Genomic DNA, 71147 nt, shown 5'->3' with positions numbered 1-71147 from the left:
ACTAACGTCCTTTTATTAGTGTAAAGGACTTTTCATTTTCATATTAACTAGCTGTTGTGGCACGTCGTTCCTACGTGTATATAATAAATAATTTTTACGTTTTAAAATATATTATAAATAAGAGTAAAATGTATAAATCAGTACATTACATTAATAAAAAGAAAGAAAGGAAACAAATTAATAACTTACCAATTAATATAAATTTTGAAAAGTTGAATAATTTAGCTATTTTATCATGAATGATATTTTTTACTTCACAAAAATTGATGTGGCAGTGTCATTAACAATCGTTTGTGAGTGTGGAGGGCCTCCTTTTTTTATATTAGTGTAGGTATAGATTAGGGATAATTACACTATCTTCCCCTTAGATCCGGTGCAATTATACATAAATTTTTTGTAAGGTTAGAAAATTATATTTAGTACCCATAATATTTGTTGTTATCTAACAAACAGACCCTTACATTTTTCGAATTTTACAGAATTTATTGATAAACATAAATGTGATAAATATATTTATAATTTTGGATTTGGTTGAAATGTATTTGTGGGATTTGGTCACGTAACGTAAGTGAGAGTGAATCACGTGCATTCTACGTGTTGGACTATTTCACGTGAGACATGATACCTACCGCCCCCCCCCCCCCCCCCCACCATTTGCGTTGACACGACAAGTGGGGATGCATTTGGTACCAAGAATTAGGAATAATAATCCATGCAAATGTCGGGAGGGGCAAAATAGTCTTTTCAGTATGGGTATTTTGATGTAACCTCCCCCTTCACACACATATACATACGGGGTGAATAACAATTTACCCATGTGATATTAAAATGAGTACATTACTCCCCTATAAAAAAAATAGAGCAATTTACTTCTTATATAGGGAGGTAAATTGCTTTATTTAAAAATCATAGGGGGGTAAATTGTTGTATTTTAAAAAATATAGAGAGATAAATCGCTATTTATTTTTTCATAAGGAGGTAATTTGTTTATTTGCGATATCATTGCTTGCATTTTTCCCTATACATATAGTTGTACACCTTTAAAAATAATTCTTATATAAATTCAAACTTTGATAAGTAAAAATATATTGTATGTACAGCAAAATGCCATTCGTCAAATAATAATCAAAATAAATTTTTTATATATTAATAATAGAAAGAATAATTACATAAATAATTCCCTTATAGCACAGTTTGCTATAAAATGCTTTATTTCATCTGAAATAATAATATTAAATTTTTAATAATATTATTAAATATTAACAGCTAAGATTTTAAAAAAAATTAGTGGAATGTACTTTTCATTAAATTAGTTAGTGGATTTAAAATATATATATATAATTTGTTTTAAGAGGTTTTTATAGATCTTTTTTTATAAAATGGGACTATATATTTAGAAAACCTCTTAAAATGAATTTTACATATTGAATTCCACCAATGAATTTAGTTAAAAAGCATAATCTACCAACTTTTTGTTCAAAAATTCAATCATTTAATAAATATTGTTAAGGTTTAATTTTTTATACTTATCTTTTAACTCTTGAAATAAAAAATTACTGACTTGGTTTTTTTTTTTTAATTACATTTCATATTAGATAGGTTTTATAAATTTTATTCAAAATGTTGATTTTTTTTAACTACTGAAAAAAAGAGACTGTTTATTTTAAATTAAGCAATATATTATTATTATGTCCATAAGAGTTCAAAGTTTTCATTATTCACATAAGATAATTACAATATATTACATAAAAACTATGAAAAAGTTATTTTTCTCGTGTGAAAAATAATTAATTTGATAGTTTTACGGACTTAAGGGATTAAGTGATGAAATTAAATTTACCGTTTTACCCTCCAAAAAGTCAAAATCTGGCCACATTTTCGCCGAAAAATTATTAGAGGGCCGAGACATACTAAAATTTAAAGATATTAAAGTCAAGAAATGAACTTGAGGGATTAAAGTGATTCTAAACAAAAACTTAAGGGAACCAAATATAATATTTACCCTTCCTTAAAAAAGAGAATATCCCCTCATGGCAGTCCATTAAGCGGAATATTTATTAGACGATCATTAATTTTAAAAGGGTATGTGTAAAAATATTTATAGTCGTAATAAATCTTTATAGAGCTCGTTGTAAGTTTTTCCAATAAATAACTATATACATCTTTATATCATAAATATAAATTACAATGAACAATTAATTTTATAAAATTAATAATGAGCCAACAACTGCTCCTAGAAAAATAGAAAGGGACTGGATATCTGGAAATATTTGGTAGGGAATAATTATTAAGAATATTGAAAGTGGTCCAAAAAAGAGGAAAGAAAATGATATGAATGTAAAGAAAAGCAGATGGTGGCTATGAATGTCTGAAAATACATGTAATGTAATGTATAGTATAAATATTAAAAAGAGAAGGCAAGGAGCACGAGCCCTTAAACAATATCAACATTCTGAAGCCAGACAACACAACTTTTCATGGGAGAAATGCTGCTTCGAACATTCCATTCTTGCACATTAACTAAACTACAAAATGCAACACTCAAAGTCCCATTCTCATTGTCTGCTTGGGAAACACAGCATCTTTACATGAAAACAATCTGAGTATAAGAGTGACAGAAAATGATTTCTGGAATAATATGATCTAACTTGAGTGCGGTCGAATTTGATTTGCATGAGATTTCCCGGCCTCCTTCATTCCGACTCGAACTGAGTTCAATCAGACTCGGACTTCAGATGATGAATATGTTATATTTATCATGTGATTGATGTACAATTTAAAGAGAGAAACTGGTCACATAAACAATTTCTTCCCTGTCATGAAGTAATTTAAAGGGGTAGAAGAGCAATTGCTGATGCGGTGTTTCTCTAGGCTGCTATAATGCATGGTTTCAATGTTACTTTTGCACCAACCAGCTGACACAGGTTCTAAGTTTATATCTGGAGTACTCAGCTGATATAGATGATAATAATACGATTCAAAGATTGGCAAGCGATCATAGAGAGACGAGTATTACATTGTCGGTAACTGACTGTAGTAGTAGAAGCTGTTTGTAAGACATGGTAGGTATATAATCTTGCCAGTACTTGTCAAATCTGCGCTTTGGTTTAATATTCATTTCAGATGTAGACTAAAGATAAGCGAGAGATAAGTGCAGCAAGCACATTCTCTCGTCTTTTATTGTAACAATCGACTTCTGTCTCCAGGGTCCCTCAAATCAACCTCAGAAATTGCTTCTTCTTCAATTATGCCTCCAAATAAGTGCCGTTATCTTCCTTTGGCATCTCAGTGGAGTGAAGCCCGCAATTCTCACCGTTTGCCTCCAAGGCACCACCAGATTCAGAGAATTTGGTGATTCTTTGCAACTCGTCGGTTCCATCAGCAGCACGTGCTAGTAGTTGGTCGTCGGTCAGTTGCTCTGTCTGATATGAAGCCTTCTTTGGTTGTCGTATGGCAGCAGCTGCTTCAGGCATCACAACCGGAGGTGGCTGGGGAGGTACCCATGACCTCCGAGCCGGTTGTTCATTAGTCAACACATTTGAAGATCCACGTTTTTGCTCCTCACCAGCTTCAATTTCTGTGATTCTAACATTCTTCCGTTGCCACCATGGCGCTGCATCATCTCCGTTCAGCTGGTTATCTGGGTACTCGTACGCTGAGCTGTTGCTGCTCTCTTGGGTCGGGTAAGCATTGACAGAACTGCTCTGAGCTTGGCCAACTTCCCACGGCTGATCGCAACAAGCAGTAGTGTTAATATTCGCATACTGAGTATAAATAGTAAAGTCCGATTACAATTATAAGAAGGCAGACAGCCAAGAGCTGGCAAGTCTATTGTTATTTTTCTCTTTGTTGATATGTAAAGAATGAGAAGAAACTTTTCTTGAAGTCGATATTTTTATTTCAGAGGGGGTGGTGGGAAGAGCAAGGAGCATATAAGAACCAACAAAACAAATGATCGTCTGCCCTTTTTTCCTTGCAAATGCAATTACGAAGATTGCTTAGCTCCTAATAAATATTGGACCTTGTCCACGTATCTGTTAAAAGGTATTTGCTGGATGCAAGCACAAATACATATAAACGTATGCATTTCTAGCATACTACATCTACATACACATCTGTATACTCAAGTTGCAGTTTGTACAGAGAAGCTTTCATCATGCAGTCACCAATCAATGATAAGACACTTTTAAATTAGTAGGATATTATTTATAGCAATTAATCGCAGGACAAAAATTCTGGTGTTCGAGCTTTAATGGCATAAAACAATGGATGCATTGACAATGACAATGAGAAGATCCTCCGATTTAATACCATGTCAGATGTCTATGTCAGTACTGGAGAAATATACCAAGAAATTAATGTTAAATACGAGATACGTAAAATGCTAAGAGCAAACCTTTGGCCTTGGTGCTAAGCGTGGATTTGATACTGGTTGATTGGGGTTTGGTGGTGCGTCATTGATCTCCTAAGACAATTAAGAAAGCATCTTTAACAAACTAAATGACAAAGCAGCAAATACACATGAAATGGACAAAAGAAACCCATTAATTGGAGCACTGACCCTAATATTGGATGGTTTTTCACCTCTCTGTATCATTGCCATTATCTGCAAAAGAGCTCTTCATATTAGTAGGGGGAGAAGGAAAAGACAGAGAAAATGATTACTTGATGTTTTTCTACTGAATGATTTCAAAGTGTGCAACATACTTTCCCACTTAGAGCTCATACTGATTCATTTGTGATAATTTCCTCAAAAGGAATTTGCAAATCAACTTTCAAGATTTCCAATCTGGAAAGGGAAAGGCCTAGCCTAGAGCATTATAATCAGACTAAGCATGCTACCATGAAAACCCTGAGCCGAAAATTTCAGGAGCCAGCAAGAGTAAAATGGACAATTATAGAAATTTTTTATGACAAAGCAATACTCCATAGCAACATGCTTCATGGTGACTGCTTGGACATACAAGATTAGGATATACTCCAGGAAAATTAAGTAGAACTAACAGTGAAAGAAATACCTCCATATATGACTTAGGGTGAGGAGGAACAGAAGGCTCTGCAGATGAAGGTGGCGACAAAGATCTCACTGCACAGAACTCAACAAATCAAGAATATTAAAAGAGCAACAGATATTCGAGAAGAGAAAATAAAACATATTAATGAATAAACCTGAATGTGAATCGGTATCTGCCTTGCCATTCACATACGGTTGCTGGAAAACCAAGAAACATGTATGAGCATCAATGCTAAAACTCAAAATTGTTCAATAGGAGCTCCACATATCAAAATAGACACTAGACACACAGTATTAACTTGCTCACCCTAGAAGTGGTCCCTGAAACCCCTCTATTATCCTGTTCCTCCACAGCAATTCTTCCTTGTATACTTTTTCCTGATATTGAAAGTAAAAACAATATCTTCAAACAAATCCATGTTCGAGATGTGCAGTAACAAGCAATCAAATTTTTGCAGACAATAAAAGAAGAAGCTTGAAAAGCAGAATCTTAAAACAGCAAGTAGATGTTGGATTAATCAAAGGGATACATATAAATTGGTTTGATAACTCAAATTATGGTCAGTAAATTCTAGAAAGAACTAAATAATTAGAAAAAATCAGGAGAGACGTGGCAGATCTGAGACAAAATCCAGGGTAATAGAACGTAAAGTTCCTAACATACCTTCTCCCATAGTGTTTTATTAATAAGATAACTGTTTCACTCTCTGTTTTGTAACAAAATGAAGTTAACTCAAGAGAATTCGCGCTGGAATCAGTGGTGAAATTAAATAATAAATATCTTGGATAGTAAGTAAAAACAATGACTGCACCAGCAAATTAAATCTAAGGATTAACTTGTGAGCAATGCACCCTGCATCTTGTACAAATGATTAATTTTGTGATGGAGAATTTTAAACGGATAATACCATACTTTAGACATTGAATATACTGCTGCTCCTATAGGTAACTAAAGTACAGAATTGATAACATGAAGCACACACAAATACACAAAAAGGTAAAAACTCCAAGTACCCCCGCTACAAGAAAGAATCAATATCAGCATAACTACCAAAACAATAAAAGGTAGATCTCAAACAAATGAAACAGCTTGCTAGTCCTTGCCACCTTCCAAGTTCTGTATTGCACTGCTCATTGATTTCATCTCATTTACTTGGACATTTAACATACTGATCAGCTCCTCAAAGCATCTCTTCTCTGAAAAAAAAAAAAGGAATGTCTGATTAGTTATAACTAATTAAATAATAAGAAATATAGAATTAGAAATATATAGGATAGAAAATATAGAAGTGTAACAAAAAGAATTTCAAATGTCATGTGAATTCAAAATCACAAATAAAAAAGAAAATTTGACTGTCTATAAATAGTTAAGATTGACAATCGAATAGAATAATATTCGAATTTAAAATTGTGATAAAGAAACATTGCTTATCATGGTTACTACTACTTGAAACCCATCAGGAAAGAATAATTTACTGCAAAGTACAGAACACTAAGTTTCACCAAGCTGAAAAAGGACCATCAGGAAAGGAATAATTACAGTGAGCTGCATAATATGCCAACTACAGACCATTAAACATACCTTCACTCTTTGTCGTCAACATCTCCTGGCTAGCTCGAGCTACATCAGCTGCTGCTGCTGCAGCAGCTTTTGCAGCAGCAGCAGCTTCTTCTGCTATACTTGGTTTTGAATCGTTTTTCTTGATCTGACCTTCTTCATCTTCTTCCAATACAACCCTACGAATCCAAGACTTCAACCTGGGAATAACTGCATTCTGAGATAAGATGCCACCAAAATTTGATGTTAATTTAGGATTGTGAAACCAACTCATGCAAGTAACTCTGTATATAATTACGAGATTTCTGCGACGACAACAATTTTTTCTAACAATTGGTGCTTCAAGAAGATTAATTGTACCTTGAAAAGTACTGCTGTTCCAGCCCCTGATGCAGCCAGAAACCCCACAGCAAGAATAGCATGATACCAATGAAATCGAGAGAGTGTCCCCATTTTTGAAATGCTGGTCACAGGTCCAGTAGGTGTAGGTTGCACTACTTGTGCTGGAGGCTGCTGTTGAACATTTGAGGAAGATTTCACCTGCCCATCTTCATGTATATGGTAGAGAAGGGAAATTAGACTCACTGAAGTTAGCACTTTCCATGAAAATAAAAATAGTTCAAGTTTCAGGCTTATAATGACAAGAGGATCTCAAACCAAAAAAACATGAACTACAGTATCACCTTGAGTAGTAACAACCGTCTGCGTCGCTGTGGCAGCTGGGGTTGGATCCTATAATGTTTGAACCAGTAAGATTCTACACTTACAAATTTCAATTCATGCTTAGGGATTTGAGACAAGGAGAAAATGACTTACTGGTACACGTCGAAAGGCTTCATCTATCTCCTCTTTTGTCAAACCCTTCCGCTCAAGAAATGACCTTCTATAGATGACAGGAGATCCCCTAACCTTTGGATGTGAAAGAAACTTCACAGCATTTTGTACCTGCTCTTCTCGAATTGGTTCTGAGTTCACAAAAACAGAAGTCGGAGAAGTCTCCTTCACAGGCTCAACCTTAGTATCCTGACTATCATGATTAACGGGTTGTACGGCCTGTGAAACTGTAGCACAAAGTTTAAAAGAAAACAAATCACAAATAGCAGGGGTTTTGGCGTAAAGGAATGAATATGAAAAATTCTTGAAGTTTTATTTAAATTCACCAACTTATATAATATAGTGGACAAATTAAGTTAAAAAATTTTAGAAGGTTGATAAACTAAGAAACCATATGTGGAGTTGTTTGATTACTGTAGTAGGTCAGAGCAGGAAGTCAGTACTAAAGCAAAGAAACTCAAAATGCAAATTAGCTAATCTGGTCATAGGACATGTTTAAGGCCCTGCTATGGTTCCATTAAATCCACACAAGTAGTCATTTTCATTGTCCACTTTGAAGCTGCACTTTAGGTATGACAAAATGATCGAAACATAAATGCTTTAGACGCACATTGTTCTTGATGCAATATTCAGAGTTCAGAAGACGACATTGAAATGCAGAATTCTTAAAAAAGCTTCACGGAATCCAATCAAGTAATTTGAGGGTTCAATAGCAACTTCTGCTCAGGAATTTCAAACATTTTGGCATTTCGTCTTTGATATTGCCATTGCAACATCTTAATTTTCACTTCCTTCACTCGAAGTATATACTTAATCACACAATTATCTCAATTATTTCATCCACCAGCTACAGCTTACAATAAGACCAAAAACACTGAAAACATTTTCTCCACGGCCCTTCACAATAGAAAGGCTAAATTAATAATAAGAAAACTGACGGAATCAATCAAGAAACAGGGGACAACTACAGCAGCAACACATCAATGACTAGTTGGCTCAAATAAACTGAACTAACATAAAAACCCATGAAATCCACTTCATCCCAATAAAAAGAGACAGCAACTTCACCGATAATTCAGAAGCTCGACAATTCAAATCTTAACTACTAAAAATAATCTGAACAAAATTCAAAGAAATTGAGCTAAACACCAAGAGAATAAACGAACAAAACCTGGGTTTTGGGGCTTTTCGTCTGCGGAACTTGGAGGAGCGTCTGCCATAACAACGATTGTAGTTCACTTCCAGTCTGAATTATCCTACAGAAAAAGGAAAGAGAACACTGAAAAATGAACTTGTTTGCACAAGAAAAGGAGAAATTCAGAAAGGGAATCCAGAAATAACAGGGAATCGGGAAGTGGGATACCTAGGAAAAGATGAAAAGCGGATGATGTCAGGAGGAGAGGAGAGGAGGAGCAAACAGCAAAGGTGTAGTTGTTTTTGGATTTTTGGTTCTCTGCTCTTTTTGCTCATCCCAAAGCAAACTCCCTTTCCTTCCTACTCTACTCATGGCCCATCAATTTTTAAGTAATATCATATATCGTGTGTCTCAAATTTATATTTATTTAATTAAATAAAAAATAATTATACCTCTCTTTCTCTATAATCTATATATGGTGAAAAAAATTATCAATAGTATTTTGATATTTATTTTTTTAATAAATAAATTTAGTTAAAATTTATGAATTTGCTGATATTAATAAAAAATAAATATTTAACCCTTCTTAGTGAAAGAAATTTTCGTGACTTGTAATAAGTCACTTATAAATAAATCGAGGATAAATATCATTTTTCATATATATATATTTATTTTTTTGTTGATTTCAACAAATCTATTGAAGTTTGACTAATGTATGAACCTGTTTATTAAACAAAAGCAAACATCATGAGTACTGTATGTAATTTTCCAAATCATAAGAGTATACGTGTCATTATATCAAATCTCAAAATATGAGCGTGTAATTATCCATAGAAAAATAAAATTATAACTTAAATTACTGTTTTTTTAACTAATTGGTAAAACAAAGTAACTAAAGAAAGTATTCTATATAAAAAATAAAGCACGTACTAGAGCTGTCTTAATTATTTTGGTATATCAATTTAATATTTAATTTAAACAATTAATTATTTTTAACTTGGTCACTTATCATAATTTTTCATAACTACCTTTTGATAATTTGTTCTTGTCTCATGCATTTTTATCTTATATATATATATATAATCTTATTTTATCTTATATATTTAGATCGTTTTAACTATATAAAAAACTTAATATTATAATTTTAAAAAAATTATAAATTTTTTAAAACATGCATATACATAAAACGTGCCCCACATACTAGTTGATATAATATAACACATTTAATACCCAACGTTAGTTATTTTGAAACTCTCATACTTATTTAGTATAAAAATATAAATGATATTAATATAATTTTAACTAAATATATGCATATATATATACATATATTTCTTTTAAAGGAAAAAGAAAAAGAATGATCCTTTTCATTTGAGTGACTAGAAATATCTGTTATCCAGTGAAGTAGATAATTTTGGACATTGACATATATATACAACAAGAAGTGGATAATGGTGAGCTTTATCTTCATTTTTCATTTTCCTCTCTTTTGTGTATTATCATAATTTCCTATTTTTCTCAAATTTCATGATAGCAAGAAAGAATCGATCTGATTCTGACCATCAGATTGAGAACACACAAGATGATTCGTAGAACTAGATAGAGACTTTGTATCCTCATCATGTCCAATTATGATTCATTCTCATAATTCATGTTTGTCGAACTTGTATTATATCCCACATGTTCAGAAAAGAGAAGGTAAAAACTCAGATATTAAATACTAAGAAGATGTATACATAAGCACAAAATGATCTGCAATTTTCAATTTTGAATTGAATCAAATTCTCACAGGAACAAGAATTGGTGAAAAATTATAGTTGAAGTCAGACTTCATGACACAGTGGCGATAAGTATTCCTGCCGTGCTCACTTTCAATCATATCCGTGATGCAGCCTGCGTCTCTGGAATGCTGATCCTGTAATGCCGGAGTGGGCTATTGTTAGACTCAGGTGGCCAACGAAAATAGATGATGTTGAAATGGATACAGTCATGTGGCAAGAATCCCAGAAGGCAGGCCTTCTAATGATTCAGTTCCGTTGATGCTATTCATGATCTGTTCGAGTAAGATCAGACACAGACTTCTTCTGTCTGCCTCAAATATGCGTAATACCATTCTACTAGAACACATTACCAGGTAGTTTAAAATGACGGGTGAAATCGAGAATGGGATATAAACGAGAAAGGAAAGAGATTAAATGAAGCAAAGTGGTCTGAGACAACTAGTTTTACAAAGATCAGGGGAAGAACTTACAATCAGCAATGTCCACTCATATTTGACTTCAGTGTTGTTCATTGCAATCTCTGTAGCAGGTTTTCCACCTTAATTTTTTGCTGTGCTGGACTTAATGACTCCGTTTGCATGATTGTATTTGCAACAAGAACGATAACTGAAGGAGAGGTAGCGTTCACCTAAACCAATAAAGAATCCATCGAGATAAGTGGATGAAGGCCTCCGATACCAAACTTCATCAACGATAACCATCAAAGCAACATAAACAGATAATTCAGTCTGGAATATTACCCAAACGCGACCATTCAGCCCAACTGCAATCTCAAAAGCAAGCTTTTTGCCGAGGGTCTCAAGGACTGGACATGTTGGAGTGCTCAGCAACCTAAAAAGAAAGTTGAAACTTGAATAAAGCAAAACAATCATCCATGGCTATACTTGGAACTTGATGGAGTATAAGATAAGTAGATTATCTAACATGAGTAATATCATACGTTCGTGATAATCCAGTTGAGGACTCAAACATAAATCCATCTTTAAGGGGACCATACTCTGCTGCTTTTCCAGAGGCTATAAAGCGGAAGAAATTTCTTGACAAATTAATGATCAAACAAGAGGCGTACAACAAAAAAGAATATAAAAATTTGCAAAATTGGGTCCAGGTAGAAGCAGCAAATATAAGTCAATGTACCAACCATCCATGCATGATAACTCAGGGTTCATGCCAGTGTTCGCCTTGACAACACGGACATACAGCAAAGTGCCAATCTGAAGGTGATAGAAAGTGACGGCAAGTAAGAATATACCAAAAAATTCAGATGCCAATTACATCATCCCACATATGTTGGCATAGCATTTAATATTTTTCAGATATGGTACATAAATAACTGAAGGCCCATTTTTTCTTTGTTAAAGAAGTGGGAGTACATTAGTCATGCATGTGCAGAATCATGTTAACGGAGATGGAAGTTAAAGCACAAATTTTATGATGACATATGTTCACCTCAAACTTAGGAATGTTTCTCCTGGTTCCACCTTCAAAAGCAAGCACTGGGAGGAATGCCAACATGGGACCTTTTATATCCACGAGAAAATTCTGTGGCAAATATAACAAATATGAGCAAGCTAACAAAAGCACGAATTGTCAGAAAAATCTAAATTTACAAAGAAGTACAAAACACCACAAGTGTAGAAATATGTCAAACAAGAACAACTGAGGCGCATTGTTGTAAAGGATGTGAATAATCAGAAAATAATCAAGGCTAACCACACGATCTGGACAGAGAAAGAACAATAAAGGATGGTGGTCCGAAATAAAACATCAGTTCTCCTGACGATAAAAAAGATCCTATTAGGCACAAACATTTCACCAAAACCATCAGATTCAGAGAAGACAGTTGCAACTTGCAAGACTCTGCAGTTCAAATCCATTACAAAGTTCAAATACGAAAAAAGAACAAAAGAAACAAAAATGGTTCTCTCCGAAAGTGTAGTACATCAGTTAAAACAAGAACAAAGGCTAGCCTCACCCCAGCAAATGTTAAGAAATACCATCTGCTCTGATAAGTACTTGAAACAATTTTTCGATACCAAAATATTGCTGCACACTAACAAATAGAACAATGTAATGTCCACAATGGCACACTCCCCAAAATCCTATAACTCTACCTGTGCTAAAGCCCAAAAATTTTCATGAGCAGAAACTCATGAAAAGCAGCAGGATTGAAGTATTTCCAAAAGTCCACACAATTTCCTCCAAAGGTTATGAGTACAACACTGCCACAATACAAAGTTTACCACAAAAAGTAGACAGAAAATAATAAATGAATCACATTTGAATGCAAGAAAGTAACAATAAACATTGCAACACCAAAATAGAGAGAGAGAGAGAGAGAGAAGACTTTGCACTACAACTACAAGTAACAAACTCAGAGGACAAGATGCCCAGGACATCATAAGTACATTAGCAAGAACTAGAAACAAAATACTGAAGATTGCGTCTCAAAATAGTGAAGAATCATACAAGTTATCTTTATAAGACATCATGCAGAAGGAGAAGTGCTTACATCTGCTTTTGCATCGACTACTATTCCAAGCACATTATCCCCAGCGCTAGGTACATACTGTAAAAAAGATATTTACATTAAGAATCATGGAATAGTTCTGATCCACAGGCTTGATACACAACGAAAGTTTCATGTTTACGCATAAAACAAAATTTATGCAAATATCAAATAGTCAAAAACTTAGAAATTAGTTACTAGTATTTAGCAATCACTTCTTTTTATAATCCAAAAAGAAACGGCCAATAAATCAATATTACAGAACTGAAGAACAGCCACAAAAGCCTAAGCATAAAGAAAATTGTAAAAGTGGCTCTTCCTAGTTAACAAGCAGAACTTGAAAGGAAAAAGAATTAATTTTCTAGTGATATATAGTTGTTTGTGCCCACAGCCATGCGGCAGAAGAATGAACGCAAATGGTCACTTGATGCCAAAATAAATAGACACAATAGGGTCATTTAGGATTGATGGTATATTGTTCTCTATACATCTTTCCTCAAAAGATGTAGTCATTGAATAAAAAGTTTTCCAAAGTGAAAGGAACTAAGTAGCATTTTTTTACAGCTATAAATGGAGTAACTATAACAGCTCATATTTCTATAATATCATTCAAGTTCTTCTATGCCTGTTATAGATTACTATGGATTCTTGTCAGCAATTAGCAAGCTGATGTAGCTAAACCTGATTTCATTTCAGTTCAATAGACATCTAGAGACAAACTGTTAGATAAATCTAAAGAATTTAACTAATCAGCAAAAGATTAAATGAGTACTTCTTTTTTCCAAATAAATGTCCTCTACAATCAAGTCTGTCTTTCCCATAATTAGAAAATACTAAGTTTTTGTTTACTACCACTTCGATAGTTCGGGCCAGTAAGCTAATTTCAAAACACTACTGATTGTGAGACATGTTGACATCTTAATGGGTCAATAGAAGTTCACCTAATGATGCTATTATCAGACTGACGTAACTATAATTTGTTGGACAAGAGCAATATACAGAGAATATATCTAGATTAATGTTATGAGAGTGGAAGACAATATAAATGTAAAAGACTTAATGCAGAACGAGCCAACATCGGTTAGTCAATGAGGGACTTCTCTTGCAATTTAATTCAAGGCAATTAACATTTGACTCACCCGCTTATGGGAGCTTTCAACCCAGTACTTGTTTGGTTTTGAGAACCTTAGCTTTCCTGCTTTCATAACAGATATAACATCGCCATCCTGAGAATAGGACAATTCTTTTGGTCAATCTTATTCCATCAGCAACAGTATGCTTTCAGAAACCACTCCTCAAATTCAAATTCTTGAAGTCCACCATGACTATTCGTAGTTAATTTAAACATCTGACTTAAAAGAGTTTTTGTATTTTTCCTTAGCTTTAGCAAAAACAAGGTCATTCAAAATGAGCTCCAAATTACTATTATTAATACAACACTTGTCTTCCAAAACATCATAGTCTCCAAAAGAATTAAAAGGGATAAAAAAAAAAACATTCCGCAAATTAAAATAAATACACTCTAAGAGAGTGTGCAGTGCTATTAAATCTAGTTACAATCTCTACGAAAGCACCTGACCTTTGCGGTCATATTTAACAAAGCATCATTTGGGAAAAAAAAAACATTAAAAAAAAATCCCAACTTCGCACATCTATTTCTCAAACTATGCCAAAAAGCTGGTAATACATGAATCAACACCATCAACGTATTATATTGGTTGAATTTGTAATCCAATAATAAGCTCCTCACTGCACAGCTCAGGGATTTTGTATGTTCTCATACTTAGCTCATAGAGAAAACTACTTGCAGCCGTTGGATCAATTTTTCTTTCTCTACTTCCATTCTTTCTTCACTCTTCTTCCAAGCGGAAATACATAAATTAAAGGGGGGAAAAAAACAAACTCAAGAAATAAAGACACAAAATAAACCCTAGCAGCAGCAGAAGAAGAACCTGACGGAGGCCGCCGCCGAGCTTGATGGTTTGATTAGTCATTTTGGATAGGTCCAGCACCACATCCCCTGGAAACTAACACAACATATGACACACACAGAGAAAAAAAGGATAAATAAGATTAAACATTAAACAACTTCCATCATTATATCATGTCAGTATGAACAATCCACTTTGTACTTAGATATCAACATATATATACATACACATACTAATTTCCAGAACTTTACCACTTGTTGATCGACGAAGCTTGAAGGAGAAACAGACGGTTTTGATTCCATTTCACTTCCAGAAGGAATAGATACAACAATTCGTATGTATAGCTCTATGCTCCGTAGCTCGAGGGAAGAGGCGCCGACGAGAGAAGGCAGAACCACAGCGACAACGCGGGAGAGCAAATGGGGGGACTATTTCGGTATTTCAGTTCGTTGCCCCGACTTTGAACTAAAGTCGTTAGTGACTTGAAGTACGAAAATCAAATAGAATCGGGTTTCATTTGAAACTATTTTCGGCTAAGTTATCAGGTAGATGGATCTGCCCAAATATAAAACCCTACCCGAACCCGTTTAATTAACATTTTTTGACTTGATCCATATCAAATCAAGCTTGGCCCGAATCCAAGAAATGGATTCGGGCCTCTAATTCGATATCTAACTGAAAATATCAAACAGTATGAATTATATAATTTCAGTACAAGTATGATTCAGATCGTTCAATGCTTTCACGATTTATATAGAGAGGCATATTCCACATTGGGGAAAAAAAAACTAAAAATTAATTGAGTATTCATTATTTTTTTGTGCTTGTCGGACGGATTGAATTTTTTATTCTAAGTTATGGGTATTATATAGTCTTATTAATATATACACGTTAAGTATACAAATATTGTGTTATGTGTTCTTTAGGAAATTATTTTATACACTTAGCGTATATAAATTAAATAAAATAAAAAATACAATAATATTTAGGATAGAAAATTCAATGTGTTTACCTTAGTTTTGCAAATAGTGATACATACTAATTAGTAAGTAAAAGTTTAAAATAAATTGGCTAATAATTGATTTCAAATTAAAGTTGATAACAAATTTGAGTTTTTTATATTTTCAAGATCACAAATTCGTGTAATAGTAGATTTGGACCTTATGTAAATTTTAGGGTAATTTACAACGACCTCCCTTGAAATTTGAAATAATTACAAATACTTTCTTGTTGTTTGGACAATTATCAATACCCTCATTATTTTAACGGTCGTTTAACAATTAGTTCAATTCGTTAGATTTTCATCCATTTTTTATGGTTAACTGACCAAAATGCCCTTGTAGATAAAGTATTATAATTTTATTTATTTTTTTTTAAAAAAATTATTTTTTTATGGACTAAAAGACAATTTTTTGTAATTTTTTTAAAATTTTTCCTTCCATCTAGTACATTTCTTTTTACAAAAAAAAAAATATAAAAATATAATAAGGGCAAAGTTGACAATTTCATATTTCCATCCAAGGAGTTCATAATTTCATCAAACATCAGGGGCGTAATTATAACTTTTCAAACAACGAGAGGGTATTCTTAATCATGCCAAACTTCAAGAGAGGTCGTTGTAATTTATTATTTTTTATTTCAAATTAGCTAATTGGGTCAAAACAGATGGTGTTCAAACCAAATAGAAGTGAGTCTAAGATGTGAGTCTAAAAGTTCTTTACGCTGTATAACCGCAAAGGTTTTTCGTTCTTTTTTACATCAAATCCTTCAAATCTTAATACCAATTTTTAAGGTGACGTGCAATTTGCTCCATAAATATAGAGAAAATTATACATCTACATCCAAGAACAAGTTTCAAATCATTAGATCAAAATTCAGAGCGAAAAAATAACAAATTATCTTTTTTCTACAAAGATAATATCCACTTTTCATTTAAACTAATAAAATTTATTTATAAACGTTGACATTATTATATTTTTAGAGGAAAAAAGGCAAAGAAATATGTGTAAAATTTAGGATAACTACACTACCTTTTCATGAGATTCGGTAATTATGTGTGATTTTTCTATAATTTGAAAAATTACATTTAATATACTCTTTTTTTTTTTTGAATTTGGTGTAATTATATACAAATTTCATATAATTTGGTAAACTTCATCTAATATCTTTTAATACCCTTGACATTTGTTTTACGTTCAATAAATAGATCTATCTGTTAACCGAAAAATACGCTGAGTTTTTTATTATTAACAAAAAATTGAACAATAATTCATATTTGCCTTTGAGTGATTTATTGAATGTTAAATAAATTTTTTATGAATAATCTGTCATTATAAGAGTTAAGATGTACATTTTCACATACATTGACGTGTAAAAATATATAAAAATAATTTGATCAAAAAATATACGCTTGATTTGCAATGAATGATAAATTAATCAAGATAAATATGATTTTGATTAATTATTTTTTGTTAATATCAGTAAGTTACGTCAACATTAAGTCAATTGAAAAATTTATTTATCGGACGAAAATAAATATTAATGGTACTAAGAGTGTGTTCGGCTAAGTTTACAGGCTCCTCAACACATCTTATAAGATGTTTGAGAGCTTATAAACTCAAAAAAGATTTTCTTTTTTATTATTTTATCAATAAAATACCTTATTACCAACATTCTAACATCTTATAAGTTTTAATATCTTATTTTATCCAAACACTTTAAAATTTTATTTTTAAAATAAAATCCAATATCTTATAAACTCTTAAATATTTTAGCCAAACACCCTCTAAATGTAATATACAAAATCACAAAAAGTTTGTTTGTAATTCCATACAATTTCAGGGGTGGTAAGTATAGCTATCACCCCCATCCCCCCCCCCCCCCCCCCCCAAAAAAAAAATAATTAAAAAGGAAAAATGATTTTGACAGCTGTGGGATTTGAACCCACGCCCTTTCGGACCAGAGCCTAAATCTGGCGCCTTAGACCACTCGGCCAAACTGTCATTTGGCTTCAGACGGCATTGTTTTTTATAAGAATCTTGTTCAAACATAAGAAACATAGCAGCCCTGTGCTATAAAGAAATACATTAACTTGAAATGGTGCTTCTAAGACACTGCACTCTATCCCTAGTACAAATTCTCTCTCTTACTCCCAACCCCATTCTGGGGTAGATCAAAGAGACTATCTTGGTTCCATTACATTCATTCTATAGGGAAAAACCAAATGATGCATGGCAAATTGCACCTTAAGTTACAATCAACACTTTAGTAGCCCTAACACCAAGAAAATTACGATGCGTTTTGGCTCGCATGTGAACGAATATATCGTTCCTCATGCCTGTAGAGATGGGGACCGGCGAGCAGCTATGCACTTTGGTATGCATCTCACAAGACTACAGCCCTCTGGTGGCTCGTACGAGGAAAAGAACTCTGGGTCTTGCTCGAGAGACTCTGAGTAGCCTTCAAGAATGCTGACTATCTCGTCAAACTGTGGCCGTTTAACAGGATTGCTCGACCAGCAGCGATGAATGAGATTACGAAATGCTGCAGGGCATGAAGTGGGCAACGGTGGCCTTGCGTTCTGCAGATAACACAAAGTACTACAATAAGAAAGTTGAAGTTTTCAGATAATCAAAATGGATAACGCTTGAGCATGTACATGGAAAAGCAAAGAAACAACATAATGCACCAATATGCGTCATTGTTGGATACAATACCGAATGCATTGCGCATACAGAAATCAAAGCTCTTAATCTTTACCTTTTGGCATACTGCAAACGCAGCTTGTTCCGGAGTCATATCGTCAAACGGGGTCAATGCCGTCAAAAGCTCCCACAATACGATGCCAAAACTGTAGACGTCAACTTTCTTGGTGTGGTGTTTTTCCTTTATCATCTCTGGTGCCATCCAACGGTAAGTGCCCGTGAACCCCTTGGCACTGCCGCATTGAGATTCCAAGCATGATATACCGAAATCAGCCACCTTGACGCACATATCTTCATCGAGCAGAAGATTTTCTGACTTGAGGTCTCGGTGCAGAATGCCCTGAGCATGAAGATACTGCATCCCCCGTGAAATGTCGAGTGCCAGTTTTAGTACGAGATTGAGGGGAAGCGAGTATGGCTCTTGCTGATGGAGGTATTTTCTGAGCGAACCACCGGGATAGTACTCCGTGATAATGCAAAATACCGGGGGTTTCTTACATGCCGCAACAAACTGCACGTACAAAGTTGATGAATCATGTAGATATCATAGAACAGAAACTCAACTTTTAGCTGCCAAATCACAAATTGATGACCAACAGCATTCTTCCAGAAGAAAAAGGTTAGCCATTTTGACCATTAGATGAAAAACTCTTCATAAGACCCTAAAGAGATAGGTTCTGTTTCTTTACAATATCAACTTCCATAAATTACTGGAAGTCGGTGGAAAAGACAAGAACAGTTCGGTGTTGCAAGTTCCCGAGGTTAATGCACAGACACTCTGGACCCTTTCTGGTATATCACGTTTGGCAGTAGCTAGATTGATTATATTAACTCTGTATCTAGATCCACAGAATTAAGTGACACTGAACCTGGCGGGATGCTATATGCAAATGTGAGCAGATACAATGCACATTCCAATTCTGTGGCCCCAATTCGTTGATACCAAACACTGTAAAGAGATTTTTTACAATGAGATTGGTGCAGCGGCGTACCAAAGTACAGATCTTTAATACAAATCACAAGATATCTACTAGACCAATTATTTTGAAGTCACTCACCGTTTATGCCTGCTCAAACAAAAAGGCACAGATGTTGCTGGAACAAGGTAAAAATCAGATAAGTCTGTTTCTTGAGTTATAACTAATAACTTGTTTCCGGTGTCATTTTGGTATGATCATGGTAGAGCACCGACGCCCGTTGAAACGGACAATATCAAGATCCACAGACGACACATCAAACGGAGAGAAGATCACACAGACAAAGCAGCTAGCACTAACAAGAATCTGTGCTGGGGAAATCAGAAAACAGAAAGTACTGAGGTAATGGGACAACCAGAGATCACACAAGTGTTTATCCAATGCAGCAAGAGTCCAACTTTTATAGCTAATGCATTCATTCTCAGCAATACTTTTCCTTGGTCCCTATGCATACAAGGATAAAACAACCTTAACACACAACACACATAATAAATGGAGACCATACATACATATATATATATATATCAACTAAAAAGTACTCAAGACAAATGAACTAAGATACTAATCCAGCCAAATTTGAGACAATTGTGAAGTTTCTAGATCCTGTCAAGCAAGGTACAAACTTTACTGCACATTGTACCACATGGCCAAAAACATTCCAAAAATCCACCAACCCCCAAAACTAAAACTAAAACCAAAAGGAGAATGGAAGTAAAGATCCAACTTACAGAGATGATATTGGGATGCCTTAACCTGAACAAAAGAGCAACTTCTGATGTAAACTGCTTCTCCAAGAGTGCAGCCAAATCTCCATCCTCCTCAGGCTGGCTAATGAGCTTAATAGCCACATCCCTCTGCTTGTAAACCCCTCTGTAGATTCTGCTATGCCTCCCAGAAGCAAACTTGTTGCCTATATAAAGCTGAGACATATCAGCACTCCATTCTTCTTCACCTCCACCTTTTATTTCAGCCCCAGAAGAAACTAAGTATTTTGACCATGAAACTGCTCTCTTGTACTCTCCCAATGACAGCCTCCTCTCCAGCTTGCTGTGGGTGCTTGCAATTTGCTTCAACCAGTAGAAATTCTTCATGGGTTTTGCGCAAAATCATCAAAAACGCCCAAAAAAAAAAGGCAAAATGGACCAAATTTTCTGAATTCTTGGTGGGGTTTTAATCTACACCCCCCACTAGGAAAAAAGACTCAAACTTTAATGTGGGCCAAACTGAAATTAATGGCTATTTGGCATTGGAGATGGAGGCTGGAAAGATTTGATCTTTCCACGGTTCATTCAAGAAAAAAGATCTGAGTGTAGTATGTACATATAGCTGGTGGGCCTCGAACATAAACATAGAAAGGTTTCCACTCGTTGCTTCAAGCTTAATCCCAGAAACCATAGATTTTCAAGAAAAAAAAAAAAAAAGGTTGTAGTAAAAAAAGATTCAGATAGAAAGCATAGTTTGATGTGAAGCTAAGAATGAACGAATCTGGTTTTGTATCTCCGTCAGAGAGAGGGAGAGAGGGAGCAGGTGATGTCTGGTGGAGGAGTTAAATGTGTCTTAAAACTCTACTACCGTGTGTGTGTGTGAGAGAGAGAGAGAGAGAGGAGAGGAGTGGCGGTTGGGTCTCTGTTTTCTGTCACTGTGATGATTGATTAGCATAAGAGTTATGAGAGAGAGAGAGAGTAAATAGTGAATAGTACAAAGTGAGTAAACATTCATAACGTGCGAAGATCCACTTCTGAGGAGACATGCGGCTGTCTAATGATTATGACCCTCTCCCTCTTTCTTCTCTCTTTTGCCCTTCTCTTTCTTCTCCAATTCCCTTTCTCTCCTCCCCTTTTCTCTTTCTTATACCAATTATACCCCCACCCCACTATCCCTCAAATATCAAATTCCATATCTATTAAAATATATGTATTACATGATCAACTACAAAATTCCATCTTAAATAAATCAAATCCAATTGTTTTTATAATCTGATTAATTCTTTTGAATTGACCACATTTGAATAATATTATTTAGGTAGCTTGCCAAACTTTACCACCTACACACCCTAACTCTTTTTTTTTATTATTATTATTTTAATTATAGTTGAATTTTCATGATTCATTAATTACATTCATATTAACATTTTATGCATTATGACTTTGGGTAGCTAGATGGGCAGCAGCCTCACTCAGATATTAACTTCTTCCAAATTATATATGAGAATTAGGGATTATTATATTATATTTTTTCTTTTAAATATGGTATAATTATACATAAATTTTAATAGTTTGATAAATTATTCTCAACGTTTGTTTCTGTCTAAGATCCAACCGCTAATCAAAATTGATCGATATTAACAAAAAAATTGAATGAAAGTCTATATGTACATCCAAGTTACCTATCGTAGATCAAATAATTTTTTTTTCCATTCAAACTACTCTTATAAGGGTGGAAATATATATTTTCACATGAATTTATATGTAAAGATATACAGATAATTTGATCATAAAGAATTTATTTAACTTATGATAAGTCAATATAAATAAATTGTGGGCTTTAACATCACCAAATTCGATGAACTTTTACAAACAAAGGAATTTATTTATTGAATAAAAACAAACGTCACCAATACTAAATATGATTTTTCAAACTGTAAGAGATTCACATGTAATATCAAGCCTCATAAAAGGGTCGCGTAATTAATACTTATATTTAATAATATAATATTACTATATATTAGTATAATAGTGCAAAGCTTGTATTGATTATTGTATAAATAGCAAGAAGAAACCATTCAATGATTCATTCTTATAAGGGCATTTTGGTCAAATCATGTAAGATGCCCCTTAAATGTTGGGAGGGCATTTTGGTAATTAGAGGGCACGTGCATGGGGGTGGGGGGCATGGCATGCCCACCACTAAACCCATACAAAGGGACAGAGGAAGAAGCGGCATTGAATCAGGATTGACTGTAGGCAACTCTTGTGAGGAGGAGGAGGTGGGACCCATTGGTGGCGGCGGGACCCACATACACACCCTCAGTGTGTGTGGCGCTGCGTGTACTGTGCCGTATGCACCTTCCGTATACGGTCACTTTCTCCTCTCCCCTCAAGAAAAAAGGCTTTTCTCCCACTTTTCAATAATTATATCCTAAAATTATTATTATTAAGATTATTATAATAAAATCTAACATAATTATAATAATTTTTTTATTAATTACATTAAATTTTATATAATTCAAAAGTTACATTTGATATGTTTGAATTTTATTTTCATCCAATAAATAAGTCTCTCTGTTAATTAAAATTAATTGAACCTGTCGATAACCACAAAAAAGAAAATTGAATTGAGAAATGGTATTTATCTTCGTTGACATATTACAGGTCAAACAATTTTTTCATGATTAAACTGCCCTTATAACAGTGAAAATATATCTCATCGCATGCATAACGTATGAATATGTGTAAAGATAATTTAGTCATAAAAAGATTTATTTGATATGCAATAAATCAATTATAAGTCAATCGAAATGAATATGTATTTTTATCCAATTTTTTTTATTAATATTAGTAAATTCGATAAAGTTTAACCAACGAATGAATTTATTTCTTAGATTCAGTAAATATTAAATAGAATTTTTTAAATTACATAAGATTTGTATGGAATTACATAATTTTTTTTAAAAAAAAGTGTAATTATTCTTTATTTCTTTTATTTCAAAATTTTGGTATGAAAAAGTTAAAGACTTGATCAGCATAAAGCTGTCCTATTTAATTCTGACCTTATCCCATTAATTTCCTGTGTCTGGTAATTGATTTTCTTTTTTTTCTTTTTTGTAATTATTATTGGATTGAAACAATATTTATTATTACTCATCTCTAATTCAATACTTGATGTGTGTGTGGAATTATTTTTTTTATTAAAAAAATTAAAGTAAATAACTGATCAGATCGATTGATATTTTCCGATTCAATAGTTTTTTGTTTAAAAATAAATTATATACTTGAGAGTATCTTATTCGATTTGCATTTTATCGATCAAATGTGGTTACTCTGCCCCCTCCCCCCATACTTAATAAATAGTATAAATTTTAATGTTCTTGGCTCCGGTAAATAATGAATTATGAGAATTTTTATATGTACAGAGTGTCTGATTCGAACGTTACAAAATAATATATTTAAATTTATTTAAAAAATATTATAAATTCATATATTTTGGGGGTGAAAATTTTACATTTTCACCAGAATTTGAATTTAAATAAAAAGGGACGAGAAAAAAGCTACTAAAAAAGAGAGAAAAAAATATTCTCGGATTTTCAATCCGATTTTTTTAAGAAAAAAAATACTTTTTTAATATTTTATTTGTCCTCGAATAATTATACCTTATTCTAAAAAATATTTATTTATTTTTTATAAGAAATTAATTTACTTGAAAAACAAATAATTATCTTAAAATTTACTTTATCCCCAAAAAAAGAGTGTTGATTGCTTATTTTCTTTGGCCTCCACTAATTATTATCCTCTAAAAACAGCCTATCAAGATTAAGATAAGACCCAACCACCAAACCACATGATGGGAATGGAAACCTACCCTTTCTCCAAATCATAATATCTTTTCCTAAAAAATAATTAAATATTATTAATTTATTTCATTAATATTCTATATTTGAATGCATAAAATTATATAAACGGATCTTATTTTATACAAAAAGACCCTCAAAGTTTATTTGTATTACGATCACAAAATCATCATAATTTCTTTTATATATATATAACTATGTGAATTTTGAAAAAATAATAATTATAATAAGTCCCAACGTTTATGTCCAGACGGAATATTTAAAAATTTAATATATATACGCCATGTACGAGTAATTTATTTACGATCACAAATTCAGCATAATTTCTTATATATATATATATATAAAGAAATACGTGAATTTTGAAAAATATAATAATTATAGTAAGTTCCAACGTTTATGTCCAGACGAAATATTTAAAAATTTAATATATATACGCCATGTACGAGCAATTTATTTACGATCACAAATTCAGCATAATTTCTTATACATATATATATAAAGAAATACGTGAATTTTGAAAAAAAAATAATAATTATAGTAAGTTCCAACATTTATGTCTAGACGAAATATTTAAAAATTTAATATATATACGCCACGTACGAACAGCTTCACGAGGCATGCAAGCCATGTTACTTTCCAATTTAATTAATTATGGCCGTACAATAGCCGTAACAACCATAGATAGCATCTATTTAATTTAAATAAGTTGTACAATAGTATTTAATAATTATTTGATTAGTCATATCCTTATCACGAATTATTAATTAATATAAGCTAATCTTTTTGGCACTTTATAGCCCAAATTCCAATGTCATGATAATATTAACAAAATGTGGCGTGAGATTAGGTCCTTTGTGGCTACTATCAACACTATTCTCAAATCTCCATACATCAAAAGGTGCACACAAGAATTTTAAATTTTTAATCAATTTTTTAAACATTAAATATTCTTGAAATTTCTTGATTTTAAAATATTAATCGGTGATCGTTCAGGTGATTTATCGGTGTAAATTCTGTATCTGAGGGTAATTTATAAGTTATTTTTGTAATCGGACCTTTGTTTTCTGGAATCTGTTCAGATCTGTAATGGTGATTGAAGTTGAAATTTCTTAATATTTTTTTGGAAAAAGTATTATTTTAGTCAGCTAAGTATGCCTAATTTTAATTTTAGTCTGATAATTACGTTTATTTTTGTTTAGGTCCAGTAATTTACGAAATTGCTTCCTTTAGTCATCTGGCAGATTTTCGGATAATTTTACCCCTTTGCAACTTTAAAAGGCAGTTTTTGTCCGTATGCACTCATAGGGGTAAAATTGTCCGAAAATCTAACAGATGACTAAAAGTAAGCAATTTCGTAAGTTACTTGACCTAAACAAAAATGAATATAGTTATCGGACTAAAATTAAAATTAAGCATACTTAACGGACTAAATTAATATTTTTCCCTATTTTTTCTTCATTTATACTAATATGAAAACGGAAGGCATTCTACATTTACATACAACGATGAATTAATGCCGCTATCAATATCAATTTCTTTATTTCTTTTATTTTTTTTATATATTTTATTTTTACATAATATATTTTAAATAATAAAATATTATTTATTATATGTACGTAAAAATGGTGCGGCTAGTGAATTGAATAAAGATAATTATTGTGAATAAATAAAAGTAATTTGAAGGTATGTGGTGGGGTTGATGATGAGTGAGGTCATCTCAACTGTCCAACTGAATGTATGGTAGGTGCAGGAGGGCAGAGGACTTTTTTGTCATTTACTCTAATTTCATTGTAATTAATACATAAAATAATTATATTTATACTTCTTAATTTATAATTTATTTACATAAGTTACTCATATCTTTCAAATAATTACACATATACCCACTAAAATAATTTGTGTAAATAAACTATAAATTAGGGGTGTAGATGTAATTATTTGTTAATAAATTATAAATAATTGGGGGTTGGGGGGAGGGGGGGTGGGATGGACATCCATGTGGAAAACCGATTCCCTACGGTAAGGTACGGGCAAGGGATTGTTTGTGTCGGTTTGTATGAAGTGAGGGATTAGGAATATTAATCATTGGATTTATTTGGTAATTAGATTTTAATTAATTAGCAGACAAGAATACGCGCTGGATTAATTGAGCATGTTTGGGGGTTGGTGTAGGCGTAGCCACCCCCCACCCCACTAACAGTGGGTTGAGCTGAGGATTTTTTTAGTTTAATTAACGAAATTGAGATTTATGAGTTTTTAATTATTAAATAAGTCATGTTTTAAATTTCACCAGCATTTGTGTATTAATATATTTTAATAATAGTTATTAATTTACTATAATAATAATAATAAAAAAAATATTAGAGGAATTTATATTTAAATTAAGTTTGATTGGATCTAACCAAGCACGTCAACGGTAAGTATAGAGTATAGATATTTATAATTATCTATTTTGAAATTGGACATAATTACAAATATTTTTTATTATTTAAAAAATTACAAATAGCCCCTCTCAAATTGAAAATAATTATTTAGTGTCTAGACGGTGAAGTAGACATTACTATTTTACCCTTGTTGGATATTTTTAAAAAATAAAAAGAATATTTGAAGGTGGGTAAAATAAATAATCTAGAGAGAATATTAATTCATAAACATATTTTAGAAAACTAAAAAATTGAACTATAAAATTATAATTTACAATTCTAAAAGGCATTTTGATCAGTTCACCACAAAAATTGAATAAAAACCTACCGAAATGGGCTCATCGTTAGACGGACGTTAAAAACAAGAGGGTAAATAACAAGTATGTATTTTTAATTATATTAAACCTCATGAAAAAAAGGTGATTATAATTTATCTTTTTTATTTATTAAAATATTAATTATGTGATAAGTGTAATAATACAACACCACACAACGAGGATTAGTAATCGGAACGACGTTGAAGTTTTTTGTTTCAAACTTTTAATTATGTTTAGTTGACCAAAGTATTTTTGATAGTAAATGATGGTTTTATCTCAATTTTTCAAATATATATATATATATATATATAATCACACTTATACTCCATTTAAAAATTCACAAATGACTATTTGTTGTCCAATTACTATAATTTAAAAATAAGATTTTACTACAATTATATCTTTTTGTCTATATATATATATATCACATTTATCCTCTTAAAAATATTATCAGGATATATTTTTCAATATATTAAATGGAGTGTTCAATGAGGAGTAAATTTAAAACTTTATTTTAATTTTATTTTACTGATATTAATATTTTTCATCTAACCCTAATCAAAAGAAAAAAATGAAAAATTTTCGGTGGAGATGCAAGTACAATTTTAATTTTTTTTTCTGAGAAAAGTGAAATATTGCATTTTAGGGATCTAAGTGTAATTAACTATATATATGTAAATTTAGCATACAAGAAAATGTAAATTTTCTTTTAAAGAAACTTTAAAAGAAAATAAAAATAAATTTTACGAAAATCGAGCGTGAATTTGAATTTGAGGGAAAAATTTTTATAAAAAATTTCAAATAACTTCATTAATATTCAATAAAATATATTTTAAAATTAGAATAGGAGAATTTTAAATCTTTTAAATTTAGAATTATCCAAACATATTTAGCATTAAGAATTTGAAGCGGAGATTGAAATCCCTTGTATCAAAATGTTAGTATCATAATCCTTCAAAAACCTCATCAAAGAAAGCAAAATGCAAAGTCCACACTCTTGTCTACTCATCACTAATCATGATTACAAAGAATAATTCAATTAACAAAAAATTAATTACTGAGTTAAGCAAACAGCAATATGCATAAAATTGAAAACCAAAAACTCTTTATCAGCAGATCTAATTCTATTTTTTTAAGATATAATTCTTTATTATTGAAAGATTGAGAGAAACAGACAGAATTATGCATATGTGTTTTTGAAAGTTTTTAATATATAAAAATAAGTTAAAATACTCTGCACCGGATGTATCTTTTATTAAATAAATTTCAAATCAATGGGTCAAAATTTTAAAAACAAAAAGACCAGCCGATGAGATGCACGACTTGATTGGTATCCCCGTTGCACGAGGTATTGTCCACTTTAATATCATATGAGTCTAATAATTTTGTTCTTGAAAAGATACATTGCTAGCGTGAGAATTTCTTGGGCTAATAAACCAGTTAGACTTTTCGTACGACGTGATTAGTGTCCCATTACGCGAAATATTGTTCGCTCTAACTTTATATGAGCTTAATATTTTTGTTCTTAGAGAGCAACATCGTAAAAGTGAGGATGTTTGGACTAATAAAACAATTAGACTTTTCATTTGGAACAAATGCGAAGTGTGTATCAACATCACAATCTTTTTCCATTTTCAAAATCAGATCCAAACATAACTAATCACAATTATGCTTCAATTCTTTCAAATCCTATCAATGAATAAAGAGGCTTTACAAGAGCATGTTCTCAACCCACCAAAAAACAAAAATAAAAATAAAAATTGATAATTTGTTCCTCAAAAATTAGGTGGGCACATAAGGCTTGTCTTTGCCACATTATGCAAACATATGGCAACAAAAATGAACTGAAAATGTGAGGCTAAGAAGGAAAGTGGTGGGTTGGGGTCCAGAAACAAACACTCACACTCTGCTTTATTACAAAGAGGATTTTTTGTCACATACTTCAGTTTTGTGCACTGCAGGAACATGGCTGATGATGGAAGATCACATGTCTTGTTTTTCTGTTTCTGTTTCGGTTTTTCTCTCTATTAATTTCAACTCTTGGGTGGTCCTCCTAAACAGTTTCTCTCTCTCTCTCTCTCTCTATATATATATATATATATATATATTATTAATAAGTATTGTTGTTTTTTTTTTTTTTTGACGTAGAGCTGTCTTCATTATGTTCGTATATTATGAGTCGACAATGGTTAACTTGTAATCCTTGATCTTCTAACTACTAGAATTTAATTTCTAATGTGTTGGTGGGATTATAAAAACGCTAAGTTAAGCAATGTATCTGCAAGCATTGGCGTGGAACATTTTCGTGCAAATTTCGCTATAACTTTATTTTGAAGTAATTATCGTGCAATAAAAATGATATTTTATGGATTGATTTTATCCTTATTTAAGATTTCATTAAGATTCACTGAATCAAGAGAGAGAGAGGGAGAGAATAAAGAAGTTTTCTTTCTAAAATCAATTATATATATAAATTAAAATGATGTGAGAGAGTGTTACATTGGTTGATCTAAAATGAATAGAATGACAGATGATAAGTCCCTTTCTTGTAAATGTGATGCTACCAAAAATTAAGGAATGAATACTAGTATGAACATAAGGAAAGAAAGAAGAACAGCAGTGGAGCACATGGATTCAAGAAAAAGTTTCAGTTATAATTAGTAAGTATAAGACAATTAGTGTATTGTTTGAAGAAAAACAAGTTGATCAAACTTGAGAACAAAGACTTACAATATAAGCTGGCAAATCTGGTTATTTGTGATTTGTCATGGCCCAGCCACTGCCACCCCAACTCTCTCAACTTGCTGGGACATACTCATCCACAATTTCATGCATAACAATACATATATATCATTAAAGTAATCAGGCTGAACCCTCAACTTATCATTTCAAAACATATTTATATATATGTGTTTATATATACCCCATGGGGGGGGGGGGATTCAGGTCAGATGCTAATGCTATTCTATTTCTACACACCTGGAAGGAAAAGAACATGGGAAATTCTAGTTCTGACCAGATGACGATCAGCTCCACCTGCTAGTAGGTTTATGAGAAAACATAATCTCCCAATTATTTCATCCTTGGTCAGTATGTAGACCTAAATCATTAACTTTCTGCTTCATATCAAATACAGCTAGGTCATGGGGCAGGTATCATTTAAAGAATAAATAATCACAAAAGGAATCTCAACCAAAATTATCAGTCTGATTGACCATACAAGCTGTTGCCAAAAACCCACCAGAGGTACAATAATTCTTCTAGTCTCTTCATGACGATGCCACGAATCAAATATTAGGTAGATCAACAAGATATGTATCTTTGAATTACAAATAATATTGCTTGAAGAAGAAACTAAATGGTTCTGACCTTCTATACAGACACTGGTACCGCCATGAGCAAGTGAATATTACAACAGCAGTAATCCAGTATGGTACACACGTGTCAAATAGAACACCTGTGCACCTCTGCATTACTATCTTGGTGGTACTACTAATTTCCACCAGCTGCTACCAAATAATGTCTCGCACTTGTGAAATTACCTTCAAAAGTACCTCTGTTACTAGCGTTTTCTCTGTAGTGTAAGGTTACAGTCTCCAGGTTTGCTGTAAGCTAATGTAGTCTTCTACTGTTCACTAAATTGAAAACCAAAAGGTGATGAAAAATTCCTATTTGTATCTGTATAGTTGAGAAGGCGAGAGAATTCGTATGCTGACATCCTGTTTTTGTGATACATGCGACGCAATTTGACCACAATAATGTAATAGTGAAGTCCCATTTCTTCATGTAATCAACCTCCGCCATTTGCTGAAAGGAAAAAAGAATGACACTTGGTAAACTTAAGATGAGCCAAAAGGATTTGATAGGGACTAGACATCATCATGGACCTCCAATGTAGCAAATTAAACACCAAATCCTGATCCACAAATGTAAGAATGTCGGATCCCACTGAAATATCAGCAAATTAGGGTATAACGTACAGTCATAAAGGAATACCAAACAGTTAACAGCTTTAAAAATGCGGTCGAGAAAACAGAGATCATTCCATTTTGCTAATCTAGTCGAGTTGATACATCTTAGGACACAGGGAAATGGAAGATATCTTACCTGATTAACTGAATAGAAAAACATCTTTCAATGTGAAAATGTCCAATAGCTTTCGAATGTGAAAAGACTCCATCGAATTTTATGGCATAGAGGTTCAGTTAGAGAAATTGAACATAAAATTTATCAAGTTATGAAGAAATTTGTTTTTAAGTGCCTTTAAATAGCGCCTAAAACTGTAAACCATATGAAACTTAACTCAACCAAAAATGATATTACTCATTGTCAAAAGTAGGACGATCAAAAACTAAAATAATTTATTAGGAATTCAGTACAAACCTTTGTGGAAAGCTACCTATACCATCAGGTTAACAGTCGTCCAAATAGAATCCCACTGCAAACAATAGCGCCAAACCACTTGTTGGAACAAAATCTGATTATAAGAAAAAAGAAAACGAGGCTTGAGTAGTTTCAATAAAATTTAGAACAAGTGAACACTTACATCAATCTACATTATATTAATATCCATGAGCACTAGTTTCCAGAGCGGTATTTGCTTACAAGTCTAGAAGAGAAGCATGAACGTAATTGATTTCTTGATATAATTGTACCATATAGAATACACACACACTAAAATTAAGGGTCAGGTCATGCATTCAAGAACTCACTTTCTGTTGCAATCAGCACGATTTGCAAGGTCCACTGTCATTATCTGCCAAGCTAATTGGGCAGATGCAGCAGCTAAGAATGTGTAATATGGCCACTCTGCTCCAAACACAACAACAATATCAAAACAATTACAAAAGCCAAAGGGTCACCCCATAAAATGGAGAAAACGTAAACGTGAAGAGAAGGACAGCGATACTGCTAGACAAGCAGAGTTAGTTACGAGCAGAGAGAAAAGAGGAAAAAAATAACATACCAAGATTAGCGTTATATCCACTAAGAGCAAGGCTACCAATACATGCTATTCCAAAGCCCGTAACCCATTCTTTGGTTGAGTCCCCAAATCTCAAGGCTGTTGATTTGACACCCACTCTCTGATCGTCTTCTTTATCCTGAATGTGCAATTTTCACATATTTCAGTGGCCCCGAAATCTATTTCTTGTGTGATTGCAAGCATTTCATGCCTTGACAGTTGCATGCATTGAGAAAAAACAAGATGCCAAACACCATACTCTTCTGCCAAAAGCTGAAGCATGCTACATACTTGCAAGCGGCTGATAAGTTATTATAGACACATGGTTCCTGATTTCACAATACAAGCTGTTTAAAACTCGAGATGCTTCCAAGATTCACCACCAGAATGAGATACTTTGGACTTGAAATGCAACTATGTTTGTTAGAGAAGCAAAAGCACCTCAGCTGGTTCCAGAGTCCATAGGGATATGGCCCAGTTGGCCATCTATCATATTGAAATCTAGGGGTGGTGAATGTTAAACTGGAGAGAGACATCATTACCAAGCATCCAGTTCATTTAGGTCTGAAATTATATTCATGAGCAAGGGCAGCATGGTGATTGTTTCCTAAAGATAAAGGGATAAGAACTGCATACAAGAGAAAAAATTGTTGAACACATCAGGAGCTATTGTTGCCGAAATTTTAGGAGAGATAAGAATATTGCAGTTTATGTCACTCAGAATACGATTTCCTAAATCCAAAGAAGCCCTACTATTGTTTCATTCCTAAATTATGTTTATATATATGTGCACTTAGGAATTTATATCATGATCGAGAATACCAAAAGATAAGTCTGTACCTGATGTGCATATATTGTATCATATACAAGTGTCCAAAATACACCGGAAGCATAAAGAGGGAGTACAACAGCAGGATCAAGACTTCCTTTAACAGCGGCCCAGCCAAGCAAAGCACCCCAATTAAATGTCAAACCAAGATAGGCCTGAGGCTGTACCATTGTAGATACAGTTTCAGATATATTAGCTTTAATTTCTGTAGAAGTACATGCATGGACTCGGCTCTTTGGGGGATGGGGGGTATTCTCCGTGTATCTAAAGACAGTCTCAACAGGAGTGTTAACGAATGAGAACAGGAACAGGATAAATAGGAATAGAGATCAGAATCTATTACCCAGAATGTAAATCTCTTCATCAGAGGGTATGAAAAGACGAGCAGCAAAGATGAAGCTCCCAAAACACGGCTGCAAATATTTGATAAGGTATAAGGAATGGACATAACACTCAAATTCAATATCTTTCACTTTCATAGATTGAAGTGTGCCTTGGTACTGCAACACAAGTGTTAAAGACATTTTATTTATGTCTCCAAATATAAAATCTATAAATTTCCCCTATTTCTTAGGAGTTAGGAAAATGGTATGGAGAAGAGTTCCCTAGCCACCCTCAAAGTTATCAAATTTAGATTGTAATGCAAACCATTCCAAGTAGTTGGAGGCATTTCTTGTCCCCAACAGGTTTACATCAAGACCTGTATTTGTGCTTAGTCTTATATGTATATGCAATTTCTACAGAATCTACACCAGTTTCATATCTCCTCAATGTTACTCAAAGAAATTCATATGCCTATCAATGCGCCTTAAATAAAAGAAGGTGAAATTCTGATGCATGGCAACTTAGAGATTGAACCAAAAAGACCTGGAGCATTAATTTTCCGATTTAGGTTGCTGGTAGGGTCTGAACCAGCCAGCTCCGGGGATGTCGGTAATTTGATATAGACAATTTAGCAACCTGATCTTCCTAGTACAGTACAGATGTTGAGAAACCTCGCATACCTAGTCAAGATTCCGGTGGTGTTTGTTATTCATATTCGACAAAAAATAATGGCTGGTTCTTTTTTAACAGATTGAAGCTTGGATGCTTTAGTGTGAAACTTCTAGATTGAGCAGCATGTTTTTGTTAATTTACTGGATTTGATCAAATTTTGTATATGTTCAACTTTGTGTCTGCCAATAAGTTTAAGTATGTAGCAACTTAAGCCCAAATCAAATTTTGCATCTTCTGCATATTGAAATAGAGGATTTCCATATAATAATACTCCAATTTAATAGATCTTCCGCAAAAGATTTCATCCAGGTTCAAGTTGAATTTGCAACACATGAAACTAACATATGAACGAACCACCAAATCAACTTCTAAAAAGCACTACTCTACACATAAATGCATAGTTATGTTGTGAAGCAAGGGACCACTTAATCTTACAAGAAAAAAGTAACTCATGCAAATTGCGAAGCAATATCTTAGAGTAAATAGAAGAAAGAATGACCATGAACCTAAAATTGTTCAGTTGCAGAAGAATCCCCAAGCCCAGAAGCAACTGAAAACCAAGAAAACAAATTCCTTGAAATGGTGTTAGCACGCCGCTAGCAATGGGCCTCAACCTTGTCCTTTCTACCTACAACACATAAAGCTATCAACAACACAAAGAAACAATCATTACAACGAAGAAAGGAGCGCATTAAGAAATGAAACATGGGATCACATGATGAAATAGCAAAATATATTGTAATCAGCCTCTTTCTTAGGTGCCCCACAAACCCTATGCCCAAGGTCTGATTAAAAATCCAACCAAAAGAAGGCAAAACTAGCAACAATAAATTATTAATTGCTCAGTGCCATCTCCAACTCACTGTGTCAGACTATTATTTCCACATCACAAATACATTAAAACATATTGGATGATTACTCCCACACTACAAATACCCATAAACACATAATATGCAGAAGTAGAAAGATTTTTACCTTAGTATCGATATCCCTATCAAGTAAATCATTAATAGTGCACCCTGCACCACGCAAAAGCAATGCCCCTGTACCAAAAAGCATCATCATCTTAATATCTGGAAGGCTCCCTGGAGCTGCTGCCATGGTAATGGACCTAGAACCAATACCCATAGAACGCATGAACATCCTAATCTTCATAATTAACTTCTTTCTCTACTTTATTAATGCCCTGTGAGGATCTCAATCTTATAGGGGAAATAAAAGGTAAATCTATTTTCTTTTTTTGGTTTTAAAGCAAATGGCAAACAAAATTCTTGTGCAAGATAATGTCAGAACATCTTTGTTTATTTATTCTACGACTTCATTTTATCACAATACTTAATACATTTTTACAATCTAAACCTAATCTGTTAAAGAGGAAACAGAATGAGTAACACTTTTCAACTTTACATTGATTTCGCTTTAGCTTTTCACCATTCTATCTACCCTAGTAGAATCTGATACAAGCAGAGGTAGAAAACCAGAAAGACATCTCCATATGATAATACAATCACAAGGTAATGCACAGAAAATTTTTTCACATAACCAGATGAGAAAACGAGTTCTGACTCTCAACAACAAAGAGACGAACAAACTCACCACATACACGGCCAAGCCAGAAGCCAAGTCCCGATTGGCTTGTCAAGCCGAGCAAGATTCGCGTAAGGCCGTGCTTTCTCCGGCAAATAAACATCAATCCACGAACGATCACCTCCATTCTGATTCGAATTTTTGGATTCCTCTCCTTTTCCATTGGATGCTAAAGTGGAAAAACAAGAGTTCTGGAGAAGTTCGTGGTAGGCGCCAATTGATCGGACAGAAGTGGAATTGTAGAATCCGTTTTTGGAGTTAAAAATCCCGGAAAATTCAGAGAGATGGTACAGGCGGCGGCGAGAGTGAGCGCAATATCCTGGTTCAGAAAGTTCGGAAGAGTGGAAGGAGGACTGAACGGCGGAGACAAAAGAGTAGCGGTGGCGGCGGCTGTGGAGGCTCCGAGTGATTCGGTAGAGGCGATAGAATGCCATTGTCAGTCAGTAGTGAAGCAGTCGGCCCTTTCCCCATCTCGATCAGAAATAATATAACACGTACTAAAAAACGTCACCATCTTATTATTTATATATTTATCTAAAAATTAATAATCTATTTATATTTCTATATATACTATTATGAAAAAATATATTTTTTTATACCAATTTTTAAATGTACAAATTTATCCTCTAACTTATTTCTTCTCTTTAAAAAAAAATTGATCAGAATAATAATTTTAAATATTTAATTAACCTCACAGATACAATTTTTTGAAAAAATTTCAATTTCGATCCCGAGATATAGGGCGGTTGCAATATTCGTCTAATACTTTCTTAAATAGCCAATAACATTAATCCCATATTTTAGAAAAAAAATATTGCAAAATTAATTCAATAATTATAATATTAGTCACACACTTTAAGAAAATATTACAAAATTAGTCGTACACTTTAGAAAAATATTACAAATTAGTCCGAAATTTAGTCCCAAATGTTGCAATTTTTTGACGTTACAATATTTCTTAAAGTGTAGGACTAATATTGACTATTTCAGAGAGTACATGACACTAATAATCGTACACTAATAATATTGACTAATTATTTCCCTTGCACCATAATTGTTTTTTTTTTTTTATAATTTTTTATCTCCTACAATAATTATTTTTTATATACTCGTGAGAATTGCATATAATGACGCCTAGTAATATTATAAAAAAAATTAATTTTTTTATTATTCGAACCTAAAAATAAAATTCGATCAAAATAGTAACTTTAATATTTTTTAATAAATTATTTTTTTTCTCACAACCGCTGCTCCATATTTCTCTCATCTCACTCCAAATTCCTTTCTTCCATGGACTTCCTTCTTTTAATCTCCTCGCTCCGTGATTATATATCTCACATCACAATTCTTTTTTATATATTTACGAAGATCATATACAATCACAACTAGTAAATAAGAAATAAATCTTATATTAAATATAAAAAGAAAATATGATTTAGGAATATAATGTTGAGTAATTACCTAATATTGTTGCCCTCTAATTATCCTAGTTTTTTAGTAATTGACATAAAAAATAATTTGTTAATATTTTATTTTGCAAAAAAAGTTATTTTAGTATTATATATATTTCGATTGATGAATTTGAATTAGTAGAGATTTCAAATTCCTAATAACAAATTTGATAGTTTCAATTTTTATTTATAATTATATTTTGTAAAATATTAATAAATTCTATACACATTTAAGCCAATCTTATTGGTATTTGGTGGATTATCGATACTTGGAATGATCGAGTTGATTGATTGCCCTCGTTATATTGCGCACTCTACGACAAAATTACAAGGGAAATGAATAGGTGATTTTTCACCCGATTTAGAGGATCTATCCGTTGAGATCCAAATCATGAATTGATCGACGAATTGAAACAATTCTAGAAGTTGATTGAGAAAAACTACGATGGTAAGATTCGTTTACATTTTTGGGAATGTATATGTAATTTTAAAAAAAATATGATTGATTTGTATAAATTAGGTTGAAATTTATAATAGGTTGTATAATTATTCAAAAGGCATAAATAATTTGTACAAATAAACTATAATCAAAAGTGTTAATATAATTATTTCCAAAATAAATGATATTATCATTATACAATATATATATAATAAAATAAAAAATGTGATAAAATTTAAAATAAAAAAAGTTAAATTCACTCCGTATGTCATGTGAAATAAGCAAATGTCCCATGTAAAAAAACAAATAGCAAATTACTTTTTGTATTTTAAAAACTAAAGCAAATTATCCCATAATTTAAATAGAATGATTAATTTACTTCTTTTTTCAAAATATAGAAAATCATTTATTATTTTATTTTTTACATAAAATTTTTCACTAATTTGCAATTTTTTTCCCTATAAAAAATTCGGAGCAGGCTTTCTACGGGACATGAATATGGCATCCAGAAACAAACTCAGATGGGAGCGTAGATTAAAATCCTTAACACCGGACGTGTCCATCGTCCCGTACATTCTGTCCGGCTCCTCCTTCTCTGTTGTTGACTTCGTTCCATTGACGATCTTTCTCTCTCTCTCTCCTCCTTTATCGTTGACTTCTTTCTTCCCTGCCGCCATCCCCGTTTCACTTGCTTAAACTTCAGTCCCAGTCCCCGCAGCTGGAAATGGCGGCTTATGGTGCTGTGGTTTCTCTTCAACAGATTCTGAATACTATTCTTGATAAGCCTGATGATGGGAGGCCGATTTTTTTTAACAAATTCCAGCTCCAATCTCTCCGGGAAAAGGTCAACTTCTTGCTCGATTTTCTTGAAGGTTCATCTTCCCACAAAGCAAACAACCAATCTGCACAAGAAATCCTGGAGAAAAAGATCAGGGACGTGGTTTATGCAGCTGAAGATGTTATTGAATCCAAGATCAGCGACAAGGCTTATCCTGTCGAAGATCAGTTCCAGATACAGGACTGGGCAGCCGTCTACGGAGATCAGTCCCTGATCCAGGACTTGGCTAACGTTGTCGAAGATCTTGCTCCGAAACCTGAAAGCATTTGGAGTTATTGGGATCAAAATGCATATTTGCTTCTTCTGATAATTATCCTGGCGGGAAGATTGATTCCTGCTGCTATTCAGAAAGTGATGATTATATTGATTCAATTGATCTTGCCTGTTACAAATGTGAGACCTTTTATTCTAAGAGCTTTGGCTCCTGTCTGCTCCCAGAATGTGATATTTGTTGTAGTCCAGGTTTTGATACCTTTCATTGTACAAATATGTCTGCCTATGCTTATCCTGGACGTGGTATCCGTCCTGATCTGGGCTTTGGTACATGAGGCTGTTCTATTAGAGGTGTCTTTTGCGGCACCATATGTGCAGCTCCAAGAAATTCGAGTTCGGGCCTGGTTTGGTCGAATCCAACAAGTATTGTCTGTGAAACATAAGCCTGCTGAAGATCAGGAGCTGTTCCGGTTAATGGAGGAAATCATTTCCATCACGAAAGAGGTGATTAAGGTTATGGATACCTTTGGTGCAGGTGAATGTCTTTGGCACTCGAGTGTCTTGCCTGGTGCTTCTTTATCTAGACGGGATTCTGGTGGCGTTGGGAAGAATGTTGTGGTGGGATTTGACAAAGACTTGGAAGAGATAAAGACTCGGTGGATCGATGATTCATCCAAACTTGAAATCATTTCAATTGTGGGAATGGGTGGTATTGGCAAAACTACTCTTGCTAGACAAATTTATGATGATCCTTCTATCTTTTATCACTTTGATACTCGTGGTTGGGTGGCAGTCTCTCAAGAATATTCCTTGCGCCAAGTCCTGCTAGGCCTTTTAGATTCTACCAAAATGCTCACGGAAGAAATGCAGGATGAGAGTGACCCACGATTGGCTGAGTTTCTCTACAAATGTCTGAAGGGTAGAAGATATCTCATAGTAATGGACGATATATGGGATATCGATATTTGGGATGCCGTGAGAAGATTATTTCCCGATGATAGTAACGGAAGTCGTGTCCTTCTGACTACTAGGCTATCAGATGTGGCAGTTTATGCCAACTCCTCCAGCCGTCTTCATCAAATGCGATTCCTCAATGAAGCTGACAGTTGGAATCTACTTTGCAAAAAGGTTTTTGGGGAAAAAGATTGCCCCCCCGAACTTGAAGATGTCGGAAGGGAGATTGCACGAAACTGTGGAGGACTTCCTCTAGCAATTGTGGTAATTGGAGGTCTCCTGTATAAGGACAGTAGAACATGGAGGAACTGGAGAAGTATAGCTGAAAATTTAAATTCAATATTGAGTAAAGATGATGAGCAGTGTTTGGAGATATTAGGTTTGAGTTATAATCGGTTGCCTCATCGTTTGAAACCGTGCTTTCTATATATGGGGGTTTTTCCAGAAGATTCTGAAATCCCCGTCTCCAAGCTCATCAACTTGTGGGCTGCAGAGGGATTCCTGAAACCAAGTACATCTAAAACCTTGGAAGAGGTGGCTGAGGAGTATCTGAAAGATCTTATCGAAAGAAGCCTACTCTTGGTATGTAAGCGGAGTTGCAATGGCAGGATTAAAACATGCAACATCCATGATCTATTAAGGGATGTTTGTGTCCGAAATGCTCAGAAGGAGAACTTTCTTCACGTTGTGAACTGGTATGGAGATTTAACTGAAGCAGGCAATAGAAGGAGGCGTAGAGTAAGTATACATCCTGATGCTCTATATGCTAACACCACTCATCAGTTGATAAGTTCTTATTCCCATGCTCGATCGTATCTATGCACTGGTAAAAGTCTTACTTATCCATCGCTTGTCTACTTAGGTTTTAGACTTCTCAGAGTACTGGATATAATCCTAATACATTTCTCCGAGTTCCCAAGTGACATCATTAGACTTTTTCATTTAAGATATCTTGGTTTCACATATAACGGCCCACTTCCTCCATCCATATCGAAACTTCGGAATTTACAGACAGTTGTTCATCATAACTGGACATTCGGAAAGTATCACTTGCTTCCTATTGAGATCTGGACTATGCCCAATCTAAGACATTTGTATTGTATGCCAAGTTGTTTGCCTGATCCAGTTGGCGAAATTCTTGCAAACAATTTTGTTGTTCTGGAAAACCTTCAAACGCTTTTGGACGTAAGAAACTTCAGATGTAGCAAAAACATCCTCAAAAGAATTCCAAATCTAAAGAAACTGGGAATTTCCTATGATGTCTCCTCTCAGGCATACGTAGATCGGTGGCAGTTCAACCTTGAGTCCCTTGCCAATCTACATCAACTCGAGACTCTTAAGATCATTATTAAGAATGATCCTTATCGAACATCCAAATTTGTGAATCCACCAAAGCTTTCTTTCCCACGGAAGCTTAATAGATTAACTCTGAGTGGTTGTGGACTTCCTTGGGAAAGGATGACAATAGTTGGTTTATTGCCATGTCTTGAAGTCCTCAAACTGAAAAAGGATGCCTGCCGAGGCCAAGAATGGGAGACAGTCGAAGAGCAATTTTGTCGACTTAAATACCTGTTACTTGAAGAATTAGACCTTGTGCAGTGGAGGACTAAGGAAGCACCCTTCCCCCGTCTTCAAAGCCTAATTATCAGGTCTTGCTTCAGACTAAGGGAGATTCCTTCTGCTATTGGTGATATAACGACGCTTCAAATGATCGAGTTGGTCGACTGTCACCCTTCTGCTGTGACTTGGGCAAAACAAATACAAGAGGAACAAGAAAGCATGGCAAATGAGGATCTGAAAGTTTGCATTGAGCTGAAGCGGAGAATCAAGGACAGGTTCAGTTCTCGCATTCTTCGTTGATAGGTGTGGAAATCCTTGTTCTTTGCTGTCTGTTTTGTATCTCTGTTCTGATACTGAGTTTGATATCAATTCATCCAAACATTTCTCAGCAAACAAGTTATGTTCTATTATTCTGTCATGGTATATTGCAAATAATTCTTTCACAGCGAACGATAGCTGAAGACTAAGAACAACGACCTTGTTCCATCAACTCCTTGAACCACTCAACTCTCTTCAGGAGGTTCTCCGTCTGTTGTCTGCTCTGGCCATCTAGTTTGGAGTATAGGGAGAATGAAACATGTTATAAAGCTGCAAGAAAAGCTTCGGGTATCCTGTACTGTTCCACTATATATCGATGAATGACGTTGCATAAATTTTGTTATCTTCGATATTTTCTGGTCTATGACTTCTACTTTACAGGCGATGATTAAGGTTGTGAATAATGGCATGCTTGTCTGAAGGACAAATGTGCCTGTAAACATGAATACAAAGTCAAGATTATTGTTTCTTGCATTTGCTTAGTTGATCATATACATATACTGCAGTTTGGTTTAATTCTAAGTTGTCTTTGGAGAATTGCTTGTAGAATTAAGGGATTCAGGCAAAGTCACAAACAGTTGTAGTTCTATTGCAATTGCTATTAACTTGTCTACCGTCAGGTTTGCTTGTTTGGAGAGATCAGAATCCCGCTTAAAATTTATTTCTTCTCTTTAAAGAAAAAATTAGTTAAAATAGTACTTTACTATTTTTTAATAATTTCATAATTATATTTTTTTTAGAAAATTATAATTTCGATCTCAAAATATAAAGTGATTTGCAATATTAGTCCCTAGTTCCATAGTTTAAAAAGAACTACAAAATTCGTCTCATCATTGTAATATTATTTCCACATGTTTGGAACATTGTAAAGTTAGTCCTATATTTTAGGAAATTATTGTAAAGTTAATCCAAAATATAATCATAAATGTTGCAAATTTAGTCTTAGATGTTGCAATTTTTTGATGTAGGACTAACGTTTTCTTAAAATATCAGACTAATATTGACTATTTTAAAATGTATAATAAACAACCTTATACCTTGAGACTAAATGATAAATTTCTCTAATTTTTTATTCTCTCACCCACTGCTCTGCACCATCCTCTCTCCTTATTTTTTTTTTCCTCATAAACTTTTCATATTTTTAATAAATTCATAATTATAATTTATCATTTATATTCCGTCTCACTCCATGTTTCTTTCTTATTGTGGATTTTTTCTTTCTCATCCACTAGCACCACATTTTTTTTTTCATAATATTCTCTTGCTTTTCGTCTGATAGATTAGTTCTTTTTTACATATTCATGGGAATTACATACAATGACACTTAGTACTATTATTGATGTGCATAAAAATACACTGGCCCAAATGATTCAAAAAAAAGAAAGAAATGAGAAGCCTGTAACATCATGAGGATGGCTCGCTGGAAAATTACTAGGCTCAGCCTAAGAGGAAACCCATATTCGACCCTAGAAGGAAGCCTAGTACTGTGCCCTAAAAGGAAGCCCAGTTCGACTCAAGAAGGAGGCTTGGTACAAGGTCTGCCGGACCTCAAACCTGCCTTCCAAGCCCAACCTAGGGGAAGGGAGGCGCTCTCAAGAAGTTGGATTCCTTGACCTAGAATGACTCCTTCCAGAACAAGAGTCCTTGCATAGAGGGAGTCCTCCTCCAACTAAAGACGTGCTGCTCAAGTCAAGGAGGAGATACCCCCAAATTTTCGCATTCTTTCTGGAAAGCAGGTACCCCAAAGTTCTTGGGAAGAGGGACTCCTTCTCTATAGATACAGGCAGCACCCTCCAACAAACAGACCCCTCAAGAAGTTGAAAAGTGCCTTGCTATTCTGTTACAACTCTCAACTCGTGCTTTTGTCATATTTTACTCACGAAATTCTTATTTTTATTTCAATTTCTCATTTCAGCACCCTTCAAGAGGGACACATTCCGTCCACCAATAGGGACGTCTTCTTCAGTCCTCCAATAGGGATGCCTTCTTCAGTCCTTCAACGAGGACGCCTTCAGTTCTCCAATAGGGATGCCTTCTTTAGTCCTCCAATAGGGATGCCTTCTTCTGTCCTCCAATAGGGACGCCTTCAGTTCTCCAATAGGGATGCCTTCTTCAGCCCTCAAGCAGTGACACCTTTAGTCATCTAACAGGGACACCTTCAATCCCTCTACGGTGACTCCTTCAAGAATTTGGGAAACCACTCTCTATTCTTGCTTTAGCATTCGAATTGCACTTATAGCACGATGTCGCTCACGAATTGCTTATCCTATCACGATTTCTCATTACATTTTATTTCTTACGATTATAACTTGTGCGTCGGAGTGCTAATGCTTTTTTTATAGGTCCCATCTTCAGAATTGGCATTTGCTTTGACCCAAGCTTTGAGTATAATCCATATCAATTGGACCGGTGTATTTTTTAAACACATCAATTATAAAAAAAAACAATTTATTTGATGTTTTTAAAAGTCCAATTTACCATTTTTTGACATATAAGAGAAAATAATATGTTAATTTAAATATATCTTAATAAATTATATATTATTAATTAGTTTACATTATTATTTAAATTTAAAATATTTTAGTAAAATTTATACTTATTTATCGAATATATTACTTAAATATCAAAACAATGAAAAAGTCTATAGTTTTTTTTTAAAATTTAAGTTTTAAATTAAAAAAAGACAATATTAAAATTAATATACTAAAAATTATTTTTCAAACTTAAATACTTATATGAATATAAATAATACTCAATTATAAAAATTATATATTGTCAACTAACTTAACTTATTATCTAATTGAAATATGTTTCAATAGATTATATTTAGTTATAGAATATTTAATTAATATCAAAATGCAAAAAAAATATATAACTTTGTGAAATTATATTAATTAGTATAAATAATATTTGAATTGAAATTAAATTATATATTTAAAGAAAAAAATCAAATCCTTTATTTTTATAATCTTTAAATTTAAAAAAATATGTGTTCTCTTTCTTTCTTTTTTTCTTTCCCTTTCTGTTCTCCACCTTTTTCTTTTTCTCCACCGGCTGCCACCTTCTCAGGTGACAGCGGTCGTCGCCCATGCAGATTTGGGCAACAAAATTGTCTTCATCGCTCAAATTAGTCTAGGTTTTTGTGTTGGCAACGACATCATCACCAATTCAAATTTGGGCGGCAAAATCATCATCCCTAATATATACAGAGGTATTTGAACTCTAGTAGAGTTTGAAAGCTTAACAATTTTTTTTTGTTCAAGTTTAATTTATTAATTTTAATAAATCAAATTCAAACGAGCTTTTATCGATCAATTCCAATTGAGTATCAAGTAATTTAATTTAATTTTCAATCATAAAATCAACAATTAAAAGGCATAACTTGAGATAAGGAAATTTCTATCTTGATAGGTTTATCAGTTGAATTGAGTTAATGTACACCTAACATGCTTATATCTTGCAATATATATATATATTTTATATAAAAAAATTGTACAAAAAATTATAAGTTAAACGAAAGTTGAGACTTCCGCGAACCAAATTGAAAAGCGAAAGTTTTTTTTTTTTTTTTAATGTTTGACAAAATAGCTTAATATTATAATTATATTAATAAATTATAGGATAAATCACAACGAACTCTGATAAGATTTGGCATGATCATAATTACTCTTATTGTCTGAAAAATTATCAGTAATCCAATTTATTAGTCATCGTTAGGTTTTCATTTATTTTTTTGTAGTAAACTGACCAAAATTGTCTTGTGAACTATAAATTATAATTTTTACTTCTTTTTTCAGATTTTTTTTATATTTTTTATGGATTAAGTGAATATTTTTTATCCATCTCGTCAATTTTTTTTTACAATTTTTTATTTTTTTTTAATTCAGTAAGGACAAAGTTGATAATCTAGACTTTTATCCCAAAAGTGCATAATTTCATAAAACATCATGTAGGGTATTATTTATTTCAAACAATGAGAGGTATTTGTAATTATATTAAATTTCATAAAAGCCCGTTCTAATTTACGCTACATCGTATAAGTTAGCAGAAAGTTGGTTACAATTTTTTGCATAAACCAATTTAATTTAAATAATTTAAAGTAAGAATGTTTCATTGAAAGAGACTCTTTAATTTAGCTGTTTGTTTTAGTAATAAGTTGACGAGCATTTGTTTTATATAATGACAAACACTGGCTACTATTGCAGTAGATAATATATATTATGCAATAGAATAACATCTTGTTCATATAATGTTAGAATAGGTGATCAGAAAGCCAATTAAATTGATTGTTTTCTATTCGTCAATCTTTATCATAAATAATATTGTCCTAATGAATATAGTAAGTGTTCATTGAAAGACATTAGTGTTTGTTGTGCTTACAACTTGCATTGAGCGATATTCCAATGTTACAACAAAAGCTCATAAATCGAAAAGTTAAACTTGTTGAGTTGGGCTGCGTATAGGTTGGCAGCTTGTAATCAACTTCTAATGGTCAGTTTGAAATATTCTAAGTCGACAACATTGAGACGAGGCATTGAAAAACCTATAAAAACTTGCACTAAGTATTGCAATGCTGTGTTTCATTATCAGGAGAAGTGCACGTTTGTGCAATTTTAGTGGATTAGTTCGAAAGGTAGTTGATCGATTGAATTGATTCACAGAAATCGTAATACGAAAGGTTTGAGGGCTTAGTCGGTATGATGGAGATTCTCAGTTCTGATAGTACGAGACTAGTCCTCGAAGTTGAGCAATCAAGATAGTCACGTGCATATGAAGACTGTATTTTGGATCTAGCAAATGTGACTATATCATGAAACATACTCATGACATTGTCTAGTGCAATCGGAGATATAGCAAGGATGGTGGATTCTAAGAAAGAATCTGTCCCCTGCCAGTACTATGATAACAATATCTCCTATACACTTTGAGACCCGTTTAAACCCTTAGAACGTGTAACCACAATGACTGAATGAACGAGATAGATTTTTTCATGTCAATCATTAAGGTAAATGAGAACTCGAGTATGTGCATAGATGTCTAGCATGAGGAGGAGGCGATTTTCAACGGTGGTGAGGATGGTTTAGAGGATCTCTTCATTGAGATCTATTTGTGAACAGATTGGAGAATTGGAACAACGTTGGTAAGACTCGTATAATGATATTTACGTTTTTTGAATGTATATATAATTTTTCAAAAAATATGATTGATTTGTATAAATTATATTGATATTTATGATGAATATATATAAAATTATTCAAAGACATAAACAATTTGCGCAAAAACTATAGTAAAAAACTGTAAATATAATTATTTGTAAATAAATGATATAATCTTTGTATAGGTAACATATATGTGATAAGATTTAAAATAAAAAATTTAGAACGGTAACATCCAGAAAACAAATGCAGATGGGAGCGTAGATTAAAATCCTAACATCGGACGTCCCCATCGTCCCATATATTCTGTCCGGCTCCTCCTTTTCTGTTGTTGACTTTGTTCCATTGATGATGTTTCTCTCTCTCTCCTCCTTTATCGTTGACTTCTTTCTTCCCTGCCGCCATCACGGTTTCACTTGCTAAAACTTCAGTCCCAGTCCCCGCAGCTGGAAATGGCGGCTTATGGTGCTGTGGTTTCTCTTCAACAGATTCTGAATACTATTCTTGATCAGCCTGAGGATGGGGGCCCGATTTTTTTGAACAAATTCCAGCTCCAATCTCTCCGGGAAAAGGTCAGCTTCTTGCTCGATTTTCTTGAACATTCATCTTCCCACAAAACAAACAACCAACCTGCACAAGAAAGCCTGGAGAAAAAAATCAGGGACGTGGTTTATGCAGCTGAAGATGTTATTGAATCAAAGATCAGGGAGAAGGCTTATCCTGTCGAAGATCAGTCCCCGATCCAGGACTCGGCTAACGTCTTCGACGATTTTACCGAATCCCCGGCATCCAGTAAGCTTACCCCGGAACCTGAAAGCAATAGAAGTTTTTGGGATCAAGATCCAATTTCTCCAGCGTTTTTCTTTGTCCATCTTCTGATATTTATCCTGGTGGGAAGATTGATTCCTGGTGCTATTCAGAAACTGATGGTTATATTGATTCAATTGATCTTGTCTGTTACATATGTGAGACCTTTTACTCTAAGAGCTTTGGCTCCTGTCTGCTTCCAGAATGTGATACTTGTTGTGGTCCAGGTTTTGATACCTTTCATTGTACAAATTTGTCTGCCTATGTATATCCTGAACTTGGTATCTGTCCTGGTCCCGGCTTTGGTACATGTGGCTGTTCTAAAAGGGGTGTTTTTTGCGGCACGATATGTGCAGCTCCGAGAAGTTTTAGTTCCGGCCTGGTTTAGTCGAATCCAACAAGTATTATCTGTGAAACATAAGCTGGATGATCGAACCGGACAAGTATCTTCGTCTGCTAGAGATGATTCTGAGCAAGAAGATCAGGGACGAGTATCTATGTCTGCAAAAATTGATTCTGTGCAGAAAGATCAGGGACAAGTATCCTTGTCTGTGAAAGATGATCAGGAAGATAAGGAGCTGCTCCGGTTAATGGAGGATGTCATTTCCATCACGAGAGAGGTGATTAAGGTTAAGGATACCTTTGGTGCGGGTGAAGGTCTTTGGCACTCGAATGTCTTGCCTGGTGCTTCTTTATCTAGACGAGATTCTGGTGGCGTTAGGAAGAATGTTGTGGTGGGATTTGACAAAGACTTGGAACAGATAAAGACTCAATGGATTGACGATTCGTCCAAGCTTGAAATCATTTCAATTGTGGGAATGGGTGGCATTGGCAAAACCACTCTTGCTAGACAAGTTTATGATGATCCTTCTATCTTTTATCACTTTGATACTCGTGGTTGGGTGGCAGTCTCTCAAGAATATTCTTTGCGCCAAGTACTGCTAGGCCTTTTAGATTCTACCAAAATGCTCACGGAAGAAATGCAGGATGAGAGTGACGCACGATTGGCTGAGTTTCTCTACAAATGTCTGAAGGGTAGAAGATATCTCATAGTAATGGATGATATATGGGATATAGATATTTGGGATGCCGTGAGCAGATTATTTCCCGATGATAGTAACGGAAGTCGTGTCCTTCTGACTACTAGGCTATCAGATGTGGCAGTTTATGCCAACTCCTCCAGCCGTCTTCATCAAATGCGATTCCTCAATGTAGATGACAGTTGGAATCTACTTTGCAAAAAGGTTTTTGGGGAAAAAGATTGCCCCCCCGAACTTGAAGATGTCGGAAGGGAGATTGCACGAAATTGTGGAGGACTTCCTCTAGCAATTGTGGTAATTGGAGGTCTCCTGTATAAGGAGAGTAGAACTTGGAGGAACTGGAGAAGTATAGCTGAAAATTTAAATTCAGTATTTAGTAAAGATGATGAGCAGTGTTTGGAGATATTAGGTTTGAGTTATAACCGCTTGCCTCATCGTTTGAAACCGTGCTTTCTATATATGGGGGTTTTCCCAGAAGATTCTGAAATCCCCGTCTCCAAGCTCATCAACTTGTGGGCTGCAGAGGGATTCCTGAAACCAAGTACATCTAAAACCTTGGAAGAGGTGGCTGAGGAGTATCTGAAAGATCTTATCGAGAGAAGCCTAATCTTGGCATGTAAGCGGAGTTGCAATGGCAGGATTAAAACATGCAACATCCATGATCTATTAAGGGATGTTTGTGTCCGAAATGCTCAGAAGGAGAACTTTCTTGACGTTGTGAACTGGGATGGAGATTTAACTGAAGAAGGCAATAGAAGCAGGCGTAGATTAAGTATACATCCTGATGCTCTATATGCTAACACCACTCATCACTCGACAAGTTCTTATTCCCTTGCTCGATCGTTTCTATGCACTGGTAAAAGTCTTACTTATCCATCGCTTGTCTACTTAGGTTTTAGATTTCTCAGAGTACTCGATATAATCGTAATACATTTTTCCGAGTTCCCAAGTGACATCATTAGACTTTTTCATTTAAGATATCTTGGTTTCACATATAAAGGCCCGCTTCCTCCATCCATATCAAAACTCCGGAATTTACAGACAGTTGTTCATCATAACTGGACATTTGGCAAGTATCCCTTGCTTCCTATTGAGATCTGGACTATGCCCAATCTAAGGCATTTGTATTTTATGCCAAGTTGTTTGCCTGATCCTCTTGGTGGCCAAGTTCTTGCGAACAATTTTGTTGTTCTGGAAAACCTTCAAGCACTTTTGGACATAAGAAACTTCAGATGTAGCAAAGACATCCTCAAAAGAATACCAAATCTAAAGAAACTGGGAATTTCCTATGATGTCTCCTCTCAGGCATACGTAGATTGGTCGCAGTTCGAGCTTGAGTCCCTTGTCAATCTACATCAACTCGAGACTCTTAAGATCGTTATTAAGAATGATCCTTATCGAACATCCAAATTTGTGAATCCACCACAGCTTGCTTTCCCACAGAAGCTTAAAAGATTAACTCTGAGTGGTTGTGGACTTCCTTGGGAAACTATGACAATAGTTGGTTCATTACCAAATCTTGAAGTCCTCAAACTGAAAAAGGATGCATGCCGAGGCCAAGAATGGGAGCCAGTCGAAGAGCAATTTTGTCGACTTAAATACCTGTTACTTGAAGAATTAGACCTTGTGCAGTGGAGGACTAATGAAGCACACTTCCCCTGTCTTCAAAGCCTAATTATCAGGTCTTGCTTCAGACTAAGGGAGATTCCTTCTGCTATTGGTGATATAACGACGCTTCAAATGATCGAGTTGGTCGACTGTCACCCTTCTGCTGTGACTTCGGCAAAGCAAATACAAGAGGAACAAGAAAGCATGGCAAATGAGGATCTGAAAGTTTGCATTGAGCTGAAGCGGAGATTCAAGGACAGGTTCAGTTCTCGCATTCTTCGTTGAAAGGTATGGAAATCCTTGTTCTTTGCTGTCTGTTTTGTTTCTCAGTTCTGATACTGAGTTTGATATCAATTCATCCAAACATTTGTCAGCAAACAAGGTATGTTCTATTATTCTGTCATGGTGAATTGCAAATAATTCTTTCAACTATATTACAGCAAACGATAGCTGAAGACTAAGAACAATGACCTCGCTCCATCAACTCCTTGAATCACTCAACTCTCTTCAGGAGGTTCTCGGTCTGTGGTCTGCTCCGGCCATCTAATTTGGAGTATAGGGAGAATGAAACATGTTAGAAAGCTGCAAGAAAAGCTTCGGGTATCCTGTACTGTTCCACTATATATATCGATGAACGACGTTGCATAATTTTTGTTATCTTCGATATTTTCTGGTCTGTGACTTCTACTTTCCAGGCTATGATTAAGGTTGTGAATAAGGCATGCTTGTCTGAAGGACAAATGTGCCAGTAAACATGAATACAAAGTCAAGATTCTTGTTTCTTGTATTAGCTTAGTTGGTCATATACATATACTGCAATTTGGTTTAATTCTAAGTTGTCTTAGGAGAATTGCTTGTAGAATTAAGGGATTCGGGCAAAGTCACAAACAGTTGTTTGTTCTATTTTTGCTATTAACTTGTCTACAGTAAGGTTTCCCATTTAAGTTTGCTCATTTGGAGAGCACTGTCTGTGATGCTGGCTCATATGCTCATATACAAAAGGGAAGGGTAAATTATGTCTGACGTACTATGAAATTAGGGCTAATTATATAAATATTTTTTGTTCTTTGTAAAATTACGAATATACCTTTTAAAGGCGTGTCAATGTAATTAGCCTAGGGGGTGTTAGTGTAAAATTTTACCCCTGAATAAGGGGTGCATTTGTAATAATAACTGTATCAAGAGATGTATTTATAATTTTGCAAAAGACAGGGAGCATTTGTGTTATTAGACCTAATATAAAAGCGTGTCTATCTAATTTGTCCAATAGGAAAAGAATTTTAAGGCAAAATTGCAAACTTGATCCTATAAGATAGGATGATTTTAAAAATAATCCCACGTTTTATGAATTTTTAAAAATAATTCCACATTTGGTAAAATTTTGCAAAATGAGGACCATTTAGATGCAAAATTGGTCCCGCTTCTTTAGTTACCGTTAAAACATAATGGCAGATGTTGATCTCTCGTTAACTTTAATAAAAGATGGGGAAAAATACAAGAATTCTTCCTGTGATATTGAGAATATTTAAAATTACTTGTACAAAAAATAAAATATCAGTTACACCCCTATAATATGAAAATATAAAAATCAGAAAAACCCCCGAGGCTAGAGTTGATGGTACACACACGTTGACTGCAATTATGGATCTAAAAAGTGCATGTTTTAACAATTTTGCCCTTCTATCCAGATTATAATGTATATAATTTAATAATGATTCATTGCGGCACAAATAATCAAGTAAACCAATTTATTAAATATCGAAGTTTGATTCACAAACTATGAATTTCTTTATATGAATATTATATAATATATAAATATTTGTTAATAATAAAATATTATTTTATATGTAAATATACAATTATGTTAATATAATATTCTTTTTTATTTACTAGCAATGAGGGTGATCGCTCTTGATGGACGACACGTCACTGTAGTCACCCTTCGCCGCTAGGCGATTTTGTCGCCCCCCTCTATTGGGGCGGGTTGGGGAGGAGGATAGGCGGGTGGGGAGTTGATTATTATTTTTCTAAAATAATAATTTTATTTTTATAAATTATAATAATATATATAATATAATTATGTCTAATATATAATCGAATTCGTTTTTTAAAGTCACATAGGACTAAAAACTTTAAAAATCCAATTAAAATGTTATGTCAATTTTTTGTGTCAAAAATCAAAATTTTAACTATCGAAGGACCACAAATTTCATCGATTTATTTAATGTTATCATCATAATAGGCGTCATATAATTTTTGTTAGTATAGTTGTGTTATTGTCTTAATCTCATTCTCAATATATTAAAAACTGACAATTTCTAGTAATATACATTAACCTTGATAAAATAAATACGAAGAAGAAATAAGAATGTTAGGGAATAAAGAACAATTTCCCTTAAAAAAAAAAAAAACAAGAACGTGAATTGCATACTTCTTTTTTTTTCTTGACAAAATGCATAAAACTCCCCTGTGTTTTAAAAAGTCTGCAAAAAGCACCCCCTGTTTTTAGAATAGGCTAAAACCTCCCTATTGTTTTGTTTTAGTCAGCAAAAAACCCTCATTCTGTTAGCAATCAACGGGAACTGGAGAAGACGGGCGTATGCTGCGTTTGATAGTCTTTTTCTGCAGTTTAGGTTGATATTTAATGATTTTTTGGACCAAAATACCCCTCTATGGGTCTATATAACATACAAAGGGATTTTTTGCTTGTTTTATGTATTATTTTTACCATTTTTCACCTTAAAAAATAAATTAAATTTTGCCATATTAAATTTAAATTGAAATATTAAATTAAATTATATTTAAACTCAAATAATTTTGTATTTGTTAATTATTAAATCTAACTAATATTTTTAATTAATTAAAATATATATTTAATTACAATAATTATTATTAATTAGCCAAAATATTTAATTATTATAATTATTTAAAATATTCTTAATTAACTAAATTATATTTTAACTAATATAATTAAAATTAATTAAAAACTTAAAAAAAGAGTGGGGATTTTCGCCCCTTTTTCGCTGGAAACTTAGAAATAAGTTTCCGGCGCCGTCCGGACGAATTTTCATCGGTCAATGGTACCATTCGAATCCTCTCTTTAAGAAGAACATTTACATACCTTCAATTTGAGTTGTCGTCAATCATAGAGAGTGGGCTCAAGTCACGATCTCCGAACATATTTTCCGTCGATTCGTCCCCGTCCGGTCGAATCTCGGTGTCAAACCACCACCATTAGACTCTTCTCTTCAAGACGATTCTAACGAGACCGGCCTCACTCAATTTGGTAAAGAATTTACGAAGATACAATAATTTCAATAAACTTTTGTCCGCCGGCGACGAAATTGAAGCGGGGAAGGGGAAGCCGGGGGTGGGGGGGGGGGGGCTATGGGGGTAGGGTGGGTAGTTAGTTTTTTTTTTAAATTATAATAATAATATATTTTTAAATTTTTAAAATTATTTATATAGAATATAAGTTAAATAATTTGTTGAATCTAGACCTTTTATTTTTTTAAAATCTATTGGTTGAGATTAATTGATTAGATCTAACGATCAGTATTTGATCAAAGAAGATCCAACGGTCATTAATATAAGAAATAATATATAATAAGTAAGGGTATAACGGTTATTTTTTAAAAAATTAACACCGTTAGTTGGATTTAACGGAGATGGGGTGATTGAGCTGAGTTTTATAAAACACAGGAGGGCTTTTAGCCTATTCTCATAACAAGGGGGTGTTTTCTACAGACTTTTTAAAACACAGGGGGATTTTATGTATTTTGTCCTTTTTTTTTTTCATGTTCTATTAGTGTTAACGGAGAAATTGACATTTATCGTTATGTTTCAACAGTAAGTAATTGGGACCAATTTTGCAAAATTTAACCAAACATGGGACTATTTTAAAAAATTCATAAAGTATGGGACTATTTTTAAAATCACTTTATTTCATGGGACTAAATTCATAATTTTGCTGCTGTATATATAGAGAATCTGGAAAATTACTTTTTAAGTTTTGATATTTTACTTTTATTTTTATAATCGTTAAGGCTATGTGGTATGTTTTTTTATTTGATTAGTGTACTTTTAGCAAAACACCCACCCGTTCAAATAGTTAAAAAAGAAATAATACTTCATTTTTTTTTGTATTTTTTAATAATAATGGAAAATTGAACTCATACTTTAACTAGATATATATATATATATATATATATATATATTAGAAACTAGCAAGGTGCACGTGTGTTGCGTGTGGTCAATAAATATTTGTTTTATTTATTTTTTTAAAAATAGTTATAAAAAATGTATACTTTACAAACTTTGAATTGTTTTGAAAAATGTAACTAAGCATAATTACAAGCACTAATAAACTAACTATTATATAGTTGATAAATAATTGTAATTTATTAAGTTTTTAGCAGAAGAGGAAGGCCATTCTAGGCGACACAAGCGTGAAAACCACCAAAGAGATCGAAGGCGCGTGTTGCCCTCGATATAACTCGATATACCTCATTAAATACGCCTCGCGCCAAAATCTTGGCCGTAGTAGAATAACAGGGGATAGTCCAGTGGCCACTCTGCATGAGGGAGAATCCTTAAAGGATGAAATAAAAAAAAAAAAAAAAAACTGTCTTTTTCATATAAACCGCAATCATAGCATCAAAGATTGTTTCTATCTAAAAGATGAGATAGAGAAGTGATTCAACGAGGATATCTAAAGGAGTACATAGATAGACCGCAACAACCAACCTTGTGAAGGCAGCTTGAGACCTCTCCAAGAGGGACACAAATAAGGCAAAATATTCGATATCAAGATAACTTTCCAACTGCCGGAGTTATCTGGGTGATATTTGGTGGACCAACAGGAGGAGATTCAGCTCAAGCATTACACATGACCAATTTGGGCCAGAGGTGATGATGAATGAGGAAACAAACAGTGAGCAGGAGATAGTTTTTGGCGATCAAGATTTGGAGAGAGACGTTGTAATCAACAACAGTGCCTTGGTAATCTTTGCCATAATAGAGAATTTCTAGGTTAAGAAAACTTTGATGGATAGTGGCAACTCAACGGACATCATATTCTACAAAGCATTATCACAAATGGGAATCACTAGTGCCATGTTAACCCAGGTGAGCACGCCACTGATAAGCTTTAGTGGAAGCATGGTAGAGCCTGTGGTAGAAGTGATGCTACCCATATCTCTGGGTTCATACCCGAGGCACCCCTTCTGCATACAACGAAATATTGTGAAGGCCAATTCTGAATTCTTTTCAAGCGATAGCCTTGACGTACCACTAATTCATCGTTTGTTTGGGTCAATTTACTTCAATCTTAGTATCCAAATTTACATATTTTAAGACAATTTAATAACTTATTATACTAAAGTTGAAAGCACTAATATTTCTCTTAATTTCAATTATGTGTCATTAAAATAAATAAAAATAAATTTTGGTTACGTCTCTTACTCGATTTTATTTCAACAACTTTGGCTCAATTAAATTCATGTATGTTAGTTCTACTGTGACCAAACTAAATTATTATTTAAATTTAAAAAATTAATTAATAATTCTCACTATTTAAAAATTCAAACTCATTTAAAAAAAATCTAAGATTAAAAAAACGCAAATTCTTTTGTATTACTCTTCTTTTTAGAAAACATCTCATCTATATTACGCGATTAGCAAAAATATTGGTCCATGACCAGACTAGATTGTATAATTTCAATTAAAGATTGTTATTTTTTTTTCAGTCCAAATTTTCATAAAATCAAACCGTCCAAAATGAAAAATAAATTTAGGAGTAATCACCACTTATTTAATTCATCTAGATTTTTAGAAATTTCATATTCCTCCTTCATTGTATTTGTGATGCCAGTTAAATCCTGCAATATATTATAAATTTATGTGTACAAATAAGTAATTTACAATTAATTTTTATTATAAATAATTGTTAATTATTTAAGAAAAACAAAATTAGAATAAGATGAATTATTTCATAATTAATCGTCTTTATCATATTAAATATAAAATTTTAGATTGTCAGACTGGATAGTTCACAATCTTAACAGCAACGTTCCACAGTCTCAAACATTAATTAATTAATACAAATACAACATATAATCTCATTACAAAATATCACCCAAGAAAAACCCATTAATTTAACATTTATATTCTGGTCCTCAACCATTATTCTTATTCATTAAATTATAACTTGTGATTCGGGTCGAATAATGCGATCTGAGATTCTATCTCCACTAAGAATGCTGATTCGTCCAAGACCAGATTTCGGGTTTCCTGAGAATGAAACAAGTGCAGTGAGCTCGTCGGGCACGTCGCTGACAATGACCCTCCGACGCTCAAGTCAGGTTGATCGAGAGAAAAGTGTTCTATCTCAATAAATGCGTAAAAGGTACCTTTAATGTCGGTGTCTCGGGTCTATATATAGGGCTCAGCAGGATAGCATTGACCAGCCACGTGGTCTCATCCTACTGACCCGCGTCTATGATCAGACGGCTATGATTGTTCGGGTCTTCAAAGGCAAATGGATCCAGGTCGGGTCACGTTTGACCCGGCCGATAGAAAATACGCGAATCCTTGCTTAAATGGCAAAAATGTCCTTAATAAAGGGCTTTTTTGGTATTTCCATAGCATTCCTCGTTAATCCCACGTCAAGTTGTATATTTATTTGCATTTTATTGTTTTAAATATATTAAAAAAATTTATTGTTTTATTGTTTAATTGGGGTATATGAATTGTTTAGTTGGACAAATTGGGCCGGATGTATCAGGCATTGTATGACCTAGAATAATAAATATATAAGTGTACGAGTAGGAGCTGTAATCTTATACGGTTTTTTATTCATTCTCAGCAAGAGACACATGCAAAATTCTTCCGCCGCCGGTATGGAGGTGGATGCAGTCGTTTCAGCGCGGCAACAGCCCGCCCAAAAACCGAATTTTCCGCCCTTAAAACCGCACAAAATCCTAGATGGGCAGATACAATCTCGGAATATCCCTGTCCCCCAACGCCGCATCACTCCCTTGAAGAAGTACTGGCTCAAAATCTGCACGGCAATTTACGGCGAAATGAAAATTAACGTCTGTATGGAGTACGAGAAGAGAACTGTCAAGCTTAAGACCCTATCGGACACCCCCGACATCAGCAACCTCCAGAAGTGCGCCGACTTCCTGCACGCCTTCATGCTTGGGTTCGATTTCAATGACGCCGTGGCGCTCCTCCGAGTGGAGGAGTTGTACGTGGAGTCCTTTGAGATTAAAGATGTTAAAGCGTTGAGAGGGGAGCACCTGTCGAGGGCAGTTGGGCGGTTGAGCGGCAAGGAAGGGAGGACCAGAGTCGCTATCGAGAATGCAACAAAGACGAGGATCGTAATTGCTGACACAAAAGTTCATGTTCTTGGGTCTTTTGCTAGCATAAAGATTGCTAGAGACTCTCTGTGTAGTTTAATTTTGGGTTCACCTGCCGCTAAAGTCTATTCCAAGCTTAGAGCAGTCACAGCCCGATGTGCAGAGAGGTTTTGATCAGAAAGTTTTTGATTGATTATTCTTTTAGCAGTTTAATCATTTTTGGCTAATTTCATATGCACTCATTTTGGTTTATGTTTTGTGTTTAATCAATTCTGGGTAATGTGTTATTGTGACTCCTCGTTTGGTTTGTTTGATGTGAAGAAAATGAATGGCAATTAATTACATTATGGTGTGGATGATGTGCTGCGTAAGTAATATCCTATGTAATAATGCCTGTTGTATTTTGTTTAGTTTGACGTATTGTCTAATGTTTGTGTTTGGTTGGAAGGATTACAACTTTTGATTAGATGTAAAAAGACGTATCTTTGTCTCCCTTTCTTTTTTGACGCGTTGAACATTGAAATTATGATCTTCCGGATCAAAATTGCGTCGCATCAATGCATTTTTAAGCAATGCAACATAGTTTGTGTGTTACGAATGAAATAGGTTTCCGGTATTATATTAAGTATGTCGAAAGATTCTAATCCCCGCAGCGTCACCTGTTTTTCTCCGCATTTAAGTTTGTGCCGCTTCCCTTTGGTCAAAATTTAGAGCAGTGCACTGGTCACTAGCTTCATTCAAAACCTAGAGCAGTGCACTCATCTTTTTTTTCAAAATAGAAGGTTTTCATTATTTCCCAATGGAAGGTAAGGGTGATGAGAAGCAGGAGCAAGAGGCGGTTGAACGAGACATCCAAATACATGATGAAATACGAGCGCGTGAGGAATTTGGGCACTTGTACCCTGCAGATAAGGTATTTTCGTTTTTCATTTTTGGTGGATTTGTGCTTAATTTTGGATTGTATCTGTGTAATATGGGGAGTGAGCTATTCTTTTTTGGTGTTGGCAGTATGGGTGCGCCTGTGATGGTCGAGTTGGAGATGAGAGTGATCCACTTGAGATAAAGTTTGTTGAATATGTTTTTTGTGATTGATGGAAAAATTCATACGAGTGTTTCTTAATGTGTGTGTCCTCCTTTTTGGGAACTTAGTGATGGACTTGTAATATTAATCTTCTACTTTCTTGCTGGGGTGGTTGTGTTACAAGTTGGGCAGAGAAGATGATTGAGGAGTAAGATTGATGATCATTCAAAGAATAGATAGGTAACTAGATGAGAGGAAATGATGATCAATTTTTGTGTGATACCCATGTATAGGAGGAATTGACTGTTTTTGACTGTTTTCTACCATGAGAAAGGATAGCGTTCTCAGGACGATATGCTGCAACTTCCGGATGGTGAAAATTTAGTGGATTACAATCACTGTGTCTGCTGTTTCTATGAGCAAATTGCTTGCTTATTCCGTCTTTTTGTATACTTCCTTTGGTGATTTGGTAGGGTAATGTGAATCGATTAAGATGTTTTGCTGTATTTTCAGAGTGTTCCTGTGCAAGCTGCGCTTATATACATGGAGCATATAACAATATATCATTCTCTTTCAAGATATCAATACAAAAAACTTTGAGTGATGTGGTCCATCAGACCGATCAAAGAAAGCCACATACCAAGCCATGTAGATGTGGTTTCCTCTTACAAATTTTTCTTCAATCTGCAACCAAGAACCAGGCTTGTTGTTAAAGAGGGCTTCTGTTTTGATTGGCATCAAACGCATTAGTGTCCGAGGGAGGTGAAAGACAGCCATGAGAGCTCATTTGCTTGGAGCATGTCAGTATTGCGAGGCAAATACCAAAAGATTTGTCTGTACCTGATGTGCATATATTGTATCATACACAAGTCTCCAAAACACAGGGGAAGCATAAAGAGGGAGCGCAACAGCGGGATAAAGGCTTCCTTTAACAGCAGCCCAGCCAAGTTAAGCACCCCAGTTAAATGTCAAACCAAGATAGGCCTGAGGCTGTACCATTGTAAATACAGTTTCAGATATATTAGCTTTAATTTCTGAAGAAGTACACACATGGACTCAGCTCTTTGGGGAGGGGGAGTTAGTTTAAGCATGTAGCAATTTAAACCAAAATCAAATTTCGCATCCTTTACATATTGCAAGAGAGGATTTCCATATAATAATACTCTAATGTAAAACATTTCATTCCAGGTTAAAGTTGAATTTGCAACACGTGAAGGAACCACCAAATCAACTTCTAAAAGAACTTTTTTGTATAGTTATGTTGCAAAGCAAGGGCACACTTAATGTTAAAAGAAAAAAGTAGCTCATTGCAAATATCTTAGAGTAATTAGAAGACAGAATGAGCACGAACCTAAAATTGTCCACAAACCCACAAGTAACTGAAAACCAGGAAAACAAATTCCTTGAAAATGGTGTTAGCACACTGCTAGCAATGGGCCTCAACCTTGTCCTTTCTACCTACAACACATAAAGCTATGAAAATCAGTACATGGAAGAAAGGAGCACATTATGACATGAAAAAAGGGATCAGATGATGAAAATGAGCTACGTATATTGTAATCTGCCTCTTTAGTAGGTGCGCCGCAAACCCTATCCCCAATGCGCGTAAGGCCGTGCTTTTAACATCAACCCACGAACGATCACCTTCATTCTGATTCGAATTTTCGGATTTCTCTCCTTTTTCATCGGATGCTAAAGTGGAAAAGCAAGAGATCTGACGAAGGTGCCAATTGATCGGATTGTTTTGGAGTGAAAAATACCGGAAAATTCAAAGAGATGGTACAGGTGGCGGCGAGAGTGAGCGGAATATGGAGGTTGGGGAGAGTGGAAGGTGGAGGAGTCAGCGGCGAGACAAAACAGTACCGGTGGAGGCTTGCAAAGTATAGAAAAGAATAGCACCGCCATTGTTCTGTTGTTCAAAGTTGTGTAAAAAGAAGAAATTTGATACAATCAGTCTGCAGCAATGGCTCTTATGTATCCCTTGTCAAGAATTGAAGACAAATTCAAGAAAGGAATTCTTCATTTCAGTGGTGGAAAAATTACAGCTGCAGCTTGTACAATTTCTGTATATATACAGACTTTGAAGTGAGGTAGTTAATTAACTACCTATCCTAACGGCTAGTGGAGAGTTTAAGTAAAAAGTGCTAATTCACTTATTGTGTATAGAAGCGCAAAAGCTATAAAAACGTGACTGGAGTGAAACAGCCACTTTGATTTGAACTTCCACGGTTCATCATCTTCAAGCTCCAGCAGCTGTCTTAAGTTCCAATTTCAACCTTGATCTTCTTCATCCCTAAACTCTATTAACTAACTAAACGTACTTAAGGAGTAATTAACCCATATAAGCACTAATCCTCTGTTTTTACATAAAGCACAAACCTCTCATTTAACCCTATTTATACAGACACTGTAGCGCAGTTTTCTTATTTTTCAAGTCTTCCAACACTACTCCCGCGCACTGTTTCCTTGCACAGTAGCACTCTCCAAGTTTCCATTTTTCTTGAAAGAAATCATCCCAATCTCGAAGAGATTCTTATCAATATTAACATGAAACGTCCTACAATCAAAATCAACAGCCAGAAATGGAAGGGGAAAGTGAAAGTGAAAGGGACGAAAGAACACATCCCTGTCGAAGCCATGTCTCTGTGTGTTCTGAACCTTGACATCATTCCTGACATCCTACTCCGGCTTCCCATAAAGTCGCTTCTGCGTTTCTCAGCTGTTTGCAAGGTTGCGTTGCAGTTCATCTCTAGTCCCGTCTTCATGAAGATGCACTTTGACAAGTTTTCTGCTCATCCTAATAATCATTCATTCATTATTGACTGCGCCTCTCGTTTGTTACATCATACATTTTTAGTCTTTAATATTGAGTCTGGGGAGCCACCCCGGAGAGCTTGTGTCACCATCTCCCGCATCCTCTCATGGAATGGAACTTGTCGGCTCATGCTATGGCATGGATTGTTTGGCTTCCGATGACGGCGGTATTCTCCTCTGGAATCCTGCTCTCAACATGTGGAATTTTGTCCAGGTTTCTCGTGTATCCAATCTGTGGGTTTCTTACGGCTTTGGATATGATTCCAAGGCTTCGGATTTTAAAGTTGTCTGAATCCTTTATCTGAAGAAGAAGATGTCCGAGAAATACAAAACCCGTGGGCACAAAATTAGGCTCCAAGTTACTCCGCTAATTCGAATCGTTGGAAAACACGCGACAGGTATTTTCGGTATAACATGCCACCATTTGCAAACAATGTCATTTTGAATGGGAATCCGTATTGGCTTGCGGAAATGGACCGGAATGAGGCCGTTAGGTATTTGGTGTGTTTTGATGTGTCCAAATTATTGTTCAAGACGGTGTCTCTCTCCTCCCTTAACTTGGAGAAAGAGGCAAGGGTGCGTTTTGTGGATTTTAATGGTGACCTGGGGGCTATAGTGAATGAGGAAAATGATGAAAGCCAGTCGAAAACAATTGATTTCTGGATATATGATAATGCGGAACAGATGTGGAGGGCCCACCGCGAGAGAAGTGGACTTTAAGTATGTTTCAAAGAATGGGAAGTGGCTGGGGGAGTTCTGCTTTGGAAACATGTTTGTGTTTGATTCAGAGACTGGATCTCGGAAGGAGTTTTTGACTGATGGATTGTATTTGTATCTGACTTTTCCATACGCTGAGAGTTTGGCGTTAGTGAAGGGAATGAAGCATGCAGGAGAGGACGGCGAGGAAGGAACAGTAGAGAATTTTTGATGATATAACGATGCTTCAAATGATCGAGTTGGTCGACTGTCGCCCTTCTGCCGTCACCTCAGCAGAACAAATACAAGAAAGCATGGCAAACGAAGCGAAGATTCAAGGATCTGCGTTGAAAGCTATGGAAGTCCTTGCTCAAGGCTTACTGTTCTATTTCTCAGTTGTTCTGATACTGAATGAATGTGATGTCAATTGTTCCAAGCACTTGTCAGCAAACAAGTTATTTTCTATTATTCTGTCATGGTTATTAATGCAAGCTTGCATGCATCTGCAGGATTCATAACATGAGATGGTATATTAAAAAATTCTTGCAACCATATTACAGCGAACGATAGCTGAAGACTACGAGCAATGAACTCGTAGTCCCATCAACTCTCGGAACCACTGAACTCTGTTCAGGAGGTTCTCCGTCTGTATATCGACGAATGAAGTTGCAAAATTATTTGTTATCTCTGATATTTTCTGGTCAATGACTTAATACGTCTAGGGGGACTTATTAAGGTTGTGAATTATGGCATGCTTGTCTGAAGGATAAATGTGGCTGTAAACATGAAAACAAAGTCAAGATTCTGGTTTCTTGCATTTGCTTAGTTGATCATGTACATACTGCATACATATTTGATCTACATTGTCTTTGGAGAATTGCTGTTGTAGAATTAAAGGGATTAACATAACCTAAGTGAGAGTGAATGAAGTGGTACGTATTCAGAAATAGCTCTTCTTCAGTTATGCCTCCAAATACATGCAGTTCTCTTCCTTTGGCATCTCAGGGGAGTGAAGCTCGGGACGTGGCTGCCACCGGATTCAGAGAATTTGGTGATTCTTTGCTCTGTCTTATATGAAGCCGTCTTTGGTTGTGGTATGGAAGCAGGTGCTGCAGGCATCACAAGCGGAGGTGGCTGGGGAGGTACCTATGAAGTCAGAGGCGGGTGTTCATTAGTGAAGAGAGTTGGAGAAGCATGTTTATGTTGCTCATATCAGTTACAATTTCTGTGATTCTCTCGGCACAGCTGGGGTTATCTGGGAACTCGTAAGTTGAGCTGTTGCTGCTCTCTTGGGTCGGGAAAGCATTGACGGAACTGCTCTGAGCTTGGCCAACTTCCCAAGGCTGATTGCAACAAGCAGTAGCCTTCCAACTAAGCTGCACTTTAGGTATGACAAAATGATCAAAAAGTACATCCTTGTTGATGCAATCTTTGGAATTGAGATAGTATTGACATATAACTAACATAATTCTTGGGCCTCTACATGCAAAATATAATTATTTGAATACTATGTATAATTTATATTACAAAAATAAGAAAAGTCAATGATGAATAAACATTTAAACGATTATAACAACAAATATGAAATAGAAGATTATATTATTGAATAAGAAATGGATTATACCAATAGGATGCAAATTGAATAAGAAATAGTAAGCAATAATATTTTAAAATTTACAAGTTAATAAAGTATGTACGTAACAATACTTTGACATATTTAAAACTTAATACTGATCAAATATAATTGTATATACTAATGTTTCGATGCCGCAAACATAAAACTTAATATTTTCTATAACTAATATATTTTACCTCTAAAACGATATTTATATACACGTTATACTTTCTAATCTATATCTATACTATACATAAAATTATGAATCTCTCATGCGTTTGTTCCCATTATGAAAAAAATGTAATGTCTATATTCTTACTTAAATAATAAATCAAAATTAATTCTAGAAGATAAAATTATATCAAAAGAAGACTATTTAAGAGTCCTAATTCCTCTAAACTACTTCAACATTAATAATAAATATATCCAACTAAAAGTTTGTTAGTGACAACATCAATTTAAGTTCAGAGTCCTAAGTTCTCTGTGCATCACACTCTTCCTTCCCCTCAACCTCTGAATGTCTTTCCGTTCCCCTTTGTTTTCCGGCAAGCTTTGGGCTGTCCGTCCGCGTCCCAGTGGTTGTTGCTGAGATTGCTGGCTTCTTGCTCTACTCCATTGTTCCCAGGTTTGGTGCGCGCACACAGTTCCGGGTGCTCTGTTTTCATCTTCTTCCCGGTATGGATGTGGTTGAACTCATTTCAGCGCGGCAACAGCCCGCCCAAAAACACAATTTTCCACCCCTAAAACCGAACAAAATCCTCGATGGGCAGATACAATTTCGCAAAATCCCTGTCCCCCAACGCCGCCTCACTCCCTTGAAGACGCACTGGCTCAAAATCTACACGGCAATTTACGACGAAATGAAAATTGGCGTCTGTATGAAGGTCCAGGAGAGAATTGTCGTGCTTAAGACCCTATCGGACACCCCCCACATCAGCAACCTCCGGAAGTGCGCCGACTTCCTGCTCACCTTCATGCTTGGGTTCGATTTCAATGACGCCGTGGCGCTCCTCCGAGTGGAGGAGTTGTACGTGGAGTCCTTTGAGATTAAAGATGTTAAAGCGTTGAGAGGGGAGCACCTGTCGAGGGCAGTTGGGCGGTTGAGCGGCAAGGAAGGGAGGACTAGAGTCGCTATCGAGAATGCAACAAGGACGAGGATCGTAATTGCTGACACAAAAGTTCATGTACTTGGGTCTTTTGCTAGCATAAAGATTGCTAGAGACACTCTGTGTAGTTTAATTTTGGGTTCACCTGCCGCTAAAGTCTATTCCCAAGCTTAGAGCAGTCACAGCCCGCTGTGGAGAGAGGTTTTGATCAGAAAGTTTTTGGTTGATTATTCTTTTAGCAGTTTAATCATTTTTGGCTAATTTCTTATGCACTCATTTTGGTTTATCTTTTGTGTTTAATCAATTCTGGGTAATATGTTATTGTGACTCCTCGTTTGGTTTGTTTGATGTGAAGAGAATAAATGGCAATTAATTACATTCTATGATGTTTGGTCTGGATGATGTGCTGCGTAATATCCTATGTAATAATGCCTGTTGTATTTTGTTCAGTTTGACGTATTGTCTTATGTTTGTGTTTGGTTGGAAGGATTACAACTTTTGATTAGATGTAAAAAGACGTATGTTTCTTTCCCTTTCTTTGTTGACGCGTTAGAGGAAGTCAGGAACGGAGGGGGGGGGGGGGGTCTTAAGGGGGGTGTCCCCCAAAAAACGACGCGCGCCCTCTTACCAGAATCCTAGAAGTGGACTATATGCCTAGATCCCTGCCTCTGCCTCCTCTTCCTCTTGCCTTGCCCTATGTAGCTATTGCTCCCTTGCTTCCTTGTCCTAATTAAGATTTGTTGTTCTCAAGCTCCACCTTCATCCCGTATGGAGCCACCGTCGTGTCAGTCAGCAGCCCTTACGTCTTCATGTTCGATCCGACCGACACATGGTCTGAACCTAGCCTAAACCCACAGGTGCTAGTTCATGCAGGGCATACTACACAGTATCTATACCCTAAGGAGCTTTCAACTTGCCCCACAGGGTTGGGAAATGAGCTCGTTGCATTGCTCTTGGTTTAACCATACTAAGAAAGCAAGCACCTTAGGGCATAGATACTGTATAGGGAGTCCTGCATGAACAAAAGCCAAAGGGTAAGGCTGTGTTCGGTCCATGCGCCGGCCGGGTCGGGCATGAAGAAAGAGGGACAACTGACTGACACGACGGTGGCTCCATACGGGAAGACGTGAGGTGAATGGCCAATGAAGAAAGGAAGCGCTTGCTAGTATGGACATTACTCTGATGCACTAGGTTTTTCAATTCAAAACATTGAAATTACGATCTTCTGGATCAAAATTGCGTTGCATCAATGCATTTTTAAGCAATGCAACACAGTTTTTGTGTCACGAATGAAATAGGTTGCCGGTATTATATTGAGTATGTCGAAAGCTTCTAATTCCTGCTGCCTCACCTGTTTTTCTCCGCATTTTAGTTTGCGGCGCTTCCCTTTGTTCAAAATTTAGAACAGTGCACTAGTCATGCTTCATTCAAAACCTAGAGCAGTGCACTCATCTTTTTCTTCAAAATAGAATGTTTTCATTATTTCCCAATGGAAGGTTAGGGTGATGAGAAGCAGGAGCAAGAGGCGGTTGAACGAGACATCCAAATACATGATGAAATATGAGCGCGTCAGGAATTTGGGCACTTGTATCCTGCAGATAAGGTATTTTCTTTTTTCATTTTTGGTGGATTTGTGCTTAATTTTGGATTGTATCTGTGTAATATGGGGAGTGAGCTATTCTTTTTTGGTGTTGGCAGTATGGGTGCGCCTGTGATGGTCGAGTTGGAGATGAGAGTGATCCACTTGAGATAAAGTTTGTTGAATATGTTTTTTGTGATTGATGGAAAAATTCATACGAGTGTTTCTTAATGTGTGTGTCCTCCTTTTTGGGAACTTAGTGATGGACTTGTAATATTAGAATCTTCTACTTTCTTGCTGGGGTGGTTGTGTTACAAGTTGGGCAGAGAAGATGATTGAGGAGTAAGGTTGATGATCATTCAAAGAATAGATAGGTAACTAGATGAGATGAAATGATGATCATTTTTTGTGTGAGAGGGATAGCAGCGTGTGATACCCATGTATAGGAGGAAAGAAGTTAGATTTCCATAGTTGAATCTGAAGCCTTTAATTGCCAGAAGTTTAATCCAATTTGCGTCAAGGCGAAGTTACAGTATTCACTTGTTTTTGTGCCATTTCTAATGGGTTAGCCTAAAAGTTAAAGGTTAAATATAGAAGTTGTTTTGACTGTTTTCTACCATGACAAAGGATAGCCTTAGTAGCACTCTCAGGACGAATGCTGCAACTTCCGAATGGTGAAAATTTAATGGATTAAACTCCTTTACAATCACTGTGTGTCTGCTGTTTCTATGAGCAAATTGCTTGCTTATTCTGTCTTTTTGTATACTTCCTTGGGTGATTTGGTAGGGTAATGAGAATCTATTAAGATGTTTTGCTGTATTTTCAGTGTCCCTGTCAAGCTGGGCAGACACCCCACTGCCGCAGTACAATTTGGGACACTGTTAATAAAAGGAAAGCTCAATGCATTTGATTCTTTGGAATTATCTGTCTTGTGGTCAACTAGAACAAAAAGAATCTGTTTGGAAACTGGTTTAACCGGCTGAAGATTACACTGGAATGTATAGAGGAACTTGGAGACCTGGTTGGTGATAATTAGTTTCTATTTTTCCATGTTCAACGGTACACCACCGTATTGGGAATAATTAAAACCCATGGGTAGGAGGGGGAATGGTTAATCCCATATTCGTGTATTCCTAATGCTAATTTATATCAAGCATGTGTTTTGGAATGACTTTGCAAAGCCCCATTCCGTTCTTTTCTAATTTATATCAAACATGTGTCTTGGAATGACTTTAGAAATCCCTATTCCATTCTTGGCTTAATCCCGCACACCAATCACATTGTTCATTAGTACATTGTTTTATAACATCCTTTTAATCACACCTTTTATAAGTCTGACATTGATGATTTGTATTCCTAACAATTATTGAAGTTTGCAGATTTTATTGAAAATAATAAGATAAAAGCTTATTTTATTCAAATGCTAAAGTCTCGGAAATGCACACGCCCCAAACACGTGTTCAACATGCCGTGTACAAATCTAAAAATATTAAATAAAATAAAAAGGGCACTGTGTCCGACATGTGTAGGGAAGGATCAGCATGTTTTTGTTAATTTTTTACTGGATTTGATCAAATTTGTATATGCTCTGTGAGTTGCACATTGCACAAGAATCCCCAAACCCACAAGTAACTGAAAACCAGGAAAACAAATTCCTTGAAATAACACTGCTAGCAATGGGCCTCAACCTTGTCCTTTCTACCTACAACACATAAAGCTATGAAAATCAGTACATGCAAGAAAGGAGCACATTATGACATGAAAAAAGGGATCACATGATGAAAATGAGCTACGTATATTGTAATCTGCCTCTTTCTTAGGTGCGCCGCAAATCCTATCCCCAAGGTCTGATTATTAAAACAAACCAAAAGAAGGCAAAACTAGTTAGCTCAATGCCATCTCCAACTCACTGTTGTTCAGATCAACGATGCCAGATGATTATTCCCACATAAAAACACATAATCAGGATTAGAGAAAATATTATTATCAAAGCATATCATATGATTATTCCCACATCACAAATACCGGAAAACACATAACCTGCATAAGTGGAAAGATTTTTACTTCAGTATCGATATCCCGATCAAGCAAAACATTATTAGTACAATCCGCACCATGCAAAAGCAACTCCCCTGTTCCAAAAACCATCATCATCTTAATATATGGAAATGGAAGGCAGCGTGGAGCTGTGGCCATGGAATCGACCTAGAACCAATAACCATAGAAAGGATGAACAAGCTTCTTTCTCCACTTTATCAATGCCCTGTGTGGATCTCGATTTTATCTGGGAATTGTAAAAGGGTAAATATACTTTTTGTTTCTTTGGTTTTAAAGTAAATGGCAAACAAAAATCTTGTGAAAAGATGATCTTAGAACATCACTGTTTATTTATTCTGCCATCTTCCTTTTATCAGAATACTTGAATATATTTTTACAATCTAAACCTAATCTGTTAAAGAGGGAACAGAATGAGTAGCAGTTTTCAACTTGACATTGATTTCACTTTAGCTTTTCACCAACGTATCTACCCTACTAAATTCTGATACAAACAGAGGTAAAACAGAGGGAGGGGGATTCAAAAAAAGACATCTCCATATCATAACATATCAATAGCATTAAAAAAGAGTTCCGAATCTAAACAATAAAACAACGAACAAACCTACCACATACAAGGCCAAGCCAGAAGCCAAGTACCGATTGGCTTGTGAAAGCCGAGGGAGATGCGTGTATGGCGGTGCTTTTTCCGGCAAATTGTCGTGGTTTCAAGGCAAAATGCGACTTTAGAAGGGAACCGTTCGATCCTGAAGACAAACGTGGACCGTTCGATTAAAAGCGCAAAGAAATTGAGGGGAAATTAAAATCCCTAAGGGCTGACGACGTCGTATTGGAAGGATTAGGGCTCACTCAGTCGAAGGAGGAAATTGGGGATTTAGCATGAATTGGCCAATCACTCGAGGGCTTATCGCATGACATGTGTACGGTGAAGGATGCGCGTGAATGAAATTGCAGATGGGTTTCTAATTGGCTTGTCCTTGCACTGCCGTTGGAGCCACCTATGAGAGCTGGAGGAAGGACAAACAACACCCTTTTTTTGCTGTAATTTTTAATGTTTTCCAACTTTATTTCCTTGTCTTTTTTGTCTGAAATTGTTATGTATTGGCAAGAGATTGTTTTGAGGAATTATGATGAATGAATTCAGTTTATTTCCTTCATCTCAACTCTCTGTTCTTTCTCTTTCCCACCTCCCTCTTCTTCTCCTTTAAAATTCTGCAATTCAAACATCAAAATTCATTACATTTGGCTTCAGAGCCAGATGATTCTTGGACCTGAAAAACACACAAAAATTGGCTGATGGCACACGATTAAAAGAAATACAAGAGGCTAAAAAAAAAAGCTGATATTATGTTTATGGATGAAAGAGCTAGAAGGCAAGCTAGTGAAGATGAAATACAAAGCCGTTTGGACCAAGTTATGGAGGTGCAAGAGGGGCTTCAAACCTCAATGTTGAATGTTGAGCAAAGTTTGATAAGACCAAGACAAAGTTCTTTGCTTCACCAGTACTACTTGACAAGAAAAAAGATGGAGGATGGAGATCGTGTGTTGACTACAAGTATCTTAACAAACTTACAGTCAAACATAACTTCCCCATACCTGTTATTGATGAGCTACTTGATGAATTACATGGTGCCAAGTATTTTTCTGAAATCGATTTGAGGTGAGGATACTTTCAGATAAGGATGAGGGAATGAGATATACCAAAAACAAGTTTCATCACTCACCATGGACATTATCAATTCCTAGTCATGCCTTTTGGATTATGTAATGCCTCTTCTACTTTTCAAGCTCTTATGAATGTTGTTTTTGAACCATGTCTGAGGAAGTTTGTTTTGGTCTTCTTTGATGATATTTTGGTCTATAACAAAGATTGGATAATGCACATGGTAGACCTAAAAAAGATGATGGAATTACTAAGGGGACACCAGTTATATGCTAAGAAAAGTAAGTGTACTTTTGCTCAGCTAAAGGTGGAATACCTGGGACACATTATTTCTCAAGAAGGAATTGCTACTGATCCCCTCAAGATTGATTGCATGCTCAAGTGGCCAGAGCACATAGAGGGTTTCTGGGGCTTATAGGATACTATAGAAAATTTATCAAAGGGTATGGGATCATTAGCAAGCCATTAACAACATTGTTGAAGAAAGATGCATTTGAGTGGAATTCTGAGGCTGAGGTGGAAACTGATGCTTGTGGCAAGAGAATTGGGGCAGTTTTTATGCAAGAAGGTAATCCTATAGCTTATCCAAAGCAAGGCATTAGCAGCAAAGAATTTGGGGCTATCTACTTATGAGAAGGAATTTCTAGCATTTAGCTGTAACCAAATGGAAGCATTATTTGCAAGGGAACCACTTCATCATCAACACTAACCAGAAGAGTCTAAAACATATATTGGATCAAAGGGTAGATTCTACGCTTCAACAAAAGTGGGTAACTAAATTACTAGTGCTCAGTTATGAGGTCCAGTACAAGAAGGGGAGTGAGAATAGGGCAGTAAATGCTCTCTCTAGGGTGGGGCATGAGGAATCTGGATCCCATTCCAATACTATCACTACCCAAGTACCATTGTGGATGGAAGAAGTGTAGGGCAGTTATGAGGGCAATACATTATTCCAAACCATTCTTCAGGCAAAATCAGTTGATAACTCCTCTTATCCAAATTATACTTGTGAGGCAGGAATACTCAGAAATGGGGAAATGGTGCAATTAGAGAGAAAATCATTAAAGCAATGCATGACTTAGCTTTAGGAGGTCATTCAGGCATCAATGGGATTTATCAAAGACTCAAGTCACTATTCTATTGGCCTACACTAAGGACTGATGTTCAAGCATGAGTTAAAGAATGTGAAATTTGCCAAAGTTCCAAACATGAGAACACTTCTTATCCTGGTTTACTTCAGCCACTGCCCATCCCAGAACAAGCCTGATCCCTGTGTGTCTATGGACTTCATTGAAGGCCTACCTAGGTTTGAAGGTAAGGATTCCATTCTTGTGTTGGTTGATAGGTTAACAAAGTACTCCCACTTTATAGCACTCAAGCATCCATTCGTAGCTACCACTATTGCAAAAATCTTCTTTGATAACATCTATAAATTGCATGAATTTCCTGTAAGCATTGTGATAGATAGGGACAAAGTATTCATAAGTAGATTTTGGAAGGAACTATTTACATTATCTGGAGTTTCCTTGGACATGTCCTTAGCATATCACCCTCAAAGTGATGGCCAAACTGAAAGAGGCACCCAATGCCTAAAAAACTATCTAAGGTGTATGTGCCATCAGAAACCAAAGAAAATGGGATAGTGGCTTACATTGGCTGAATTTTGGTTCAACACCAATTCCTATACGGGGTTAAAGTCCACTCCCTTTCAAGCATTATATGGAT

The 71147-nt window shown here is 34.9% G+C and overlaps 7 protein-coding genes, 1 non-coding gene and 2 pseudogenes across 14 annotated transcripts; 5 read left to right on the top strand and 5 right to left on the bottom strand.

The window, feature by feature from the left end:
- Window positions 1-2958: 2958 nt before the first annotated feature.
- Window positions 2959-8923, bottom strand: LOC105157211 (peroxisomal membrane protein PEX14). Its single transcript, XM_011073546.3, has 13 exons — window positions 8770-8923; window positions 8578-8662; window positions 7389-7633; window positions 7256-7304; window positions 6933-7120; window positions 6597-6789; window positions 6122-6211; window positions 5322-5392; window positions 5170-5212; window positions 5019-5086; window positions 4562-4606; window positions 4397-4465; window positions 2959-3728 (listed from the first exon to the last, which is right to left on the bottom strand). The coding sequence occupies exons 2-13, from the start codon at window positions 8624-8626 to the stop codon at window positions 3246-3248; spliced, it is 1593 nt and encodes a 530-aa protein (XP_011071848.1). The 5' UTR covers window positions 8627-8662; window positions 8770-8923; the 3' UTR covers window positions 2959-3245.
- Window positions 8924-10224: 1301 nt separating this feature from the next.
- Window positions 10225-15235, bottom strand: LOC105157210 (uncharacterized). Of its 6 annotated transcripts, none has more exons than XM_088878229.1 (10): window positions 14990-15232; window positions 14784-14858; window positions 13971-14057; window positions 12835-12891; window positions 11772-11864; window positions 11464-11536; window positions 11263-11338; window positions 11063-11153; window positions 10793-10950; window positions 10225-10450 (listed from the first exon to the last, which is right to left on the bottom strand). In XM_088878229.1, exons 1-9 carry the CDS (start codon window positions 15062-15064, stop codon window positions 10831-10833), a joined length of 747 nt encoding a protein of 248 aa, XP_088734355.1. In that variant the 5' UTR covers window positions 15065-15232; the 3' UTR covers window positions 10225-10450; window positions 10793-10830. The 6 variants fall into 6 exon arrangements, 5 of the variants coding, with proteins under 5 accessions (XP_088734355.1, XP_088734354.1, XP_011071845.1 ...); XM_088878228.1 differs by having other exon boundaries at window positions 10225-10456; window positions 14990-15231; XM_011073543.3 differs by having other exon boundaries at window positions 10225-10456; window positions 15014-15229.
- Window positions 15236-17684: 2449 nt separating this feature from the next.
- On the bottom strand, window positions 17685-17764 carry TRNAL-UAG (transfer RNA leucine (anticodon UAG)). The gene has a single exon. It is a non-coding gene; the product is annotated as a tRNA-Leu (tRNA).
- Window positions 17765-17811: 47 nt separating this feature from the next.
- On the bottom strand, window positions 17812-21122 carry LOC105157209 (serine/threonine/tyrosine-protein kinase HT1). Its single transcript, XM_011073542.3, has 3 exons — window positions 20172-21122; window positions 18522-18977; window positions 17812-18342 (listed from the first exon to the last, which is right to left on the bottom strand). Exons 1-3 carry the CDS (start codon window positions 20532-20534, stop codon window positions 18094-18096), a joined length of 1068 nt encoding a protein of 355 aa, XP_011071844.1. The 5' UTR covers window positions 20535-21122; the 3' UTR covers window positions 17812-18093.
- Window positions 21123-29941: 8819 nt separating this feature from the next.
- PPT1 (polyprenyltransferase 1) lies at window positions 29942-35618 on the bottom strand. 2 transcript variants are annotated; one of them, XM_011073540.3, is made up of 9 exons: window positions 35138-35618; window positions 34517-34652; window positions 34048-34169; window positions 32889-32958; window positions 32557-32706; window positions 31720-31855; window positions 31466-31562; window positions 31137-31230; window positions 29942-30560 (listed from the first exon to the last, which is right to left on the bottom strand). In XM_011073540.3, the coding sequence occupies exons 1-8, from the start codon at window positions 35560-35562 to the stop codon at window positions 31161-31163; spliced, it is 1206 nt and encodes a 401-aa protein (XP_011071842.3). In that variant the 5' UTR covers window positions 35563-35618; the 3' UTR covers window positions 29942-30560; window positions 31137-31160. The 2 variants fall into 2 exon arrangements, with proteins under 2 accessions (XP_011071842.3, XP_088735251.1); XM_088879125.1 differs by having other exon boundaries at window positions 31137-31191.
- A 1912-nt stretch (window positions 35619-37530) lies between these two features.
- LOC105157404 (putative late blight resistance protein homolog R1A-3) lies at window positions 37531-41393 on the top strand. Its single transcript, XM_088878339.1, has 2 exons — window positions 37531-40886; window positions 41030-41393. The coding sequence occupies exon 1, from the start codon at window positions 37743-37745 to the stop codon at window positions 40881-40883; it is 3141 nt and encodes a 1046-aa protein (XP_088734465.1). The 5' UTR covers window positions 37531-37742; the 3' UTR covers window positions 40884-40886; window positions 41030-41393.
- A 4830-nt stretch (window positions 41394-46223) lies between these two features.
- LOC105157207 (putative late blight resistance protein homolog R1A-3) lies at window positions 46224-50402 on the top strand. Its single transcript, XM_011073539.3, has 2 exons — window positions 46224-49800; window positions 49953-50402. Exon 1 carries the CDS (start codon window positions 46510-46512, stop codon window positions 49795-49797), a length of 3288 nt encoding a protein of 1095 aa, XP_011071841.1. The 5' UTR covers window positions 46224-46509; the 3' UTR covers window positions 49798-49800; window positions 49953-50402.
- Window positions 50403-56342: 5940 nt separating this feature from the next.
- Window positions 56343-57215, top strand: LOC105157205 (uncharacterized; annotated as a pseudogene).
- A 3226-nt stretch (window positions 57216-60441) lies between these two features.
- On the top strand, window positions 60442-61000 carry LOC148788601 (F-box/kelch-repeat protein At3g23880-like). Its single transcript, XM_088879123.1, has 2 exons — window positions 60442-60651; window positions 60752-61000. Exons 1-2 carry the CDS (start codon window positions 60442-60444, stop codon window positions 60998-61000), a joined length of 459 nt encoding a protein of 152 aa, XP_088735249.1.
- A 2448-nt stretch (window positions 61001-63448) lies between these two features.
- On the top strand, window positions 63449-64511 carry LOC105157204 (uncharacterized; annotated as a pseudogene).
- The last annotated feature ends 6636 nt before the right edge of the window (window positions 64512-71147 follow it).

This window comes from Sesamum indicum, linkage group LG3, assembly GCF_026168435.1.
Source record: "Sesamum indicum cultivar Baizhima isolate 11 linkage group LG3, ASM2616843v1, whole genome shotgun sequence".
In the NCBI taxonomy this organism is placed as follows: domain Eukaryota; kingdom Viridiplantae; phylum Streptophyta; class Magnoliopsida; order Lamiales; family Pedaliaceae; genus Sesamum; species Sesamum indicum.
The sequence above is the reverse complement of the archived record's forward strand: the minus strand, read 5'-3'. Positions and strand labels throughout refer to the sequence as shown.

Coding starts and splice junctions, on each gene's coding strand:
- LOC105157211 (XM_011073546.3), bottom strand. CDS start 8,626: ATGGCAGACGCTCCTCCAAGTTCCGCAGACGAAAAGCCCCAAAACCCA. Junction 7,305..7,388: donor AAGCCTTTCGACGTGTACCA/GTAAGTCATTTT, acceptor CAAACATTATAG/GATCCAACCCCAGCTGCCAC. Junction 5,087..5,169: donor AGATACCGATTCACATTCAG/GTTTATTCATTA, acceptor AGTTCTGTGCAG/TGAGATCTTTGTCGCCACCT.
- LOC105157210 (XM_088878229.1), bottom strand. CDS start 15,064: ATGGAATCAAAACCGTCTGTTTCTCCTTCAAGCTTCGTCGATCAACAA. Junction 14,859..14,989: donor AGTTCTGGAAATTAGTATGT/GTATGTATATAT, acceptor ATGTTGTGTTAG/TTTCCAGGGGATGTGGTGCT. Junction 11,154..11,262: donor TCAACTGGATTATCACGAAC/GTATGATATTAC, acceptor CTTTCTTTTTAG/GTTGCTGAGCACTCCAACAT.
- LOC105157209 (XM_011073542.3), bottom strand. CDS start 20,534: ATGAAGAATTTCTACTGGTTGAAGCAAATTGCAAGCACCCACAGCAAG. Junction 18,978..20,171: donor GGCATCCCAATATCATCTCT/GTAAGTTGGATC, acceptor TTGTACGTGCAG/TTTGTTGCGGCATGTAAGAA. Junction 18,343..18,521: donor CGTTTGCAGTATGCCAAAAG/GTAAAGATTAAG, acceptor TGTTATCTGCAG/AACGCAAGGCCACCGTTGCC.
- PPT1 (XM_011073540.3), bottom strand. CDS start 35,562: ATGGCATTCTATCGCCTCTACCGAATCACTCGGAGCCTCCACAGCCGC. Junction 34,653..35,137: donor CTGGCTTGGCCGTGTATGTG/GTGAGTTTGTTC, acceptor TATTGGTTCTAG/GTCCATTACCATGGCAGCAG. Junction 31,563..31,719: donor TGGATATAACGCTAATCTTG/GTATGTTATTTT, acceptor TGTTTGGAGCAG/AGTGGCCATATTACACATTC.
- LOC105157404 (XM_088878339.1), top strand. CDS start 37,743: ATGGCGGCTTATGGTGCTGTGGTTTCTCTTCAACAGATTCTGAATACT.
- LOC105157207 (XM_011073539.3), top strand. CDS start 46,510: ATGGCGGCTTATGGTGCTGTGGTTTCTCTTCAACAGATTCTGAATACT.
- LOC148788601 (XM_088879123.1), top strand. CDS start 60,442: ATGAAACGTCCTACAATCAAAATCAACAGCCAGAAATGGAAGGGGAAA. Junction 60,652..60,751: donor TGCAGTTCATCTCTAGTCCC/GTCTTCATGAAG, acceptor ATACATTTTTAG/TCTTTAATATTGAGTCTGGG.